The sequence below is a fragment of the Nicotiana tabacum genome, chromosome 7 (assembly GCF_000715075.1).
Source record: "Nicotiana tabacum cultivar K326 chromosome 7, ASM71507v2, whole genome shotgun sequence".
NCBI classification, from domain to species: Eukaryota; Viridiplantae; Streptophyta; class Magnoliopsida; order Solanales; family Solanaceae; genus Nicotiana; species Nicotiana tabacum.
Window position 1 is genome coordinate 25,860,964 of NC_134086.1, and position 72,089 is coordinate 25,933,052.

At 38.7% G+C, this 72,089-nt stretch overlaps 3 protein-coding genes, 2 long non-coding RNA genes and 1 other non-coding gene across 7 annotated transcripts; 4 read left to right on the top strand and 2 right to left on the bottom strand.

Moving 5' to 3' along the window:
• Nucleotides 1–19,969: 19,969 nt before the first annotated feature.
• LOC142162024 (uncharacterized) lies at nucleotides 19,970–20,425 on the bottom strand. The gene has a single exon (XM_075218324.1). The coding sequence runs from the start codon at nucleotides 20,423–20,425 to the stop codon at nucleotides 19,970–19,972; it is 456 nt and encodes a 151-aa protein (XP_075074425.1).
• A 3,523-nt stretch (nucleotides 20,426–23,948) lies between these two features.
• LOC142162480 (small nucleolar RNA R71) lies at nucleotides 23,949–24,055 on the bottom strand. The gene has a single exon (XR_012693743.1). It is a non-coding gene; the product is annotated as a small nucleolar RNA R71 (small nucleolar RNA).
• Nucleotides 24,056–39,643: 15,588 nt separating this feature from the next.
• LOC142182515 (uncharacterized) lies at nucleotides 39,644–41,523 on the top strand. The gene is made up of 3 exons (XR_012711322.1): nucleotides 39,644–39,972; nucleotides 40,329–40,385; nucleotides 41,234–41,523. It is a non-coding gene; the product is annotated as an uncharacterized LOC142182515 (long non-coding RNA).
• Nucleotides 41,524–41,656: 133 nt separating this feature from the next.
• LOC142182658 (uncharacterized) lies at nucleotides 41,657–42,691 on the top strand. Its single transcript, XM_075257014.1, has one exon. It carries the CDS (start codon nucleotides 41,856–41,858, stop codon nucleotides 42,687–42,689), a length of 834 nt encoding a protein of 277 aa, XP_075113115.1. The 5' UTR covers nucleotides 41,657–41,855; the 3' UTR covers nucleotides 42,690–42,691.
• Nucleotides 42,692–47,288: 4,597 nt separating this feature from the next.
• On the top strand, nucleotides 47,289–49,087 carry LOC142182516 (uncharacterized). Its single transcript, XR_012711323.1, has 3 exons — nucleotides 47,289–47,592; nucleotides 47,949–48,005; nucleotides 48,854–49,087. It is a non-coding gene; the product is annotated as an uncharacterized LOC142182516 (long non-coding RNA).
• Nucleotides 49,088–58,392: 9,305 nt separating this feature from the next.
• LOC107821440 (uncharacterized) lies at nucleotides 58,393–60,717 on the top strand. 2 transcript variants are annotated; one of them, XM_075256759.1, is made up of 6 exons: nucleotides 58,393–58,805; nucleotides 59,085–59,226; nucleotides 59,452–59,557; nucleotides 59,670–59,771; nucleotides 59,917–59,976; nucleotides 60,118–60,717. In XM_075256759.1, the coding sequence occupies exons 2-6, from the start codon at nucleotides 59,186–59,188 to the stop codon at nucleotides 60,400–60,402; spliced, it is 594 nt and encodes a 197-aa protein (XP_075112860.1). In that variant the 5' UTR covers nucleotides 58,393–58,805; nucleotides 59,085–59,185; the 3' UTR covers nucleotides 60,403–60,717. The 2 variants fall into 2 exon arrangements, with proteins under 2 accessions (XP_075112860.1, XP_016503360.1); XM_016647874.2 differs by having other exon boundaries at nucleotides 58,396–58,805; nucleotides 59,012–59,226.
• Nucleotides 60,718–72,089: the final 11,372 nt, after the last annotated feature.

The window sequence follows — 72,089 nt, forward strand, 5'->3', positions numbered from 1 at the left end:
TTTCTTAGTGGAAGTCGAGCGGGAAGAGTAATTTGGTGTTGCTCGGTGAACGACATATTGGTTATGTCCTATTGGATGCGCATGGTGTATGTTATTTCTTTCACCGTGGGTGTAATGATTGCTTTGGTTCCAGACATCAAATTATGTGTGGTTGTCGATTTCGAGCATAATGACTTGAGGTGTTTCATGTGGAACAGTGTTGGATAGGATCGCGCATCACAGCGAAGTTATGTGGAGGTATGACCTTGCAGGTTAGATTCGTGTGTTATGTTCCTACAATGCAAGACGAGTTCTCGGCCTTGTGTTGTGGCGGTACTGGTGAGCTTGAGGTACAGCTCTTTCAATTGAGTCATTTTCATGATTTGAGTATGTTCGGACCGTTGCTTATTGGTGTGCGTATTATGCAAGTGGTGTTTTAGGCCTGTACGGATGTGTCATGTCACTAGAGTAGTGTGTTGGATTAGAGGAGATCGTTGGAATCTTTAATGAATACAAACAGATTCGATTTCAGCATGTCGGGAGGATAAATATCGAGGTTCAACTCAGAAATTTTCTATGGTCCTTGCCAAAGGAGAAGTGGCCTTATGAGTGGTTGATTTGAGAAATGGTTATGGTTAATTGCGTGTTTCATTTATCATTGGCAGTATATGGAAGTGTTGGAATGAGACTTTAGTTGATAAGAGGTTTTCTGTCGATATTCAGTTGTTATGTGCAGCTGCTATGAATAGAAGTTATCGCTACCAGTGTTTGAGTTATGTGGTATATCATATAATTGCACTTGAGGTTGCAGGCATGGGCTATTACAGCTGGTTCGGGCCTATTCAGTGTATGAGTGTGAGGTTTTGATCGTATTGATGGTTTCAGAAGTGAAAATGTGGTTCTATGATTCATGGGCTAGATTGGGTTGTGTAATTTCATCTTCTATGTGTTATCACACCTATATGAGATAGTGAGACGTGGGATCACCCCCGGGTTATGCTTGGTAAAGTTATTCAGCTATTGGTTGGCTTTTAGAACAACTCTGAGTACGTTCGAGGACGAACGTGTGTTTAAGTGGGGTAGGATGTAACGACCCGACCGGTCGTTTTGAGCTTTTGTACTTTTATCGCCAGTTCTCGGGCATGACTTGCCCCGTATGATGTATTATGACTGATGTAGATCGATGGTTTTGGTTTTCAGGAAAATCGGAAGGAATTTGAAAAAACAGTCTTAGATGAAAGCTTTGAATTTGAAAGGTTTGACCAAAAGTTGACTTGTTTGTATATGATATCGGATTGGAATTTTTATGATTTGGTTAGCTCCGTTAGGTGATTTATGACTTAGGAGCGCGATCGGAATGCATTTCAGAAGTTCGTAGAAGGATTTGGCTCGAATTGGCAAAGGTAGTATTTTGGCGAATTCCGGTTGATAGGTGAGAATTTGATCCGAGGGTTGGAATGGAATTCCGAGAGTTGCTGTAGCTTCTATATGTCATTTGTGATGTGTGTGCAAAATTTCAGGTTATTCGGATATCATTTGGTCGGGTTTTTGATAGAAAGTGTATTTCGGAAGTTTTTGGAAACTTAGGCTTGAATTCGATGATTTTTGGGTATTATTATGTTGCTTGAGGTGTTTTGATGATTGGAACAGGTTTTAATGATGTTATGAATTATGTTGGCAAGTTTGGTCGGGGTCCCATGAGGCTAGGATAAGTTTTGGAAGAGTTTTTAGAATATTTTTGTCGTTTTGAGCATAAGCATGTAATGATCCAAAGGTCCATTTTTAGTTCTAGAGATCGAAATTTTATTTCAAGACTTCCAAAATTTCAATAATGAATTATAGGAGTGATCTGTAAAGTTTTTCTAATTTCATCAAGTCGCGATTGGGTTTTTGACACGAATCATGAGTTAATTATTTAACGAGCGAAATGGATATCACACTAAGCAAACGAGCTCCGAATTGAGTTTCGATTGAAGGACTATGTTTGTATTATTATTTGTGACTCATAGGAACAAGAATCATCGAATTCCGAGTTCGTATGATGGAGTTAGAGCCTTTCTAGCGAAATTAAGCATTGTTGGTGCAGTAGGATCTGGTGCGCACCTTTAGAGACCAGATTTGTCACTTTTTGCGACGAGAATGGCTCTTTTAGCGACCAGAATAGGTTTATTAAAGTTGTTGCGTTTTACTGCTCATTTTGACCTTTTTTGGTTAAAGAATACGGCTTGGGGTGATTTTTGAGCAAGAAATCATGGGAAATCTTGAGGTAAGTCACTTGTGATCATTTCTACTCCATAATATTGAATTATCATCAAATAATCCGACTAGATTACATGTTTTTGAGGTGTAAATTAGGGATTTGGACCTAGGGATTTGAAAATAAGATTTGAAGATTTGGAGGCTGAATCGTTATCGGAATTTAGTAATTTTTGTATGGTTGGACTCGTGGTTGAATGGGTTGTCGGATTTTGTGAGTTTCGTCGAATTCCGAAGCGTGGGTCCGGGGGCTGGGTTTGAGCAATTTCGGGATTTTGATGTTAAATTGGATATTTTCAAGTGGGCTTCGCTCCCTTAGCATATTTTAATGATTATGACTGATTGTGTCTAGATTTGGAGCATCCTGAGGTCGATTCGTGCGGGCGAGGCATCGCGTGCTAGATTTTGGACCGGATCGAGGTAAGTAATGATTGTAATATTGTTTTGAGGGTTTGAAACCCCGGATTATACGTCGTTGTGTTACTTTGAGTTGACTTGCACGCTGGATGACGAGCGTGGGGTAGAGCACCAATGGGGATTGTGACCTAGTCCATCCCGAGCGAATATTTTAATGCGTATTTGATAGTTAATTGTTTGACATTATTATATTTTTGGGTTGTATGCCATGTTTGGGGCCTTGTGCAAACTTGTTGAGACCCTTAGGGGCATTTTTACTATCTTTCCTCACTCTATTTGTTTGAAAGCATATTCTCAGTCATGTTTTACCTGTTTACTGCTCAAATCCGGCTTTATCACTATATTCTTAACATGTGGAAATTGTTTTGGGCTGAGTTCCCTGTTTTACTGAGATAGACCGAAGGTCTGATTGTGAGATTGATAATTGAGATAGACTGAGAGTCTGATGGTGAGGTTAATGGCCGAGGGCCTAGTTGTGAGGATTATATATCTATGGATCGGGCTACACGCCGCAGCAATGTATATATATAAATGTTATGGATCGGGCTGCACGCCGTAGCAATACTTATATGGATCGGGCTACGCGCCACAGAAATATAGAGCTTGGGCTGTAGGAGCCCCTCCGGAGTCTGCACACCCTCAGTGAGCGCAGTCGACTATTTATATGGATCGGGCTGTGCGCCACAGCGATGCATGGATCAGGCTACACGCAGCAGCAGTTACTTTGATTTTAGTTGTTGTGAGAGATATACGGATCGGGCTGCACGCCGCATCGGTTACTATATGGTACCAATTGAGCGTGAATGCTGAGTGCGAGTACTGATTGGTAAGAGTTGAGTCACAAGTGACAGAGAGGCTATCCCGAGGGGCGAGGGCGATAGATATATACATGCATATGAGTGGTGTTTTGCCTGAGAGGCCTGTTTATGGACTTATTGATTTCACTCCTCTTAAAATGAGTTTCTATCGAATATGTTGATTTATTGACTGTTTTCACTCATCTTTATATTGAGCCTCTGTCGGAAAGTTGCACAAATATTTTAAAACAACTTTTATTTAAATTGGGGTTTATGAGATGTTCAGAAATTAATCACTGATTTGACATTGGTTATTTCCACTGAGATTTTCAAGTTATGAAGTGTTTGTGATTACTGTTTTGCCCGAGGGGCTGTTTTACGAACTATGCTTTGCCCGAGGGGCCGATTATGACTTTAATCTCTATTATTATTTTAAATGGTATTGAACCCCTACTGAAACTGTTGGAAGGTATTTCAAAGATGATTTTTACTAAAAGCTGGATTTTAAAAGGGAAGATTGACTCGTATTATGATTTGAAAGCCTGTTGTGTTTATTGAACCCAGCGTAAATGTGGATTCATTGTTTCCTACTGCTCAGCCTTTATTTACTCTTATTACTTACTGGGTTGGAGTACTCACATTACTCCCTGCACCTCGTGTGCATATTCAGGTATATCGGAACCCGGTAGCGGGTGTTGATAGCTCAGCCGTGGAGTCATCAGAGTTAGCAAGGTGGCTGCATGACGTTCGCAGCACCGCTTCCTTCCCCTCATTGTTGTTACTGTATTTAGTACATTTTTAGACTTTTGTTGTATTCAGACCTTGATAGTTGCTCATGACTAGTGACACCCCGATGTCGGGCTGGTATTTTATTCCGCACTGTTATTCCAGGATTTTATTATGAAATATTGTTTAATTTAAAGACTTAAAAATGACTCTTAATGCTTAAAGGGTTAAGGTGAGTGTTGTGTCGGCTGACCTTGTCTTCACGAGAGGCGTCATCACGACCGGCCGGTTTGGGGTCGTGACAAGCAAGCAATGCACGACATCACCCTTCGTGCTTTAACACTCTTCCTCACCCAAACAACAATCACAATCAAAGGGGCAAGGGAATAAACAAAATAGTAATAGAGATGTCGGCAAGGAACAACAGTTAAACAATTAAATTCCGGCAAGGGAACAACATCAATAATCTCAACATCCTGGCAAGGGAGATAATCAACAAAGTAACAATATCCCGGCAAGGGGACAATTTAATAACTTTTTCTCTTTCTTTCACTTTTATTTCATAACTCACTTTACCACTTGAGATAATGCTATAAAGGGTTCAATCACTCTCATATACTTTCACAATTCATAGTATAACTTGAGCCAATGCTCCAAAGGGTTCAATCATCTCATATACTTTCACAATTCATAATATAACTTGAGCCAATGCTCCAAAGGGTTCAATCATCTCATATACTTTCACAATTCATAACATAACTTGAGTCAATGCTCCTCGATGTTCAAAGGTTACAATTCCTTCCACAAACTTTCCACAACAATTAGAAATCATCCCTAAGGCAAGAAAGATACAACGAAATCAAGATCTTCAAAATTTAAAGACTCACGGTTATGCTAGACACCAATGTATAGATACTCGTCACCATAACTATACGTCGTACTCAACAATTATCACGTAGCAAATAAGACTCAACTCCTAATCCCTAAAAGCTAAGGTTAGACCAAACATTTATCTCGATGCCTCGAACACAACTCAATTTTCAATTATAGCTTTACCCCTCCATTCCACCACCAATTCGCTCGTATCTAGTCACAATTTACTTAATTACATCAATAAACACTAAATGAATCAATTTGAATACATGAAAATAAGTTTTCCAAAGTTTTACCCAAAAAGTCAAAATCGCCCCTGGGCCCACGTGGTCAAAATCTGAGGTTCGAACCAAAACCCGATTACACATTCCCCCACGAGCTCAAATATGTAATTTGTTTTGAAATCGGACTTCAAATCGAGGTCCAAATCCCCAATTTTTGAAAAACTTAGGTTCTACCCAGAACACCCAATTCCCCCATGAAATAACTGATTTGAAGTTGAAATCATGTTAAAAGATGTTAATAATTGAAGAAAACTAGTTAAAAACGACTTACAATTGATTTGGAGAAGAAAGGTTGTTTGAAAAATCGCCTCTTATATTTTTGGGGTTTTTTAAAAATGCAAAATAACTGAAAATTTCGTCTATTTATACCCCTCTCAGACCCCCTGTGCGGACCGCACAAAATGAACTGCGGCCGCACAGGCCTTCCTGAGGTACTGCGGTCTACTCCCATGTGCGGACCGCATGAAATGGACTGCGGCCGCATAGGCCTCCATCGCACACCGCCCGAAACCGACTGCGGACCGCACTGGCCCCTTTCCGCGGTCTCACACATTTTTGTGTGGACCACACTGGCGGGTTCAGAGACCTGCAACTTCTGGTTTTAAGTCTAAAATATCCCAAACCTACCCGAAACTCACCCGAGCCCTCGGAACTCCAAACCAAGTGTGCATACTAACTCGAAAATATCATATGGACCTACTCGTGTAATCAAATCATCAAAATAACATCACGAACATCAAATTAAGTCTCGAGATCAATGAAATTTTCTCAAAACTTCTTTAAACATAAATTTTGCGATTTAAGTCTGAATCACATCACATGACATCAGTTTTTCACCAAATTCCATAGAAATGTCGTAAATCATATATAAGACCTGTACCGGGCGCCGGAACCAAAATACGGGCCCGATACCATCATGTCCTAATCAAATTTCATTTTAAATTTCTTTAAACAATTCCAAAAAATAATTTCCTTTAAAAATTCATTTCTCGGGCTTGGGACCTCGAAATTCGATTCCGGGCATACGCCCAAGTCCCATATTTTCCCACGGACCCTCCGGGACCGTCAAATCACATATCCGGGTCCGTTTACCCAAAATATTGACCGAAGTCAAATTAGCTCATTTTATAATCAAAACTTATCGTTTTTCACAAATTATCATATTTAAGCTTTCCGTCTACACGCCTAGACTGCGCATGCAAATCAAGGTGATTCTAAATGAGGTTTTCAAAGCCTCAGAACACGGAAAATTCGTTTTAAAACAAGTGATGACCTTTTGGGTCGTCACATTCTCCACCTCTAAAACAACTGTTCATCCTCGAACGGACAGAAGAAGGAAGTACCTGAGTCGGGAAAAGATGGGGATAACGGCTCCGCATATCGGACTCAGACTCCCAGGTCGATGCCTCAGGAGGCTGACCTCTCCACTGAACATGAACAGAAGGAAAACTCTTCGACTTCAACTGACGAACCTGCCGGTCTAGAATAGCTACAAGTTCCTTCTCATAAGACAAGTCTTTGTCCAACTGGACAGTGCTGAAATCTAACACGTGGGATGGAACGCCGTGATATTTCCGGAGCATGGACACATGAAATACTAGATGAACGGCTGATAAGTTCGGCAGCAATGCAAGTGTATAAGCCACCTCTCCCACTCGATCAAGAATCTCAAACGAACTGATGAACCTAGGGCTAAGCTTGCCCTTCTTCCCAAATCTCATCACGCCCTTCACAGGCCTTCCTGAGGTACTGCAGTCCAGTCCCCTATGCGGACTGCACGAAATGGACTGCGGCCGCACAGGCCTCCACCGCGCACCGCCCGAAACCGATCGCGGACTGCACTGGCCCTCTTTCACGGTCGCACATTGTGACGACCCGGCCAGTCGTCTCATGATTTACTGCTCTGTTTCCCCTATTTTAGCTTTTTACGCTTCGTTATCCGTATTTTATGTAATCGGGTTGATTAGTTCGAGTTCGGAGAGGATTTGGTAAGAAATGAGACACTTAGTCTCCTTTAAGAAGGCTTAAGTTGGAAAAGTCAACCGGATGTTGACTTATGTGTTAGAAGGCTCGGAAGTGAGTTCTGATAGTTCGGTTAGCTTCGGGAGGTGACTTGTGACTTAGGAGCGCGATCGAAATGGGTTTTGGAGTTGTAGAGAAAATTTAGGCTTGAATTGGCGAAATTGATACTTTGGCAAATTCCGGTTGATAGGCGAGATTTTGATATAGGGGTCGGAATGGAATTTCGAGAGTTGCACTAGCTTCGTTGTGTCATTTGGGATGTGTGTGTAAACTTTCAAGTCATTCGGACGAGATTTGATAGACCTTTTGATCGAAAGCATAATTTAAGAGTTCTTGGAGTTCTTAGGCTTGAATCCTATGTTAAATTGGTGACTTGATGTTGTTGTAAGCATTCCGAAGTGTTGAAAAAGTTTGAACGATGTCATGGGATGTATTGGTACAATTAGTTTGAAGTTTCGGGGGTCCCGAGTAGGTTCCGGGATGTTCTAGGCCGAAAATCATAGCTGTAGCAGGTCTAGGAGGGTTGCAGGCCCAGAAACTCACCCATGCGGTCCGCACAAAAATGAGTGCGCCCATGGTGAGTGTTGTGCGGACCGCACAAAAGCGGGCACAGCCACGGTAGGCATCGCGTGGACCGCACAAAAGTGGGCGCGGCCGCGGTGAAGAACCTTCCCGCCGGTCCAACTTCGGAAGCTCATATCCTTTTATCTACAAGGAATTGTGAGGTGATTCAAAAACAAAAGTTGTAGCCCTTCGTGTCTAGTTTCAATAGAGGTAAAGATATTACAATTTGGACAACTGTAGTAAATGTTATGGCCAAAATACTAGAGCCTGTCACTACAGAGGAAGGCCTGTGCGGCCGCGGTCATTTTTGCGCAGACCGCACTGGCTTGTGCGGACTGCGGTCGATTTGGTACGGCCCGCGGTAGTTGGAATCTGAGTGGTACCTATAAATATGAGGTTTTGGGTTTTATTTAACATTTTGACCTAGAGAGCTCGGATTTTGGATAGATTCGACGCGCGTGAAGGCCCATTCGAGGGGCAAAGGCGTCGCGAGTTAGAGAATTAGCCAGCTCGAGGTGAGTAATGGTTGTAAATGATGTACTGAGAGTTTGAAACCTCAGATTGCACATCGTAGTGCTATATTGAGGCAATATACGCGTTGGATGATGAGCGTGGGATCTTTCACTACTGGGGATTGTGACTTGGTCCATCCCGATTGATGATTTTACCGAATATTTGACTGAAATTCATTTGTTATCATCATGATTTGGGCTGATTGTCATATTTGGGCTTCGTGCCAACTATTTGAACCCTTCGGGGATTTTTATCACTGTTTCCTCACTGCTTGACTTATTATTTGAACTCGGTCCTGTTGATATCTATTGTTTTACAAACTCAACCATTTTTACTCAGATTTGAAACTTATATGATATTTCTACATCATGTTTTGGGCTGAGAACTACTTTTTTACTAATGCCCAAGGGGCTTGTGATGATTTTTGGACCGAGTGAGGTCGAGGGCCATATGTGAGGATATGCTGAGTGATATGAGGCCGAGGGCCTGAGATACTTTATATGCCACGAGGTGGCTTGATATAGCGCTTGGTCCGTAAGGGGCCCCTCCGGAGTCTGCACACCCATAGTGAGCGTGGGTACCCATTGTTCTGAGTGATTGATGCTATGCCCGAGGGGCTGATTTGAGTGATTTTGAGGGAGCCCGAGGGGCTGATACTATTCTGAGAGTGAGCCCAAGGGGCTGATACTGTTCTGAGTGATTGATACTGAGCCCGAGGGGCTGATACTGTACTGATACTGAGCCCGAGGGGCTGATATTATGCTGAGCGATTGATACTGTGCCTGATGGGCGGATTTCTACTTTTTATTTACCTGTTAAATTACTGGTTTTACTTGTTTTAAAAGGAATATCATTTGATTTCTTCACTTATTTACTGCTTTAAGTGATTTTTACTGCTTGATATGGAATTGCTTTGTGCCTTTACGTGTTTTCATACTTTCAGCCATTATTTATAATTATTACTCACTGAGTCGGAGTACTCACATTACTCCCTGCACCGTGTGTGCAGATTCAGGCAGAGTAGAGTCCGCACCTGAGCACTTATTCCGTCCAGGCTAGGCAGTGATTTGGAGTTACGAGGTAGCTGTTGACGTCCGCAACCCCTTGTCTCTCTTATCCTCTATCATTTATGTTTTCTTCAGACTGTTGTATCGGATTCTGTACTTTGTAGACCTATAGCAGATTCTGTAGTAGCTCATGACTTGTGACACCCCGGTTTGGGCTGTGTCGGGATGGTTCTTGCGGTTGTTATCGTTAAATTCCGCAATTTATGAGTATTATATTATATGTTATTACTATTTATGATGATTAACTGTTTAAAAGAGGTGTTCCGTTTTGGTCTGGCTGGCCTTGTCTTCACGAGAGGCGCCATCACGACCGGGTTTGGGGGTTGGGTCGTGACAAGTTGGTATCAGAGCCTAGGTTACATAGGTCTCACGAGTCATGAGCAGGTTTAGTAGAGTCTCGCAGATCGGTACGGAGACGTCTGTATTTATCCTCGAGAGGTTGTAGAACCTTTAGGAAAAACTTCATATTCTTGAAACTCCTATCGTGTGAATTTGTTGATCCGAATGCTAAACTTTTGTTATTCGATTCTCTCAAAGATGGCGAAGACTCGTGCTACCGGACGAAGTGGACAACCACCAGTGCCACCCACTAAGGCCACCAGAGGTCGTGATGTGGTCGTGGACGTGGCAGAGGCAGAGCAGCGAGGGCAGCACCTGTTGATCCACCAACTGCCCCCGGCTACGGATCAGGCTCCAGATATGGATGCTCCAACAGCACCAGTTCAGGCACCAGCTATGCCTATCGTGGTTCCGGGTCTTCAGGAGGCCTTGGCACAGATCTTATCAGTTTGCACTGTCCTGGCTCAGGCAGTTTCAGCCACTACAGTAGCAGCTACTTCACAGGCCGGGGGAGGGAATCAGACCCCCGCTGCTCCCACACCTGAGCAGGTAGTGCAGGGACTACAGACACCGGGGGCACCTCTAGCTCAGCCGGTTGCACCAGCTCAGGAGTTTGTTGTGCCAGTTATGCCGGATGATGAGAAGCGTCGTCTTGAGAGGTTTGGTAGCCTCCAGCCTCCATCATTCAGTGGTGCCGAGGTCGAGGATGCCCAGGGTTTTCTTGATAAGTGTTAGCGGATGCTCTGTACATCAGGGATTCTTGAGACTAGTGGTGTGGTATTTACCACCTTTCAGTTTATTGGGTCTACCTTCACATGGTGGGAGGCGTATAAGAGGCATAGGCCGGTTGGAGCAGCGCCCTTTACTTGGCAGCAGTTCTCCACTCTCTTCTTGGCGAAGTATGTGTTGCAGTCCTGCAGAGAGGAGCTGTGTAGACAGTTTGAGTGGTTGCGACAGGGCGATATGACTGTGTCACAGTATGAGTCAAGGTTTTCTGAGTTGGCTCTTCATGCTATTTGGATGGTTCCGACAGATCGTGAGAGGATCAAGAGATTTGTTGATGGCCTTAACTATCACCTCCGTATTCTTATGACCCGAGTGTCGGTGTTGGGTGCTACGTTCGAGGAGGTGGTCGATATCACTCGCGAGATTAAGATGGTTCGCCATCAGGATCAAGAGGAGAGGGAGGCCAAGAAGCCTCGAAGATCTGGCATTTATAGTGGTGCTTCTTCGAGGGGCCAGTTTCAGCATGGTAGAGGCCGTTCTTTTAGGCCTGCTCAGTCAGCCGCCTAGAGTATCGTGGAGCATCTTTAGGTCATGGTCATCATAGATCTCAGCGGGGCCAGTCATCACTCAGTTCCCTTCCTGCCTAGAGTATATCATGTGCCCCGTTAGCTCAGGGTTCTTCTATGCCGAGTGCATCAGCTAGTCACTCCAGTGCGAGGGGTTCCCTTCAGTCCCCTTCTCCAGCACCTGGGAGTTATTTTGAGTGTGGAGAGTTTGGACATGTGTGGAGGCAGTGTCCTCGTCGTATTGCTAGTTCATCCTAGTAGAGAGGCCAGCCCTCGACTTCTATTCTAGTTACTCCACCACCCGCCCAGCCAGCTAGGGGTGGAGGTCAGGCAGCCAGGGGCTACCCCAGAGGGGGAGGTCGATCAGGGGGCGGTCAGGCCCGTTTCTATGCACTCCCAAGTAGACCCGACGCCTTTTCTTTGGATGCTGTCATTACAGGTATGTTTTCAGTCTGCCACAGAGATGCCTTTGTATTATTTGATCCTGGTTCCACCTTTTCTTATGTGTCATCATACTTTGCTCGTTATTTGGGTACGCCCCGTGAGTTTCTTACTTTACATGTTCATGTATCTACCCCGGTGGGCGATACAATTATTGTGGACCGTGTGTACCAGTCATGTGTGGTGACTATTGGGGGTTTGGAGACCCGAGTAGACCTATTGCTATTGAGCATGGTGGATTTTGATGTCATTTTGGGCATGGATTGGATATCTCCGTGTCATGCTATTCTAGACTGTCATGCTAAGACAGTCACTTTGGCTATGCCGGGTGTACCGCGGATCGAGTGGCATAGTGTGACTGATTATGTTCCTAGTAGATTGATATCTTTCTAGAAGGACCAACATATGGTTGGGAAGGGTTGCCTTTCATATCTAGCATTTGTGAGGCATGTTGGAGTTGAGACTCCTAGTATCGATTCTTTCCCAATTGTGAGGGATTTTCCCGATGTGTTTCCTACAGACCTGTCGGGCATGCCATCGGACAGGGATATTGATTTTGGTATTGACCTGGTGTCGGGCACTCAGCCCATTTCTATTCCGCCATATCGTATGGCACCAACAGAGTTGAAGGAACTGACAGAACAATTTCAGGAACTCCTAGATAAGGGGTTTATTCGGCCTAGTGTGTCCCCTTGGGGTGCACCAGTTTTGTTTGTGAAGAAGAAGGATTGCACGATGAGAATGTACATTGATTATAGATAATTGAATAAGGTACCAATTAAGAACAAGTATCCTTTGCCTCGCATTGATGATTTATTTGATCAGCTTTAGGGAGCGAGAGTGTTCTCCAATATTGATCTCCGTTCGGGCTATCACCAGTTGAAGATCAAGGATTCAGATATTCTTAAGACTTCTTTCAGGACCAGATATGGTCATTATGAGTTCCTTGTTATGTCTTTCGGGCTAACCAATGCCCCAGCAGCATTCATGCATTTGATGAACAGTGTGTTTCGGCCTTATTTTGATTCGTTCATTATAGTATTCATTGATGATATCCTGGTGCACTCGCGTAGTCAGGAGGAGCACGCAGAGCATTTGAGAGTTGTGTTGTAGAGATTGAGGGAGGAGAAGCTTTATGCAAAGTTCTCCAAGTGTGAGTTTGGATCAGTACAGTGGCTTTCTTGGGATACGTGTGTCCAGCGAGGGTATTCAGGTTGACCCAAAGAAGATAGAGGCGGTTCAGAGTTGGCCTAGACCGTTCTCAGCCACAGAGATTCGTAACTTTCTTGGGTTAGCAGGCTATTATCGCCGGTTTGTTCAGGGATTTTCATCCATTTCATCGCTCTTGACCAAGTTGACTCAGAAGGGTGCTCTATTTGTATGGTCGGACGAGTGTGAGGAGAGTTTTCAGAAGCTCAAGACAGCCTTGACCACATATCCAGTGTTGGTGTTGCCATCAGCTTCGGGTTCATATATTGTGTATTGTGATGCTTCGAGAGTTGGGATTGATTGTGTCTTGATACAGGAGGGTAGAGTTATTGCTTATGCTTCTCGTCGGTTGAAGCCCCATGAGAAGAACTACCCCGTTCATGATTTGGAGTTGGCTGCCATAGTTCATGCATTGAAGATTTGGAGGCATTACTTGTATGGCATATCTTGTGAGGTGTTTACTGATCATCGCAGTCTTCAGCATTTGTTCAAGAAAAAGGATCTTAATTTGAGGCAGCGGAGATGGTTGGAGTTGCTTAAGGATTATGATATCACTACATTGTACCACCCGGGAAAGGCCAATGTGGTGGCCGATGTGTTGAGCCGAAAGGCAGTGAGCATGAGGAGTTTGGCATATATTCCAGTTGGGAAGAGACCACTTGCAGTTAATGTTCAGGCCTTGGCCAATCGGTTCGTGAGATTGGATATTTCGGAGCCCAGTCAGGTTGGCATGTATGGTTTCTCGGTCTTCTTTATATGATCGCATCAAAGAGCGCCAGTATGATGATCCGCATTTGCTTATCCTTAAGGACAGAGTTCAACATGGTGATTCCAGAGATGTGACCATCGGTGATGATGGTGTGTTGAGGATGCAGGGCCGAATTTGTGTGCTCAATGTGGATGGGCTTAGAGCGTTGATTCTGGAAGAGGCCCATAGCTCGCGATATTCTATCCATCCGGGTGCCGCGAAGATGTATCAGGATTTGAGGCAGCACTATTGGTGGAGAAGAATGAAGAAATATATCATGGGATTTGTAGCTTGGTGTCTCAATTGTCAGTAGGTGAAATATGAGCATCAGAGACCGGGTGGCTTGCTTCAACAGATGGATATTCCCGAGTGGAAGTGGGAGAGAGTCACCATGGATTTTGTAAGTGGTCTTCCTCGGACTTTGAAGAAGTTCGATGCTATTTGGGTGATTGTGGATCGACTGACCAAGTCCGCGCACTTCATCCCTGGGTGTACTACTTATTCTTCAGAGCGGTTGGCAGGGATTTATATCCGGGACATTGTTTGGTTGCATAGTGTTATGGTCTCCATCATCTCAGATAGAGGTACTCAGTTTACTTCCCAGTTTTGGAAATCTGTTCAGCGAGAGTTGGGTACTCAGGTGGAGTTGAGCACCGTTTTTCATCCTCAGACGGACGGACAATCCGAGCGTACGATTCAGATATTGGAGGACATGTTGAGTGCTTGTGTTATTGACTTTGGAGGTTCATGGGTTGAGTTTCTACCGCTTGTAGAGTTTTCTTACAATAACAGCTACCAATCGAGTATTCAGATGGCTCCGTAAGAGGCTTTGTATGGGAGGCGATAGATCTCCAATTGGTTGGTTCGAGCCTAGCGAGGCTAGACTATTGGGGACAGATTTGGTTCAGGATTCCTTAGAGAAGGTGAAGGTGATTCAGGAGAGGCTTCGTACAGCGCAGTCACGTCAGAAGAGTTATCCGGACCGGAAGGTTCGAGATGTGTCCTATATGGTTGGTGAGAAGGTCTTGCTGAAGGTTTCGCTCATGAAGGGTGTTATGAGATTTGGTAAGAAAGGCAAGTTGAGTCCGCGGTTCATTGGGCCTTTTGAGGTTCTTCGGAGGATTGGGGAGGTGGCTTATGAGCTTGATTTGCCACCCAGCCTGTCGAGTGTGCATCAGGTATTTCATGTTTCTATGCTCCGGAAGTATATTGGGGATCTGTCTCATGTTTTGGACTTCAGCACGGTTCAGTTGGATGATGATTTGACCTTTGATGTGGAGCCAGTAGCTATTTCGGATTGCCAGGTTCGGAAGTTGAGGTCAAAGGATATAACTTCAGTGAAAGTGCAGTGGAGAGGTCGGCCCGTGGAGGAGGCTACCTGGGAGACCGAGCGGGAGATACGGAGCAGATATCCTCATCTGTTTGAGGCTTCAGGTATGTTTCTTGACTCGTTCGAGGATGAACATTTGTTTAAGTTGGGGAGGATGTGACGACCCGGCCAGTCGTCTCATGAGTTACTACTTCGTTTCCCCTATTTCAGCTTCTTTACGCTTCGTTATCCAGGTTTTATGTGATCGGGTTGATTAGTTCGAGTTCGGAGAGGATTTGGTAAGAAATGAGACACTTAGTCTCCTTTAAGAAGGCTTAAGTTGGAAAAGTCAACCGGATGTTGACTTATGTGTTAGAAGGCTCGGAAGTGGAGTTCTGATGGTTCGGTTAGCTTCGGGAGGTGATTTGTGACTTAGGAGCGCGATCGGAATGGGTTTTGGAGTTGTAGAGAAGATTTATGCTTGAATTGGCGAAATTGATATTTTGGCAAATTCCGGTTGATAGGCGAGATTTTGATATAGGGGTCGAAATGGAATTTCGAGAGTTGCAGTAGCTTCGTTGTGTCATTTGGGATGTGTGTGTAAACTTTCAGGTCATTCGGACGAGATTTGATAGATCTTTTGATCGAAAGCATAATTTAAGAGTTCTTGGAGTTCATAGGCTTGAATCCTATGTTAAATTGGTGACTTGATGTTGTTGTAAGCATTCCGAAGTATTGAACAAGTTTGAATGATGTCATGGGATGTGTTGGTACAATTAGTTTGAAGTTTCGGGGGTCCTAGGTAGGTTCCGGGATGTTTTAGGCCGAAAATCATAGCTGTAGCAGGTCCAGGAGGGTTGCAGGCCCCGGAACTCATCCACGCGGTCCGCACAAAAATGAGTGCGCCCGCAGTGAGTGCTGTGCAGACTGCACAAAAGCGGGCGCGGACGCGGTAGGTGTTGCACGGACCGCACAAAAGTGGGCGCGGCTGCGGTGAAGAACCTTCCCGCCGGTCCAAATTCGGAAGTTCATATCTTTTTATCTACAAGGAATTGTGAGGTGATTCCAAAACGAAAGTTGTAGCCCTTCTTGTCTAGTTTCCATAAAGGTAAAAATACTGCAATTTGGACATCTGTAGAAAACGTTATGGCCAAAATACTAAAGCCTGTCACTGCAGAGGAAGGCATGTGCGGCCGCGATCATTTTTGCGCGGACCGCACTGGCTTGTGCTGACCGCGGTCGATTTGGTGCGGCCCGCAGTAGTTGTAATCTGAGGGGTACCTATAAATACAAGGTTTTGTGTTTTATTTAATATTTTTACCTAGAGAGCTCGGATTTTGGATAGATTCGACGCGCGTGGAGGCCAATTCGAGGAGCAAAGACGTCGCGAGCTAAAGAATTAGCCAGCTCGAGGTGAGTAATAGTTGTAAATGATGTCTTGAGGGTTTGAAACCCCGGATTGCACATCGTAGTGCTATATTGAGGCAAGATACGCGCTGGATGATGAGTGTGGGGTCTTTCACTACTGGGGATTGTGACTTGGTCCATCCCGATTGATGATTTTACCGAATATTTGACTGAAATTTATTTGTTATCATCATGATTTGGGCTAATTGTCATATTTGGACTTTGTGCCAACTATTTGAACCCTTCAGGGATTATTATCACTGTTTCCTCACTGCTTGACTTATTATTTGAACTCGGTCCTGTTGATATCTATTGTTTTACAAACTCAACCATTTTTACTCAGATTTGAAACTTATATGATATTTCTACATCATGTTTTGGGCTGAGAACTACTTTTTTACTAATGCCCAAGGGGCTTGTGATGATTTTTGGACCGAGTGAGGTCGAGGGCCATATGTGAGGATATGCTGAGTGATATGAGGCCGAGGGCCTGAGATACTTTATATGCCACGAGGTGTTGAGTGATGTGAGGCCGAGTGCCGAGTGATGTGAGGCCGAGTGCCGAGTGATGATGCCACGAGGTGGCTTGATATAGCGCTTGGGCCGTAAGGGGCCCCTCCGGAGTCTGCACACCCACAGTGAGCGCTGGTACCCATTGTTCTGAGTGATTGATGTTATGCCCGAAGGGCTCATATGAGTGATTGTGAGGTAGCCCGAGGGGCTGATACTATTTTGAGAGTGAGCCCGAGGGGTTGATACTGTTCTGAGTGATTGATACTGAGCCCGAGGGGCTGATACTATACTGAGAGTGAGCCCGAGGGGCTGATACTATGATGAGCGATTGATACTGTGCCCGAGGGGCAGATTTCTACTTTTTATTTACCTGTTAAATTATTGGTTTTACTTGTTTTAAAAGGAATATCATTTGATTTCTTCACTCATTTACTGCTTTAAGTGATTTTTATTGCTTGATATGGAATTGCTTTGTGCCTTTACGTATTTTCATACTTTCAGCCATTATTTATAATTATTACTCACTGAGTCGGAGTACTCGCATTACTCCTTGCACCGTGTGTGCAGATTCAGGCATAGTATAGTCCGCACCTGAACGCTGATTCCATCCAGGCTAGGCAGTGATTTGGAGTTACAAGGTAGCTGTTGACGTCCGCAGCCCTTGTCTCTCTTATCCTCTATCATTTATGTTTTCTTCAGACTGTTGTATTGGATTCTGTACTTTGTAGACCTATAGCAGATTCTGTAGTAGCTCATGACTTGTGACACCCCAGTTTGGGCTATGTCGGGATGGTTCTTGCGGTTGTTATCGTTAAATTCCGTAATTTATGAGTATTATATTATATGTTATTACTGTTTATGATGATTAACTATTTAAAAGAGGTGTTCTGTTTTGCTCTGGCTGGCCTTGTATTTACGAGAGGCGCCATCACGACCGGGTTCGGTGGTTGGGTCGTGACACACACGTTTTTGTGCAGACCGCACTAGCGGGTTCAAAGACCTGCAACTTCTGGTTTTAAGTCTAGAACATCCCGAACCTACACGAAACTCACTTGAGCTCTCGCAACTCCAAATCAAGTGTGCATACTAACTCAAAAACATCATATGGACCTACTCGTGTAATCAAATCATCAAAATAACATCACGAACATCAAATTAAGTCTCGAGATCAATGAAATTTTCTCAAAACTTCTTTAAACATAAATTTTGCGATTTATGTCTGAATCACTTCACCTGACATCCGTTTTTCACCAAATTCCACAGAAATGTCGTAAATCATATATAAGACCTGTACCGGGCGCCGAAACCAAAATACGGGACCGATACCATCATGTTCTAATCAAATTTAATTTTAAATTTCTTTAAACAATTCCAGAAAAAAAATTTCTTTAAAAATTCATTTCTTAGGATTGGGACCTCGGAATTCGATCCGGGCATACGCCCAAGTCCCATATTTTCCCATGGACCCTTCGGGACCGTCAAATCATGGGTCCGGGTCCGTTTACCCAAAACATTGACCGAAGTCAAATTAGCTCATTTTATAATCAAAACTTATCGTATTTCACAGATTATCATATTTAAGTTTTCTGGCTCACGCACGGACTGCACACACAAATCGAGGTGATTCTAAATGAGGTTTTCAAGGCCTTAGAACACGAAAATTTCGTTTTAAAACAAGTGATGACCTTTTGGGTCGTCACAAATCCAGATTTTTTACCTTAAGTTTGACCAATTTATTAATTGAAATAAAGTTGTAAGGATTGAAGATTATAATTTCGATGGTATATTTTTAAGTTTAATATGTTAAATTTAATAATTTTTGCTGATGCAACTCCTGTTGGAGTTCTTATTTTGCTCATTTCCTTAAAATTATGCTAGAAAAACTACTTATTAATCCATATAGGCCAGTATATTATTATGGAGATGTGTAAAACAGTGGAAAATTTTCTCTTGAAATCAAGAAATAACTGAATAATTACTAAACTTTTGTGGTTAGATTTGTGAATATAATCCAGCATAATGGAGAGAAGTGTAAAATAGTGCAAAATTGGTATCTAGAATAAGTTAGTGGAATTAAATAATTTAAAATTTTGTTTCCTGTATATTTTGCTGGATGTATATATTGCGAAACCATAATGTCCCTACAAAAGACGTGCACAATCTAGATTTTTTACCCTAAGTTCGACCAATTTATTAATTGAAATAAAGTTGTAAAGATTGAAGATTATAATTTCAATGGTGTGTTTTTAAGTATAATATGTTACATTTAATAATTTTCGCTGATGTAACTCTTGTTGGAGTTCTTATTTTGCTTATTTCCTGTAAATTATGATGGAAAAACTACTTATTAATCCATAGAGACCAGTATATTATTATGGAGATGTGTAAAACAGTGGAAAATTTCCTCTTGAAATTAAAGAAAAAACCTGAATAATTACTAAACTTTTACGGTTAGATATGTGAACACAATCCAGCATAATGGAGAGAAGTGTAAAATAGTGCAAAATTGGTATCTAGAACAACTTACTGGAATTTAATAATTTAAAACTTTGTTTCCTGTATGTTTTGCTGGAGGTATATATTGCAAAACTATAATTTCCAGAATTTTATACTGGATGTTCAGAATCCAGATTATTAACCTAAGTTTGCTGATACAATTATTGTTGGAGTTCTTATTTTAGTTGCTTTCTGTAAATTATGCTGAAAAATCTAGTTATTAAGCTATAGAGGCCAGTATATTATAATGGAGATGGGTAAGACAATGAAAAATTTGTATATACTATAATTTGCTTGAATTAAATAATTTAAAAGTTTGTTTCTTGCATATTACTCTGGAGGTATATCGCTTGAAAGTATAATCTCTCGTATTTTCTACTGAATGTGCACAATGCAGATTTTTTTTAGCACCAAATCAAGAAACAAAAAAAATAGACTAATAATTTGAAAAACAAGAATACCGAACAAATTATTCGGGATTACAATCAATTTTTCATATGAGCCAATGCAACTTTATTGTATATAATCAATCATTTTTTTCCTGTATTTTCTTGCATAAGGATGAACTACAGCAGAATTTGTGCAATTTGTTCTATTATGCCCATATTTTTTGCAACGACCACATCTTGGTTCCTTCTTGAATTCTGTACCGGAAACATGTCGATTCTTCTGTCTTCTTCCTAGCATTACTTTTGCATCTGGAGGCTTAGTGATTTTTTATTTAACATTGTCTGGTATAACCCATATTGTTGAATCACCTATAGAATTTACTTGTCCTCCATATGTTTTCAACCAAAAGTCCCTTGAATAATAGGTTGAGCAAAAGGCCGATGTCTTTTGATATATACTGCCAATTGCAGCAATTGCATGTTCACAGGGTATCTCATCTAGCTGAAATTTAGAACAATCACATGTTCTTTTGTCTAGATCAACAATAAATTCCATACCCCCTTCTTTTACATTGAATTTGAGTCGATCAATGGGCAATACTCTAAATTTAAAAGTTGGTTTAATTTTTTCTTCCAATGTTGCTTCTGCCCAATTTGATATCTCACGGAATATTCCTTCTGCAGTTATCCTTCTTTCATAGAACCAGCTTTGCAATTTTTCTTGTATGAAATCCATCATTGTTAAAAGTGGCAATTCTCTTGCACGTCTCAAAACATTATTCATTGACTCAACAATATTTGTTTTTAACATATCATATAGTTGTCTTGGATAATGTGAACGAGCTCATCTTCCTGGTGGTTCCTCCATCAAATAATTGAATGTTTTCTTATCAACAGCAGCTATTTGGGACATGAAGTCATCAAATTTTGATTGAAGGTATACTCTTCAGCACTTTGAAAGAGGTTTATTACAGTGTTTCTCACTCTTCTTTGCTTTAGATTCTTTTCTAAATGATATATGCAAATACCATGGTAGCACTCAGGGAAAACTTTTGCAATTCCATTTGTAATGGCCTTGTGTCGATCTGACAAAAACTTTAAATCTTTACGAATCCCAATTGCTTTTCTTAATTCTCTGAAATACCATTCATATGATTCGTTATTCTCTGAATCCGCTACGCCAAATGCTATAGGGAATATCTGGTTATTTGCATCTTTTGTGACAGCCACTAACAGAACACCTCTATATTTATTTTTTAGAAATATTTCATCAATAGCAATAAGTGGTCTACAATACTTCCACCCAGAAATTGACGCCCCATACATAAAAAATATGTAAACAAACCTGTTAGATTGAAAAGTAAATAACATTCAGGTATACCATATGACAAGCTGAATAGTAATAACATAGTGGACAATAACCTTAAAGACAACAGACTTCCATTAAAATATACTGAAATCAAAGAAAACTCAAGTATTATATACTACATTAACGATCATAATAAAAAAAAGAAGACAAATAATCACTCAAAAAAAGTAATGACAAATAAAATAAAGTTCTAGGTTAAACAAAAATCATCAAGTATAATATACTGGAGAGAGAAAGCTGACACACGGCAGACGTCCAGTAAAATATACTGGAATCAAACAAAACTCAACTATGCTATAATATTCATCCAGTATAACATACTGGAGGACCTACATTTACACAAGATTTTAGCATAATATACTGGACAAAATTTATTACTAAATTCAATAAACAAAAAACATTAGCAAAAACCATACTCAAAAGACAGATTTCCCGTAAAAAAATATTGCACCATATTTATATATAAATGAAACAATATTATAATCAAAAATAAGAAATTTACCTGTTTTCTGCATCTCTCTGAATATTAGTATATGATCCTGGATTTTTTTGTTCGATCATATATAAATATGATGGCAGTTGCTCATAATTTTTTCCAGTTGTTCCTCTTAATAAAGATACCCTTTTTGAATAGAATGCCATGCTTTTACATAACCAACATCTTTTCCATGTGCTCTTTTCATTTCTAAAATGACAAACTTAGGCTTTACTTCAGTAGTTATGTCCCTTAATTTGTCAATCATATAATCTCTAATCACATTTGAAGTTGATTGTCTTTGATGTGCCTTTCTAATATCAACCGAGCACTCATGTGTTCCCTGAAATTTAACTATTTTAAAAAGTTTTGATTCCTTAATTCTTGAACCTCGAACAGTCCAACCATACTTTTCATCAGTACATAGCAAAGAGTATCTCGTGTTACTTGACCTCTCAACATAGAACTCAAAGTGCTCCTTTATAACTGTGATAATAGGCTAGATTTATGTAATTTGGCGATTGTTTATGCCCCAGCTTGATTATGTTTCACTGCTAGGATATAGTTAAATGATGTTAAATTGACTGTAAATGTGAATTTCACACGTTGCATGAGTGTGTAGCATGTATGAGGACTTAAGACTATGATTGGAACTAAATTGAAGCAAGAAAAGCCCCTAGGAGCTGAGTACATGGGAAGACGAGAGAAAGAAGTGATGAAATGAAGACCTGGACTAGCGGCCACTAGCGCGATCGCGCTATCCCAGATGGTCGAGGCAGAATGATAGGGCATATGCGCGGTCACTAGCGCATCCATTAGCACGACCGCGCTAGCTAGTTCTGGAAAAGTAAATTTTAGGGGTAAAATTGGAAGTTCGGGGGAAATACACCTAAGCTATAGAAGGTCTAGCTCTTCCAAGGGAGGATTATCAAGGTTTTCATAGCTTAGTTCAAGGCAATGAGAGGCAAGGAGGACAATTCAACATCGAGTTCTTCCTTTCTTCCTTTTGTTTTTACGATTTGTGATGAATTTGAATGTTGTTATGATGAACCCTAGTATGAGTAGCTAAATATTTATTCTAAGGCTTTGATGGAACCTATTGAAGAATGAACTTCTTGTTATGTTAATATAGTTTGCCTAGTTTAATATCTATTTGTTCAACTATATTCTTGTTGTAGCTAATTGATAGGATCCTCAATTATCTGTGCCTATTTAATGTGCATAACTCGGGAGAGAGTGCATATTTAGGTAACTGTTGAACAACATCACTCCCAAAATATATGAGGGATCAATAACTGAGGGTTTAAAGGCGGGATTAGGGATAACGAAGCCTTGGGTGCAGTCTAAAATGAGCTGTAACAAACAAAGACAGCTAGCTCATCTTGGGAGAGTGCGTTTAGTAAATTATTGTGATTACTTGGGAGTGATTTACGGTAATAAGAGTACTCATGATTGATAGAGATAATTAGGTGAATTTATGTGAACCATAACCGAAAGGGATTCCATCAACAGGGAAAATCATAACCTTAGAACCTTCTCTTACTTGTTTACAACTTAATCATAGTTAGTTTTCAGTTGCTTATTTACATTCATTCTTAGTTAGTAGAAACATCTTCAATTGTACTTCAGAACATTTGTGAAGTTGATTTCGTAGAATTTAGTAAGCCTAACGAGAGTAATTGATAGGTTAATTTCTTGTGGGTTCGACTCTGGGCTAAATACTCAGATTATATTTGCAACGTCCGCGTGTCCTTTTTATAAGGCATAGTTGGGCGTGATCAAATTTTGGCGTCGTTGCCGGGGAATTAATGGTGTTATCAATTACAATTGAAAGAAATATAAAAACTCTTAGCGTAGTCAGTCTTCTCTACACCCAATCTATACATTGAAATTTTAACGTTTGTTGACTTGGTTTGTACAGGTGCATGCGTAGAATCGAGAACTGGTGAAGTATTTGAAGCATTATCAGATCCCGAGAGAATTTTCAAGGCCTTGAATCGGGCCAACCGGAAAAACAAACATCAACAAACAACTGAATAATTCGAACCAGACATGGGGGATCACGAAGTAGACCCAGCTATACCAGTAGCACCAGAGGCTGCTCTCTATGACTGGGCACAACCCACAGCTGAAAATCTGGCCACAGCAATTGTAGTCCCACAGATACATGCTAAATTGTTTCAAATCACGAATAACATGCTGCACTTGTTGCAAAACAAGAGACTATTTTTGGGGTCACAAGTCGAAGATCTCCAATAGCACTTGAAGAATTTTCTGTCAATCTGCAAAATCTAAAGGCAGCCCAACATAACTCCGGAAGCAATCAAGCTGTTATTGTTTCCATTCTCAGTGACAGGAGCTGCCCAGACCTGGCTAAACTCACTCCCCATTAATTCCATAACAACTTGGGAGGAGTTAGTCAAGCAATTCCATAACAAGTTCTACCCACCCAACAAGTCTGCTCAACAAATTGATGAAATTTTGAGTTTTAAACAGAGACCAATGGAGACACTGCATGAAACATGGGAACATTTCAAAGGGATGTTGGTTATATGTCTGCATCATGGTATCCCAGATCTGATGTTGGGGCAGCGGTTTTACATGGGATTGTCAGATAGCATGAAGAACATTGTTGATGCTTCAGCTGGTGGAGCATTTTTGAGCAAAACATGGAGAGAAGGCCAGATTCTGCTTGACAAGATGGCACAGAATTCGGGATGGACAACCAGGAATGCACCGATCACTCCAGTGGTTCAATCAGTGCCCTTAGATCCATCCAACTCTATGGCTGAAAATATAGCCACCTTATTGACACAGATGAGTATACTCACCAAAAAGGTGTAAGAGTCAGGGCAGAAGCAGTAGGTACACATCGTAGATACTACCAATGAGGCTTGTTCACATCTTGCATTATTCAGCCAATTGGTAACTAGTGGAATGCAGAACATGATTATCATCACTACCTTGAAGACATGAACTATGTGTCTAATTATGGAGGCCAGATACAGGGTGGTCAGAATTGGGGCCAGCAAAATCAGCCATACAGGCTAGCCCAGCCACAGTTCAATAATGGGAACATGGAAGGTATGAGACCTCCTAACAATATGATGCCTTACCCAAGGCCACAGAGATATAACAATCAGAATCAGTAGTAGGGGTATCACCCTCCTCAGCAGCAGCATAGCGGACGACAGAAAGATGGGTTTGCTAGACTTGAGGCAATGATGCAGTAGGTTATTGGGTCTAATGCAATAATTAGTGAGAGAGTAGATGCACATGATTCAGCTATCAAGAATATTGAAGTGCAAATGGGCCAAATTTCGATGTCTCTGAAAAATCGTCCTCATGGGACATTACCTGTAGACACCCAGATAAATCCAAAAGATCAAGGCCCGAAGCAGCTGATGACAGTGAGTCTACGTAATGGCAGAGATTTGGATGTAGAGCAAGAGAGGGCTCAAGAAACCAGATAGGCTGAGACACTCATACCAGTGCCCATTGAGCTAGATGAGTCAACAAAACTGACAGAAGTGACAGTCCAGCCTGCCCAGGAAGAAAATAACATTCAGATTGAGAATGAGAAAGAAGCTGAGACGACCCAGGAAGCAGTAGTTGAGGTGGCAGCTGATAAAGAGAAATCCAAAATCATTAGGAAGAAGATAACTCCTTCTACATTCCCTCAGAGGCTAGCTAAGTACCAAAAATAGGAGCAATATAAGAAGTTCTTGGAGATGCTGAAACAAATCCAGGTAAATATTCCCTTGATATTATTTGAAAGAGATGCCTGGGTATGCAAAAATGATGAAGGATTTAATGTCCCAAAAATTCAATTTCCAAGACTTGGCCACGGTGACTCTTACTCAGACCTGCAGTGCAGTGGTCACTAGACCAATTGCGGAGAAACTATCTGACCTAGGGAGCTTTACAATTCCCTGCACTATTGGTAATTTTGCTTTCTCTAAGGCACTTTGTGATATAGGGGCCATCATAAATCTTATTCCCTAGCGATTTATAAGAGGCTGAGGATTGGAAGAGCTAGGCCCATATCTATGTTGTTGCAACTAGCTGACAGAACTGTAAAGAGACCCTCTGGTATCTTGGATGACGTGTTGATTCAGGTGGGGAAATTTGTGTTCCCTGCAGATTTTGTGATCTTAGACTGCAAGGCAAATGAAGAAATTCCCATAATTTTGGGAAGGCCGTTCTTGGCCACTGGGAGAGCTCTCATTGATTGTGAGACTGGGGAGCTCAAGATGAGATTGAACGATGAAGAGATAACATTCAATGTGCAGAAATCTATGAGGCGACCCAGTGAATTTGCCAATTGCTCTCTTATTGATGCCATGGATGTAATCATAGAAACTGATGATGAGATGCTGACTATTGAGGATCCTCTTGCTGCATGTTTGATGAATTTAGATGAGGTAAATGGAGAAGAACTGGCAGAATGGGTGTTGGCATTAGAGGGTAGAGGGTTCTGGGATAGAACTCTTGAATTTGAGCACTTGCACTTAGAAAATAGAGAAACTCCTCCAGCCAAGCCATCCATCGAAGAACCACCAAAGATGGAATTAAAGCCACTGCCCGCCCATCTCAGGTATGAGTTCCTTGGACCTGACTCTACATTACCTATTATTATCTCATCTAGTTTGTTAGATGTGCAGGCACAACAACTCTTGTGGTTACTCAAGGAGTGTAAGATTGTCATCGGGTGGACCATGGTAGACATAAAAGGGATCAGCCTCGCCTACTGTATGCATAAACTTCTGCTGGAAGAGGGCCACAAACATTCCAGGGAACATAAAAGAAGGCTAAACCCCAACATGAAGGAAGTGGTAAAGAAAGAAGTGATAAAATGATTAGGTGCGGGAATCATTTTCCCAATCTCTAACAACAGCTGGGTTAGCCCGGTTCAATGTGTGCCTAAAAAGGGTGGCATGACGGTAGTCAAAAATGATAAATTGATCTTTACGAGAACTGTCACGGGCTGGAGAATTTGCATGGATTACAGGAAGTTAAATCTAGCCACCTGGAAAGACCACTTCCCACTTTCCTTCATTGATCAGATGCTGGACAGATTGGCAGGGTGGTCACACTTCTGTTTTCTGGATGGGTACTCAGGGTACAATCAGATCTCCATTGCACTAGAGGATAGAGAGAAGACCTCCTTCACTTGCCCGTATGGCATTTATGCCTTTCGGAGAATGCCCTTTGGCCTATGCAATGCACCCGCCATATTCCAAAGGTGCATGATGGCCATATTCACTGACATGGTGGAGGACATAATGGAGATATTCATAGATGATTTCTCAGTGGTGGGAAATTCATTCGAGGAGTGCCTAATAAATCTAACGTGTGTGCTGAAACGGTGTATTGAGACCAACTTGGTTCTTAATTTGGAGAAGTGTCATTTCATGGTATAATAGGGCATAGTCTTGGGGCACCGGGTGTCAAGCAAAGTAATTGAGGTGGATCGTGATAAAGTGGATATGATAGCAAAGTTTCCCCCTCCAACTTCAGTCAAAGCAATCAGAAGCTTCCTCGGGCATGCTGATTTCTACCGGAGATTCATAAGAGACTTCTCAAAAATTGCTAACCCGCTCTGTAAGTTGTTAGAAAAAGATCACCCCTTCTTGCTTTCTGATGATTGCAGGGTAGCATTCGAGGAGCTGAAAAAGAGGCTAGTCACAACACCCATCATTGTTTCCCCCGACTGGGAGCAACCTTTCAAACTCATGTGTGAAGCTAGTGACTACGTAGTGGGGGTAGTGCTGGGACAACGGCAAGACAAGATAATGCATCCAATCTACTATGCCTTTAGAACGCTGAGTGGAGCCCAGTTGAACTACACTGTAAATAAGAAGGAGATGTTGGCTGTGGTGTTTGCTTTCGACAAATTCAGATCGTACCTGATTGGCTCTAAGGTAATTGTATACACTGATCATGCAGCTCTCACGTACTTGATTGAGAAGAAGGAGTCTAAGTCGCTCCTAATTCGTTGGGTGTTGCTACTGCAAGAATTTGACCTTGAAATTCGTGACCGTAAAGGCACAGAAAACCAAGTCACTGACCATCTATCACGACTTGAGGGAGCTGAAAACTCAGTTGAGGTTGAGGACATTCTGGAAACCTTTCCAGACAAGCAGCTTCTCGCTACTAGTCTTGAGGAAGTGCCATGGTATGTAGACTTTGCAAATTACCTGGCCAGCGGTATAGTTCCCTATGATCTTTCCTCTGTACAAAAGAAAAAGTTTTATTGTGACTGTCGCATGTATTATTAGGATGAACCTTACCTATTTCGAATATGTGTTGACAATATGATCCGGAGGTCTGTCCCTGAGATAGAACAATCTTCTGTTTTGCAGGCATGTCATGCATCAGCGTATGGGGGGCATTTTGGAGGAGTCAGGACAGCTGCGAAAGTGCTAGAGGCCGGTTTATTTTGGCCTACAGTGTTTAAAGATGTGCACCAATGGGTGAGGGGTTACGATGAATGTCAGCGAGGGAACATTTCTCGTCGCCATGAGATGTTCATGAACCCGATTCAAGAGGTAGAAGTGTTTGATGTCTGGGGGATTGACTTCATGGGACCCTTTGTCAGCTCCTTTGGCAATAAGTACATACTTGTTGTTGTGGATTACGTGTCCAAATGGGTAGAAACTGCAGCGTTGCCCACTAATGATGCAAGAGTGGTGGTGGGATTTTTGAAGAACATTTTCACCCGTTTTGGGACACCGAGAGCTTTTATCAGTGACGGAGGCACCCACTTCTGTAATCGAGCCTTTGAGAAGCTGCTGGCGAAGTATGTGTGTGTCATAAGGTGGCAACACCGTATCATCCGCAGACAAGTGGACAGGTGGAAGTGTCTAATAGAGAGATAAAGAGTGTATTGGCCAAGACAGTGAACGCCACAAGAACTGATTGGGCAAAAAAGCTAGATGATGCACTCTGGGCTTATAGAACTACTTTTAAAACACCAATTGGTATGTCACCATATAAGTTGGTGTTCGGGAAGGCCCGCCACTTGCTAGTGGAACTTGAACATAATGCTTGGTGGGCACTGAAACAGCTGAACCTAGACATTGAGGTTGCGGGCACAACTAGAATCACTGAATTGCATGAGCTTGACGAGTTCCGACATCTTGCTTTTGAGAGCACAAGGTTGTACAAGAAAAGAATGAAGAGGTTACACGACCAGAACATTGTTGAGCAACATTTCAAACCCGGGGACATGGTATTGCTCTATAACTCAAGATTACGGCTTTTCCCTGGTAAGCTTAAATCATGATGGTCTGGTCCATTTCGAGTGGTCGAAGTATTGCCTTCAGAGGCTATAGAGATTGCCTCAGAGAAAGACTCTCACACATTTAGAGTCAATGGGCAGAGATTAAAGGTGTACATAGGCATGAAAGTACCAAAGGAAGTGTCAAAAACCCATTTGACGGAACCTCAGAGGTCGAGCGAGCCTTAAATGCGCTTGTTCGCGTCATGCCACGATGTTAAATCAGGCGCTGCATGGGAGGCAACCCATTGAATTGTTGTAATCGTCGTGCCACGACATTAACTAAGGCACTTGTTGGGAGGCAACCCAAGGATACTAGTAGTTGTTAATTGTGAGTTTTTAGGAAGTGCTAACCAATGCAGGTGACAATGGGCGGGTGATTAGGCCATCGGAAGTGGTAAGAACAGGTGGAAAACATGAAAAACACTTTTCCCAGGAGCACGCCCATGCTACAGGTCGCGCTATGGGCCGCGCATATGGGCAAGCATTCTGCCTAGGCTCAAAAATACTAGCGCGCCCGTGCTATTGAACGCGCTACTAGCGTGATTGCGCTAGAGGCCGCGCTAGTGGCCGCGCAAATCGATGAGTGTTCTGCCTGGACTAGCGCGGCCGTGCTACGACCGCGCTAGTCCTACCCACATATATGCATTTTTGTGTTTTTTTTATTTATTTTTTATTCTCATGTTAATTTTTTATGTAGTATAAATTACCCCCCCCCCCCCTTACTTCCAAAACCAACGCCCTAAAAAAACAAAAACCCTCCCCAATCCTTCTTCTTCAACATCCCCCTTCTCCTTCAACTCTCATCTTCTTCAAAATTCCCACCCCTACTTTCCCCAAGTCTCAAGCACACAACCCTCTCATCTTCTTCACTTCTCCTAACAATCTCCCACTACAGGTATACCTTCTAGGTGCCATTTTGTTCTTTTGTTTTTTTTCTTTTTCTCTGATTTTCGTTTTTATTTTTTATTTTATTTTTTTTATTTTATTTTCATTTTTGTTGCTCTTGCCTTTGTTTAGTCAAAATTTGTAGTAGATGTGTAGTAACTGTAGATAGAATGGTTGGTGGAGTTAGAGCGTGAATTAATTGTGCATGTGGGTACATTGTGGTGGTTTTGGGGTGGTCAAATGCTTGGAATGGGTTGTGAGCACCTAATGCCCACAAGATGTTTGTGGAAAGACCTCTGTGAACATAATTATGTAGTTGTGACCACTTATGCGTGTGAAGTCTAAGTAATCGCATTGTGTCACAATTTTGTATTGGGCTGTGCTAATGTGATCCCGTTTTTCAGGTACTATGGCTCCATCTCGGAAACACCGCGCCACAGGTGCCTCTTCTAGCAGCCAAGCTGGCTCGTCCAGGACACGCGGGGCAGCCCCTGCACGCCCATTTGATAGTAACAGATTTGTCTCTACCAAGGCTCAAGACCGCTTTGCGAATAAGGCCTCTAAAAAGCTAATTCGAGAGATGGGAATTGACATAGGATTGGTTCAGCTACACTGCCCTCACATGTACACTGAGCCGGTGAGGCAGGGGTTGCAAACTTTCATTGACGAGACAGGCAAGGGCAATGTAATAGTTCTTAGAGAGTTTTATACCAATGTGAAGGAGCATGACAATGGCGTAGTCACGGTGCGCCGAAAGGCGGCGAATGCCTCTGTTGAGGCTATACGGATGACCTACCAGCTGCCCCCTCCTGTGGACCCTTATGATGACTATTATGAGGGGTATGGTCGAGGACACACATAGTGGGTGAGATTCTTTGAAATGATCTGTTTACCTGGGAAGGAGGTGATCTGGATGAAGTATGGTGAGAAATTTCACTCCTCGGCACTAACCTTTGAAGGGAAGTTTTGGTTGTATATTATCAATAATCATCTGATCCCGTCCCTCAACACTACGGAAGTGAATGGCCCCCGAGCGGCCTTGATTTGGTGCTTCATCAATGGTCACAACTTCGACGTGGCCAAAGTAATTCAGGAGCAGATGTTCATCTGCTGTCCAGTCAAAAGGTATGGATTCTTTTTGTCTTCTTTGGTCACTAACCTTTACAGGCAATCTCGGGTGCCGAAAAATCTGGCGGTGGATGGGCTGGTGCCAAAAGACCGCAAGTTTCGGGCTGACAAGGTAACCACGGGTAAGGAGCCGGCGGCAGTAGGTGGGGAGGATAGTAGTGGCTCTGATGACTAGGAGGACGAGGAGGCTGGGCAGGAGGACGTGGGGACCAAACCACAGGTCCATGAGCAAAGTGCAGCAGCTGCAGTACCATCTGATACTGCAACACCTTCACAGCCAAACCGTAGTACCCGCATGACCGCTTTGGAGCAGGATATGGCTGGGTTGCGTACCTCAGTCACTGATTTGGGTGCCCGCGTTGTCGCAGTGGCTAACCAGCAAGTGAAGTCGGAAAAGAAATTCTTAGGCTGGCTGAGAGCTTTGGGTCATGCTTGCCATGTGAACCCCGACACCGACTCCGATCAGGAGTGATATTTCAGGGAAGTTCCTTTACCTCACTATTCTTTAACTTTTTATGCCATGAGGACATGTCTACATTTTAAGTGTGGGGTGGAGGATACGTCGATGTATATATGTATATGTAGCAAGTTGACTGGTTGATGTTTCTTTGTTTCTCTTTGATTGTTTTTGGTGTTTTCAGTAATAGTTTCATTAGGTAATTTTAAAGTAGGTAAGTGACTTATCCCGACGACAGGTCTCTTTCAGCGGGGTTCTTGAGGGACTAAGTCGATAAAAAAAAGGGAATATGGAGACCTTCCTAACGACGGATCCTTTAGACAATTTTCTTGAGGGAAGTAAGTCTAGAGAAAAGACCAAAAAGATTTTTTTTTTGTTTTAGGTAGTGTAGTAACTCCATCTTGATTTTTCTTTAGGACGCGGTTCTTTTCCAAGGGTTTAGCTTGAACCGGGTATAGGTAGTTTTTGGTTATTTTGTTTTAGTTAGGATTAATGGGCTATGAGCTGAAATCGAAAGAGAAACTCTTAGCGTTGATACACCTGAACACAATAGACACTAGAGTGTAACGCTTAATATCAGTGGTTGACTCTTGCTAAAGTGCCTTAAAAATTATATGTTTGTCACTGACTTGAATACTCAGAAGAGAGTGTCTTGATAAGCCAATCTGAAATGAGTCATATGCCATGTGTGTGTGAGTTTTACCGTGTTCCATGATTCACATTTGATGCCTAGAACTTGCCCTGTGTGTTTGCAAAGCGAAATAGTAGTTTCATTCAGTCTTAGAAGTGATATAGGCATTTCTTCATTAAGCCAGACATATAAAGTAAACCCACTTAACTGTAATACATCTTAATTAACCCCGTTGAGCCTATAAGCCTGTTTTTTTGGCAACCACGTTGCGAACCTTACCCAATTGTTTGGATAGCCTTCTGTTTGAACCTGTTACCTCCCATAAGCACTTGAATGGTATTGACATTATGCAAAAGCAAAAGTGTGGGGTGGTGGTTTGATTTTTGAGTGGAACCGTTGAAATAGAGAAAATGTGCAGTGTTTGGAAAAGTAAAAGAATAAGCACCACGAGAATAAAAAAAGGAGTAAATGTAGTAATCGATAAGTGGTGATTTGTTATAATTGCACCCAATGGATGGAGTTGTTGTAAATTAAAAAGTGGTAGAGTGTTTGGTTGACATAAGTATGGTTTTGAAGGTTAATGTAATTGTATTAAAAGTGCTTAGGGAGGTTAGTCACTATATCCAAATATATCTTACCAGTTCCTTAGCCTACATTACAACCAAGTGAAGTCCTATTGAGTGGGCTCGATTAGTAGAGTAGTACACTACGGGCAAGCCTATGGTGCATCTTTGTGGCATGTGAATGTTCTTTTTGAGAGTGAGTGAATTCTGTCTATCCAAGTTCCGAATTGTTCTAAATATCATTATACGTGGAACTACTCTCTTGTGTGATGTGAGGGCATGTGGTTCATGAAGGAAACGCAAGTCTTGACTTTTGTGTAGAGTAGTTTGAGAAAGTATGAATATTTCACGGCACGTGAGAGTCGATTTTTGGGGTGAAGATTGTTCACTACTAGGCATAATTTATGTGATTTGTTCTTGGTGTGATGCATTAGAGAATAATGCTTAGTGAAGGAACCTCTATAGAGTGTGGTGGATTGCTTGAGGACTAGCAATGATTTAAGTATGGGGTGTTGATAATAGGTTAGATTTATGTAATTTGGCGATTGTTTATGCCCCAGCTTGATTATGTTTCACTGCTAGAATATAGTTAAATGATGTTAAATTGGCTCTAAATGTGAATTTCACACGTTGCAGGAGTGCGTAGCATGTATGAGGACTTAAGACTATGATTGGAACTAAATTGAAGCAAGAAAAGCCCCTAGGAGCTGAGTACGTGGGAAGACGAGAGAAAGAAGTGATGAAATGAAGACCTGGACTAGCACGGCCACTAGCGTGACCGCGCTAGCCCAGATGTCGAGGCAGAATGATAGGTCACTAGCGCGGTCACTAGCGCGACCGCACTAGCCCAATTCCAGACAAGTAAATTTTAGGGGTAAAATTGGAAGTTCGGGGGCAAATCCACCTAACCTATAGAAGGTCTAGCTCACCCAAGGGAGGATTATCAAGGTTTTCATAGCTTAGTTCAAGGCAAGGAGGATAATTCACCATCGAGTTCTTCCTTCTTCCTTTTGTTTTTACGATTTGTGATGAATTTGAATGTTGTTATGATGAACACTAGTATGAGTATCTAAATATTTATTCTAAGGTTTTGATGGAACCTATTGAAGGATGGACTTCTTGTTATGTTAATATAGTTTGCCTGGTTTAATCTCTATTTGTTCAACTACATTCTTGTTGTAGTTAATTGATAGGATCCTCAATTATTTGTGCCTATTTAATGTGCATAACTCAGGAGATAGTGCATATTTAGGTAATTGTTGAACAACATCACTCTCAAAGTATATGAGGGATCAATAACTGAGGGTTTAAAGGCGAGATTAGGGATAACGAAGCCTTGGGTGCAGTCTAAAGTGAGCTGTAACAAACAAAGCCAGCTAGGCATCTCGGGAGAGTGCGTTTAGTAAATTATTGTGATTACTCGGGAGAGATTTACGGTAATAAGAGTGCTCATGATTGATAGAGATAATTAGGCTAATCTATGTAAACCATAACCGAAAGGGATTCCATCAATAGGGGAAATCATAACCTTAGAACCTTCTCTTACTTGTTTACAACTTAATCATAGTTAGTTTTCAGTTACTTATTTACATTCATTCTTAGTTAGTAGAAACATCTTCAATTGTTATTCAGAACATTTGGGAAGTTAATTCCGTAAAATTTAGTAAGTCTAACGAGAGTAATTGATTGGTTAATTCCTTGTGGGTTCGACTCTGCGCTAAATACTCAGATTATATTTGCAACGTCCGTGTGTCCTTTTTATAAGGCATAGTTGGGCGTGATCAAGCTGCTAAGCAAAAACATCTAATCAAAGCATTTTTGTCTTGAAAAACAGATCCGAGTTTTACATCATCCAATGATGCATTTTTCTTTAGTATTATTGATGGGGATTCTTTTGCCTTTCCTTTTGCTTTCCGTTTTCTTCCTCAATAGTGTCTAGTGATTCAATTTTTTGATCTTCCACAGGAATTACAATTTCATTTTCCATTGTAATGTTATAAATTGGCATCTCTTGCTCTTCTGCTATTTGAGATATCAGCATCACTTGTTCTTCCTGAACATATGTAGTTCTGTGCAATAATTGTTGATTGTCAATTTCCATTATTGGATTACCTTCTGGTTGTTCATTTTGTATTTCTGATATCAACAACAAATTTGGAACCTTTATAGTATGGATCGTTTTTTAAAAGCATCATACACAAGGTGAGATCTTCATCTTTTGTCACTTGTATTCCCTTAGCAGTACCTAGGTTGATGTTAAGCCATACTTTTGCTTCAAACTTGTTGTTGTCGAACTCTATAACTTGAAAAGTTTTACTCATGCATTCTTCAAATGAAGTCTTATCATTTATAAGAAGAAGCTTTGTGTTATTATCTAAGTACTTGTAATCTGCTGTCCATTTGCCATCGAATGCGATAAGGAAGAAATTTGTATGCAGCATGTATTTAATGAACCCAAATAATTAGATATTTAGAAGTAATACTGTTAAAAATATAACTCCAGTATAATAAGCTGGAATTATTTGAGATATCCATATTAATAAAGCAAATTCCAGCTTATTATGCTGGGGTTACTGCAGTCACACATACTTCCAGTAGAATATACTGGAAATGTCTAAGTTTTACATATTAAATTAACAAACATCAAGTATTCTATACTGGTGTTTTGTTCTATACCATTTTATTTACAAATATTTATAGTAGTTTGGATGAAAGATACTTCTAGTGTAATACATTGTAGCTTTTTGAGTTTTGCAGATTAATACAAAAAGCTCCGGCGTATTATACTTGGTTTTGTTCATTTTTGGAATCAAGCACTGTAAAACAATTTTATGAGATTTTTCCAGTATAATAAGCTGGAAGTATCTCAGCTTTAGATATTAATTTAGAAAGGTCCAGCAAATTATACTGACATTATGTTTTGCGGGATTTGAACAATGTAGATTTTATTAGTTACGATCTAAATTACAGAAAAGAAGGTATATAATACAAATAAGCACAGATTAACGCATTGAGAAAATTAGACATTAATACAGATTAAAGCATTAAAAACAAACCAGAAAATTCGAAGAATCAAAAATATTTACTGATACTTTGAATTTTCTGGTTTGAATTACAAAGAGAAGAATCATAGATTATCACAAATCAATTTGTGGTTGTAGAAGAAATTCAAACTAGGTAAATTCAAATAATCAGACAAATAATTGAGAGAACTTACTTGGATTTGCAGATTGACACCGCAAGATTGTGCTAAAGAAGAATATGAGGTCAAGTCGCGTAAATTTAAAAAATAGAGTAGGAGTATTTTAGTCAACAAATTGTTACTGTGCTAACTTCGCGGCTAAATATCGTTGACCTTTGATTTTGTGGCTAAATTTGATTGACGAGGCGTAAGACTGGTCATGTATAAATTTTTCGCTTCTATTGCTCCAATTCTAATAAGGTAAGTAACTAAATATTTCTTTCATTAATTAAACTACATAAAGGCTTAAATATGTGACATGACCTTGCATGATTTTAGTTCGTACTTAATGCGTAGTAGTCTTAATCGAAAATCCTTTTCAAGTTAATTAATTAAGTTAAAAAAGTAAAGCATAATAACACAATATCCTATTTTATTGGGTGTGAGAACAAAGTTTCAAATGGAAAATAGAAAGGAAAAAATAAGTTACTTATAAGAAATTGAATACTCTTAATATGTGAGGTCTTTTAAAAAAACCGTGCGGGTTTACTCCAAAGCAATCAATATCACACCATATTAAAAATACTTTTAGGCCGTTTTAGACCAACAACTCATATCAGAGACCATGGTTTGGCGGGATCAGTATGGAGATCTTCGGAGTGATGGCGCAGGACCAGCTTAATGCCTTTGCCCGTCTATAGACTGGTTTACTACTTTTACCTGTAACTTCAAAGACGCATACACGGCCTCTCCGCTAGGCTTCGGTAACCATAAAAACTTGGATCATGTGGGTTGCACATAGTCAATCTCCAAGTTAGCCCATTAATGGTGATGAGTCATGTGAAACTTATTTCAAAGGAGAGATTATTGGGTGTATGTGAACAAAGTCTCACATAGAAAGTAGAAAAGAAAAATAAAATACTTATAATAGGAAAAAATAAAAATAGTCTGATTTACAACTGGTAACTAAAAAATAGCCACAATTTCAAAATCAATTGAAATTTAGCCACTTTTTCATATAAAGATAAAATCTAAACAAAAAGAATCTTAAAAATTAGGAAAAATTCCAGCATAGTCTGCTGGAATATGAATTTTTTATATATGAGATTTCAGCTTAATGTGTTAGAGTTCCAACATAATATGCTGGAAGTTTATATGCAGGAGCTCCATAACCCAGCATATTATGCTGAAACTTTCCATGTTTGAGCTAAAATAGCAGTTATTTTTCAATAACTTTACAAATGCTGGCTATTTTTCGATTACTTGTCCGAAAAGTGGCTAGCCCATGCTATTTTCATCTTATAAGGAATTGAATACTCTTAATGGTGTGGGGCCTTTTGGAAATAACGTACGGTCTTGGTCCAAAACGGACACTCTCACACCATATCTTTGTATCGTTTTAACCCAACATATCCAAACGGAAGTATCTTGTGCAGGTTATAAATAGTGAACTGATTAGGTGATCCTGATATTCCGTTCATCTTCAGAGAGCAAAACGAAGTTCTGGGCAACGCAATGCATTTAGCGCAAAGATATTAAAGGAGTTTCTTCTACTCTTACGGCGTTTTTAGAATGTCCTCAACTCTTAAAACTCACAGCAATATCCTTGAGGTAAGTTTACCACTATTATAACACCTTAAACGCCAACAACTCCATAGCTATGCTCATCTAATTAGTGATATGTAATGTATACATTAAAGATAAAATTTACTCAAAAGGCGGAGCCAAATTTGAAACTTATGGGCTCAGTATTCTAATTCTTTTAAGCTATTGAGTTTTAAATTAATAATTTGTGCATAATTCAATAATTTTTTAAGACAAATATATGATTTGGATAAAAGTTACTGAATTCAGCCGAACCCATATTTGAAGGGTTAGCTCTGCCCCTGAGTTTACTGACTAGTGACTACTAATTACTTCTGTCCTTTTACCTCTTCTAATCTTGATTGTTATTGCATGCAGTTGTAACGTTGAATCCTAAGTTTTAAACATGAAAGTAGCAGTGGTTGGGGCAGGGATAAGTGGACTGGTTTCTGCATATGAATTGACAAAAGCTGGTGTTAAGGTTGTGGTTTATGAAAAGGAGGATTATCCCGGCGGCCACTGTCAACGGCGTTGATCTTGACCATGGTTTTACAGTCTTCAATCGGGTAAGTACTTTTTTAAAACGTTTGACCAAGTAGTTTTTAAATTGATTAGGCAAATGATAGGTTCATACATATTATTATTTATTGTAATTTTTAGTGAATTTATATATATTTATGCTCCACGTCAAATGTTCAACTGAAAGTGGTACCAATATATTGGATCCGCTTCTACTTGCGTAGGTATTAAGAGACTTTAAGGTGACCCAAATATTTAACTAATTTAATTAGCTGTATAATGTTCCAAATAAGTGTCAAGTAAGATAATATCAGGAAAAACTATATTTGTGATACAATAAAATTAAAAAAAACATTGCTAAAGGTAAATGGTTTCAATTACTTTCTCTGTTTCAATTTAGATAACATATTTTTTTTACTCTGTTCTAAAAAGAATGATACATTTTTACAATTGAAAATAATTCAACTTTAAACTCTTTATTTTACTCTTATGAAAAAAATTTATAACCAGACAAATATCATAGTCCCACAAAACTTTTACCCCTTAAACTTTTAAGAAAATATATTTCAATTTTTTTTTTCTTAAACTCCGTATCAAATCAGACTAGCTCATATAAATTAAAACGTAGGAAGTAAACTACAAAATCCCCCTCTTTCACCCTTAAAAATCTTTCCTTTAGTGAACGAAGAGACTCGTGAAATGAGCGAGTCAAATCCAGAATGAGCTCAGTCTACTCACAAATTAAAAAAGGCTAAATATAACCACTTAAATTTAGTATGATCTGTCAGTTTTTCACACAAATTTAACTAGCGGCCATATAAACAACTCATCTCGTGCAAGTGTCTTTTGAGCACATTCCTACGTGGCACACAGCCCGTTGCTTATTACTCCTTTTCTTTCCATAGGAGGTACTTTTTTTTTTGTCTCTTCTAAAATAAATAATATATTTTTATATTTAAAAATAATTTAACTTTAAACTCTTCATTTTATCATTAATGTGAAGTTTTTATAGTCACATAAATGTTATGACCCTCACAAAACCTTTTACTAAAGGTGTCAAATAGGCGTGTTAGGTTGATTTTGGGGGATCAAAATGGGGGAGTCAATAAATGGGCGGGTCATTAGGCTGAGATGGACTGTATCAAGATGAGCTAAAACTGGGTCATAGCCTAACCCGCCCAACTCTTACCAAGTTTTAATTAATGTGTGTTGTTTTCTTATGATTATTTAATTATCAAATAAGACTTTTTTTCTTTTGTTATAGTCATATAGGAGTAACAAATCAAACATTAAAAGAATTATTTTTAAGATATTTTAGCAAAATTACTCATGGATCAATTTGGGCTAAATATTAGCCAACTTTAGATGGGTTAAGATGAACTGGGTCAACATAGACCGAGTTCAACAAATGAGCGGGTTATTAGCGTGAAAATAGCACGGACTAGCCAGTTTTCAGACTGGTAATTGAAAAATAGCCAGCATTTGCAAAGACATTAAAAAATAGCCATTATTTTGCTGCAACACGGAAAGTTCCAGCATAATATACTGATTGATGCAGCTATGTATGAACTTCCAACATATTATACTGAAACTCCAGCACACAGAAAGTTGATTGCATATCTTGTTACACCTTGTGTATTCGGCGTTATCATGCTGTAAATGGGATAATTCGGTAGGAAGATAATTTCTATGAGATATTTAAATGATGCGATAGTTATACGTTAAGATTGGAAGTCATTTGAGTTGTGATTAAAAATTCGACAAAGATCGCGCGCAAGTTACGGGTTTAAATTTTACTGGAATTTGGATAAAATGTTGATGACCTTTTCTCTCAATATACTGGGAGTTATGGTGTGTTCTACCTACCGAATCGAAGGTCTATGAGTCTAGTTTCCAATGCAACAAACCGTTCGTTAATACGACTTCGGAGTAGAGAGATATTAACATTTTCGTACAGGGGTGCACACTGTTACGGGAACAGTGTGCCTAGTCGGGTTTAGTCAAAATTTCTTTATTTAAGTCAATTTTTAAAACAGAACCCCTGCGTTTTATCCTCTCCAAAACAGAACCAAAAACCTAGGGATTTCCTCTCAAACTTCTCCCATCCATCTAGCCAAGCATAACAACAATTTAGTCATCCTCAAGATGGAGAACACCATGGTAGCTTCGGAATCGTGAATTCTTCGGTGTTTCACTTTTCATAGCAAGACTCCGTCTTGTAATTTCGAATTTTGAGTAATTCTGGTCACATAAGGTATGATTTAACTTCCTCTTTGATCTTTGTAAACTTCTACCGTAAGAATTCTTAAGAAATAGTTGAAATCTCTATAGAAATATTCTTGATTTTTTTTAGAAACCTCTCTTGATATGGCTTGATTGTTGGGGCTGTTCTATATGATTTTATTGTGTTGTTTGGATCTGTAAAGACATGGATGAAATTCTGTTGATGAGGAGATGTAGTAAAGTAAAATTTGGTGGTGTGTTGGGGGGAAATTAATCTACAAAAGAGTCTACAAATTCATGGCCACAAGTTGTTCGCGTAAATGTCTAAATGAAGAATTATTTAAGCTATGAGCTTGAATTTGATTTTGAATGGTTTGTATTATGTAGGAAATCATTCCTAAGGCTTTTGAGGTCTTGGAAACAGTATATAACTCCATCGACAAGGTATGTAGGGCTTTCGCTATACTTTTCGGCATGACTAGAATTCGAATAAACGTTTATCGAATTGTCTCGTCGGATTCGAGTTATTTCACCTTCAACTTAAAAAGATGCTTAGACCTAATCTTTTCTCATAGATTGCTTACTCTAGAGGATATCTATGAATTCTCGGATTTCCTTGTTCCTTGCTTAAAAAGAACTAGAGCCTTTTACTCGTTCTCCTTTCGACGTTCATATAAATCATGAATAAGTAACATTTACTTCAAAGGTACTCATAATACACAACTCTCATGTTCTTAGTACTTGTTGGCTCGTAGTTGAAAATTAAATATTTTTAGCCACAACCATGATAGTCGGGGAAGAATGATGATAGGCCACTTCGACTCTTCTTAGAATACGTCTTTTAAGGTTGGTTTCGCATTGCACCTATATAATTTATGATCTAGTATATGTATGTATTTACTTTCATTACCGAGCCGCATTATAGACGGCCGGGTATGACACATATTGTGTAACCACTGATCAGTTGGGATTACCGAGCTTCACGTGGCCGGGTACGATTCTACCGAGCCTTTATTATGGCCGGGTATGTTATGGATATTATAGCCCCACAGAGGGATTTATTATTATATAATGTGATATATTATAAGTAGCGATAGTGAACGACGGTGTCACGAGCATACATTTATATCCATGTTGAATTTTAGTTTCCTACCGAGGCTAGTTTCAGAATTTAAATTATCTCTATGTCTCTTCTCTTGTTAATTACATTTTTCATGTTACACTTGTCGCCCTACATATTCAGTACATATTTCGTACTGACGCATTTTTATGCGCTGTGTTCATGCCCACAGGTTCGAATAGACAGAGTGGTGTGCCTCCTCAGTAGGACCCCCAGGATCAGCGTTGGGTTTCGCAGTCCACTTCTTCGGAGTTGCTGACTTTGAGTCCATAGGTACTATTACAGATGTATATGTGTGGTTTTAGGCATGTCGGGGGCTTTGTCCCGCCTTGTTGAGATTGTCTTACACACTTAGAGGCTTGCAGACTAGCGGTCATTGTATATATATATTTTTCGTATCGCCCTATCGGCCTTCTGGATAGCTGTTATACTGTTGTTACAGCCTTGTTGGCCTAGTTTATATATATATATGTCGTGTTGGGCTCTTCTACCTGCAGGTTATTATATTTCGGATCATATCTCATGGTTGGTTCGCTCGGGCCTTCGGGCATCGGGTGCCAGCCACACCTCACAAGGTTGGGGTGTGACAAACTTGGTATCAGAGCAGGTCAGTCCTAGGGAGTCTACAAGCCGTGTCTAGTAGAGTCTTGTTTATGGTGTGTTGTGCACCACACTTATAAACATGAGGCTATTGGGCATTTAGGATTATTACTTTCTTCTTGATCTAGATCGTGCAATAGAGCCTAATCATAAGTGTTCATTCCTAATTCTCTTTTTTGTTTACCTTCTCAGTGATGCCTAACACTAGGAGACGACAAGTGGCTATGAAATTTATTCAGAGGTTGGACGAGGAGGCGGGAGAGGGCACAAGTCAGGTGCCACCTGCTAATGTAGATCAACATGAGCCACAGAATGAGGCTGATTCTCAGGCTTCCGGGGCAGTACCCCCACCACCCCCGGAAGGGCGTAGAGGAGCTAACATACCTCCAGTCCCTCTCCCAGTTGTTCCTGATCAGGACCTAGACATGCGGAGTGCTGTACAATTGCTGACTCGAATAGTGGCCTCCCAGGCCCAACACCAGACCTTCGGTATTGCTGATAGGTCCGTGAGTGCGAGAGTTCGAGACTTTATCAACTTGGATCCTCCAGTATTTACAGGGGTTGATCCTAATGCTGACCCACAGGATTTTCTGGATCTTATGCAACAGACCTTACAAATTATACATGCCACGGATGTTGAGTCAGTGGAGTTTACTTCTTATAGACTACGTGATGTTGCTGTGACATGGTATGAGACTTGGAAGCAAACTCGGGGGCCTAATGTGCCACCAGTGACATGGAAGGAGTTCTCTGAGGCATTTTTACAGCAATATTTGCCAATCGAGCTTCGAAGAGCCCGACGAGATAGGTTCTTACACTTAGAACAGGGTAATATGAGCGTTCGGGAATATAGCATGCAGTTCAACTCTTTGGCTAGGTATGCTCCTACGATTGTTGCTGATATGAGTGATCGGGTACACCAGTTTGTTAGTGGTTTGGGGGCACACTTGATAAATGAGTGCACTACAGCTTCTCTAAACCAAGGAATGGATATTGCCCGTATTCAAGCATATGCACAGGGTCTATAGGATCGCAAGAGGCAACAACGAGCCAATCGAGAGCATGATAGAGGGCAGCAGAAGAGGGCGCGGTTCGCAGGTAACATAGGGGAGTTTCGAGGTGGATTTAGGCCACAGTTTCCCCGGCGTCAATCTTATCCGGCATCCAGTGCACCGCCACAGTTTCAGGGACAGCGCCAGGATCGGACCACTTATTCTGGTCCAAGTCAGAGTTCACGAACCCCAGGTCCACAGTTTAGAGGCGAGTTCAGTCAGATGAGGCATCAGTTTCCTAGATGTGATCGATGTGGCCGAAATCATTTTGGACCATGTCGCCAGGGTTCTGATGCATGTTATACATGTGGACAGCCAGGTCATATTAGGAGACATTGTCCGATGACAGGTGGAGGGGGTATGGCTCAGCCGACGGCATCTGCAGGGGCTTCTTCTTCTTCGGTACGTCCTCCTAGACAGAGTATGCAGACATCAGCTGGCAGGGGTAGGGGAAGATTTGGAGCTTCTGGTTCAGGAGGTCAGCAAAATCGCATATATGCTTTATCGAGTCGTCAGGATTTAGAGTCATCTCCGGACGTGGTTACAGGTATACTATCCGTCTTTTCTATCGATATGTATGCCTTGATAGATCCTGGTTCTACATTGCCATATATCTCCCCCTTCGTTGCTAGTACATGGGATAGAGAGCCTGAATTGTTGCAACAGTCCTTTGAGGTATCTACACCAATGGGTGATTCTGTTGTAGTTAGACGGGTATATCGAAGTTGTGACGTGAAGATTCGTGACCGCCATACGTTAGCAGATTTGCATGAGCTAGAAATGGTCGATTTTGATATCATTATGGGTATGGATTGGTTGGCTTCTTGTTATGCCAATGTAGATTGCTGGACAAAGATTGTTCGTTTTAATTTTCCAAGTGAGCCTATTATTGAATGGAAAGGTGATGCTGCAGCGCCTAAGGGAAAGTTTATTTCTTACCTTAAAGCTCGAAGGATGATTTTGAAAGGGTACATCTATCATTTGGTACGAGTGCATGATATGGAGGTGAAATCTCCAACCCTTCAATCGGTTCCCGTCGTGAATGAATATCCTGATGTATTTCCTGATGAACTTCCTGGTCTTCCTCCAGAAAGAGAAATCGACTTTGCTATTGATATGCTTCCAGATACTCAACCAATATCTATTCCTCCATACAGAATGGCTCCTGCTGAGTTAAAAGAATTAAAAGCCCAGTTGAAGGATCTTTTGAATAAGGGCTTTATCAGGCCCAGCACATCTCCCTGGGGTGCACCAGTGTTGTTTGTTCGTAAAAAGGATGGTTCGTTAAGAATGTGTATTGACTATCGCCAGCTCAACAAAGTGACTATCAAGAACAAGTACCCTTTACCCAGAATTGATGATTTGTTTGATCAGTTGCAAGGTGCCAAATATTTCTCAAAGATTGACCTTCGATCCGGCTATCACCAATTGCGAGTTAAGGAGAGAGATATTCCGAAAATGGCTTTCCGGACTAGATATGGCCATTATGAATTTCTTGTGATGTCTTTCGGTCTTACTAATGCGCCAGCAGCTTTTATGGATTTAATGAATCGGGTTTTCAAGCCATTTCTAGATATATTTGTAATTGTTTTCATTGATGATATTCTGGTATATTCTCAATCAGAAGCAGAACATGAGGATCATTTGCGTGTGGTGTTGCAGACTTTAAAAATCAGAAATTATATGCTAAATTCTCCAAATATGAATTTTGGTTGAATTCAGTGGCTTTCCTTGGGCATATCGTTTCCGATAAAGGTATTAAGGTAGATGGTCAGAAAATTGAAGCAATACAAAACTGGCCTAGACCTACAACTCCTACGGAAGTTCGTAGTTTCTTGGGCTTAGCTGGTTATTATCGGAGATTTGTTGAGAACTTCTCTTCTATTGCTGCTCCCATGACAAAATTGACACACAAAGCCGTTAAGTTCCAATGGTCTGATGCATGTGAAAGGAGCTTTCATGAGTTGAAGAAACACTTAACATCAGCACCTGTTCTAGCACTTCCGGAAGGATCTGAAGGTTATGTGGTATATTGTGATGCATCCAGGGTTGGATTGGGATGTGTTCTAATGCAGCATGGAAAACTTATTGCATATGCTTCGAGGCAGTTGCGGAAGCACGAATACAATTATCCGACTCACGATATTGAGTTAGCAGCCGTTATATTTGCCTTAAAAATATGGCGTCATTATATTTATGGTGTTCATGTGGATATCTATACAGATCACAAAAGTTTACAATATATATTTAAGCAGAAAGACTTGAACTTGAGACAAAGAAGATGGCTTGAATTGCTAAAGGACTATGATGTGGATATTTTGTACCATCCGGGCAAAGCGAATGTGGTAGCTGATGCATTGAGTCGTAAATCCATGGGCAACTTGAAGCATGTAGAAGCTGGGAAATTAGAAATGACTAAAGAGATATATCAATTGGCTAACCTGAGTGTATGGCTACATGATACAGGTGACCAGGGTGTAGTAGTCCAAAATATGCGGGGTCATCACTGGTAGCTGAGGTAGAAATGCGTCAATTTGAGGATCCGGAGTTAGTCAAAATTAAAGAGAGTATCCCTTTTCAGAAGAAGCAGTTGTTCGAGCAATCTGATGATGGAATTCTAAAATATAAAGGCCGATGGTGTGTACCTAATGTTGGGGAGCTTCGTAAGCAAATTATGACAGAGATGCACCAGTCTCGGTACTCAGTTCATCCTGGTTCAACCAAAATGTATCATGATCTTCGTCAGCTATACTGGTGGAACGGCATGAAGAAAGATATAGCCACATTTGTGGCTCAGTGTCCCAACTGCCAGCAGGTTAAAGCTGAACACCAGAAACCTGGAGGGCTACTTCAAAATATTGAGATTCCAGCTTGGAAATGGGAATCGATTAATATGGATTTCATTACAGGATTGCCCAATTCTCGCCGTAAGTTCAATTCTATTTGGGTCATTGTGGATAGGCTGACGAAATCAGCTCACTTTCTCCCAGTTAGGACCACCTATTCAGCTGAAGACTATGCGAGCCTGTATATCAAGGAAATAGTTCGGCTACATGGAGTTCCGTTTTCTATTATATCTGACAGAGGTGCCCAATTTACAGCTAATTTCTGGAGGTCTTTTCAAGAAGGTTTGGGTACTCTTGTTAACCTTAGTACAGCATTTCATCCGCAGACCGACGGACAAGCCGAACGCACTATTCAGACACTTGAAGATATGTTGCGAGCTTGTGTCTTAGACTTCAAGGGAAGTTGGGAAGATCATTTACCGCTTATTGAGTTTTCCTACAATAACAGTTATCATGCCGGTATTCAGATGGCACCTTATTAGGCACTATATGGGAGGAAATGCAGATCTCATATTGGCTGGTTTGATGTTGGTGATACAAAGTTGCTAGGACCTGAATTGGTACAGCAAGCTGTAGAAAAGGTAAAGTTGATCCAGGAAAGGTTGCGTACAGCTCAAAGTCGACAGAAATCATATTCAGATAACCGACGTCGAGACTTGGAATTTGCTGTGGGAGACTGGGTATTCTTGAAAGTGTCGCCTATGAAGGGTGTAATGAGATTTGGTAAGAAAGGAAAACTCAGCCCTAGATATGTTGGGCCATATCAGATTGTTCAGAGAATTGGGCGAGTAGCCTACAAACTTGACCTGCCACCAGAATTAGAAGCAATCCATCCGGTATTTCACATTTCCATGCTTCGGAAATTCTTAGGTGATCCTTCTTGCATCAGCCCTATCGAGGATATTGAAGTTTCCGAGAACTTGTCATATGAAGAAATACCTATTGTCATTCTTGACCGTCAAATCCGTAAGCTACGGATTAAAGAGGTAGCCTCAGTAAAAGTACTTTGGAGGAGCAATAATGTAGAGGAAATGACATGGGAGGCAGAGGAGGACATGAAGTCCAGATACCCTCATTTATTTGAGTCTTCGGGTGATATTCCTGAGACAAACATGGCAGGTGTTGCACATATATCAACCAGTGACAGTTAAGGTAATTAAGTTATGGCTAACCTTCTTATTATCATTATTGTATAAGTAAATGGTCGGGTGAGGCCAAGTTGATGTTATTATTATGATGTGTAGCCCTGTGTGGCCTTAGATATGTATGTTTGGGCTGATGGCAGGTTTTGGATATTCATATTTATAGGGGAAACTCTGGCGAATTTTTTTTTAAAAAAAAAATTCAGAAGTTAGGTTAACCGTTAACATTCGAGGACGAATGTTCTTAAGGAGGGGAGAATGTTACACCTTGTGTATTCGGCGTTATCATGTTGTAAATGGGATAATTCAGTAGGAAGATAATTTCTATGAGATATTTAAATGATGCGATAGTTATACGTTAAGATTGGAAGTCATTTGAGTTGTGATTAAAAATTCGACAAAGATCGCGCGCAAGTTACGGGTTTAAATTTTACTGGAATTTGGATAAAATGTTGATGACCTTTTCTCTCAATATACTGGGAGTTATGGTGTGTTCTACCTACCTAATCGAATGTCTATGAGTCTAGTTTCCAACGCAACAAACTGTTCATTAATACGACTTTGGAGTAGAGAGATATTAACATTTTCGTACAGGGGTGCACACTGTTACGGGAACAGTGTGCCTAGTCGGGTTTAGTCAAAATTTCTTTATTTAAGTCAATTTTTAAAACAGAACCCCTGCGTTTTATCCTCTCCAAAACAGAACCAAAAACCTAGGGATTTCCTCTCAAACTTCTCCCATCCATCTAGCCAAGCATAACAACAATTTAGTCATCCTCAAGATGGAGAACACCATGGTAGCTTCGGAATCGTGAATTCTTCGGTGTTTCACTTTTCATAGCAAGACTCCGTCTTGTAATTTCGAATTTTGAGTAGTTCTGGTCACATAAGGTATGATTTAACTTCCTCTTTGATCTTTGTAAACTTCTACCGTAAGAATTCTTAAGAAATAGTTGAAACCTCTATAGAAATATTCTTGATTTTTTTTAGAAACCTCTCTTAATATGGCTTGATTGTTGGGGCTGTTCTATATGATTTTATTGTGTTGTTTGGATCTGTAAAGACATGGATGAAATTCTGTTGATGAGGAGATGTAGTAAAGTAAAATTTGGTGGTGTGTTGGGGGGAAATTAATCTACAAAAGAGTCTACAAATTCATGGCCACAAGTTGTTCGCGTAAATGTCTAAATGAAGAATTATTTAAGCTATGAGCTTGAATTTGATTTTGAATGGTTTGTATTATGTAGGAAATCATTCCTAAGGCTTTTGAGGTCTTGGAAACAGTATATAACTCCATCGACAAGGTATGTAGGGCTTTCGCTATACTTTTCGGCATGACTAGAATTCGAATAAACGTTTATCGAATTGTCTCGTCGGATTCGAGTTATTTCACCTTCAACTTATAAAGATGCTTAGACCTGATCTTTTCTCATAGATTTCTTACTCTAGAGGATATCTATAAATTCTCGGATTTCCTTGTTCCTTGCTTAAAAAGAACTAGAGCCTTTTACTCGTTCTCCTTTCGACGTTCATATAAATCATGAATAAGTAACATTTACTTCAAAGGTACTCATAATACACAAATATCATGTTCTTAGTACTTGTTGGCTCGTAGTTGAAAATTAAATATTTTTAGCCACAACCATGATAGTCGGGGAAGAATGATGATAGGCCACTTCGACTCTTCTTAGAATACGTCTTTTAAGGTTGGTTTCGCATTGCACCTATATAATTTATGATCTAGTATATGTATGTATTTACTTTCATTACCGAGCCGCATTATAGACGGCCGGGTATGACACATATTGTGTAACCACTGATCAGTTGGGATTACCGAGCTTCACGTGGCCGGGTACGATTCTACCGAGCCTTTATTATGGCTGGGTATGTTATGGATATTATAGCCCCACAGAGGAATTTATTATTATATAATGTGATATATTATAAGTAGCGATAGTGAACGACGGTGTCACGAGCATACATTTATATCCATGTTGAATTTTAGTTTCCTACCGAGGCTAGTTTCAGAATTTAAATTATCTCTATGTCTCTTCTCTTGTTAATTACATTTTTCATGTTACACTTCTCGCCCTACATATTCAGTACATATTTCGTACTGATGCATTTTTATGCGCTGTGTTCATGCCCACAGGTTCGAATAGACAGAGTGGTGTGCCTCTTCAGTAGGACCCCCAGGATCAGCGTTGGGTTTCGCACTCCACTTCTTCGGAGTTGCTGACTTTGAGTCCATAGGTACTATTACAAATGTATATGTGTGGTTTTGGGCATGTCGGGGGCTTTGTCCCGCCCTGTTGAGATTGTCTTACACTCTTAGAGGCTTGCAGACTAGCGGCTATTGTATATATATATTTTTCGTATCGCCCTATCGGCCTTCAGGATAGCTGTTATACTGTTGTTACAGCCTTGTTGGCCTAGTTTATATATATATATACCTAGTTTATATATATATATATATATGTCGTGTTGGGCTCTTCTACCTGCAGGTTATTATATTTCGGATCATATCTCATGGTTGGTTCGCTCGGGCCTTCGGGCATCGGGTGCCAGCCACACCTCACAAGGTTGGGGTGTGACAAACTTGGTATTTGGAACACCTGTGTATGAACTTCCAGCATATTATACTGGACTAGTATATTATGCTGGAACTTCAATATATTATGTTGAAATATTTTTCGGATTTAGAACAGTGTGTTCTTTCAAATTTATTTTTATATAAAAAATAGTTAAATTTTGATTATTAAAACTGTGACTATTTTTTAATTACCACTTATAAATTTGGCTATTTTTGAATTTCCCCAACCTTGGGCGGGTTATTGAGTTGCACGGGTCAAACGGGTTTTCTTCTTCGCGTCTCTCACACTAGTGCACAAAACAGACACGTCCGCTGCCCAACTTCACCATCAAATTATAACCTTTCAAAAGACATACCTGACGAACTGAAGTGTTTTATATCGTCACTAATTATGTTTGAGTAGCTAACTGACAAATTATGTTAAGTTTAAGGGGTTATCTAGGTATTTAGCCAATGAGAAATTACTAGTGGATTTTAAAAACCGATACATAATTTTATTGTAAGAAACAGGAGGTATAAACATACATTGCAAATGAACTTTTCGGGTGAAACTTGCTTGGGAAAGTTAGGGCACTCAAAGAGAGGCTGAGTCAGGATTTAAACTTTATGAGTTTTATTAACCCATTATGTCTTTAAACTTATGGGTTCAAAATTACCATTTGTTGCTATTTAATAAATTTTTGTACACAAATTTATGTTTTGCGTCGAAAATTATGTTAGGGATATAGTAGATATGCCCTAGATCCAATATCATATTTGATGTTTTGAACATATTTTTATAAAATATATATGGCATTTGATATTCTTTTATCATTGTTATTAATTGCTTGATTAATTTGATAAGGTCCTTGATTAAATTTTGAGACTTGACATTGTGATGGAGATCATGATAATGAGAGTAAAGTTTCTTATAATTTAATCTAAATTTGTTCTTGATCGTAGGATTATTAATTTGGACATTAGTAATCCGTTTAGATCAATATTTATGTGATCGTCTTTATGGGATAATGATTAGTTGATCTCATTAACTAAATTGCATAGATAGATGATGCATCTAAAGATATGATCATTGAATCGACTCATTGGATAATTCCTAACGGTTAGAATTACCATAAACTGTCAATGGGATATTCTCTTGAAGAATGTGATGTAACAGTTTCCTTTGACATGAGATCGTCATAGTAATTGACTAGTTATTTATTGTGCTTTGATACTAGACACCTATGGCCCTAGGGCGATAGTTGAAAGGATATTGGGTATGATTAAATGCTTGTAGAATTAGTAATTGTTCAAGATGGAATCTGTCGACTCTTGGTAATGAGTTTAAGCTTCATGTTGTCATGAATTATAAACGACCAAATTAAGACCTTGGCCAGGGCAATTGAATGAAAGAAGAAATGAGTTTCTTAGGTCATTCAATGGTCAATTATATTTGACATGAGCACATAGTTGGTTGCCTATTAGGATTTGACAGTTGAACCATATCTTAGGGTGATCCAGAGCTATAAGGACAGAAGGAATTACTACATTATTCTTCTACTGGTTCTTGAGAGTAAATTGTATACTTCATGCTATCTGGTCGTTAAGGAGTGTTGCTAGACGCCACCCTTGATTAGTATATTGATGTGATCAATTTACTACCGGTTTAGTATTGAACCTATGGGTCGCACACTAACGAGTGTTCTGATCTTTGCTAAAAGATTAATTAACTTATTATTTGATAATTAAATTAAAGAATTTAATTAGTCAAATAGATTTAGTTATTAGTCCAAATGAAGTATTATTCTATTCTTTACTAGCACAGAGGATATAATTAATATTGTGAACGAATTGAAATTTTCTATTTGGAATAAAAAATTAAATAATATCTCTTGTTTGAAATATATATGTGAAATATATTTAGTACTCATGCTTAATATTTATTTATATATGGGATGTATATAAATATTAATAAAGACTACTTGTTACGTCCAATTGGAATTGGACTAACGAAGAAAGTCCTAAAGGAGATCACCAGTTTCTTACCTATATGGAATGGGATTGAAATTTTCCCATTGAAAATTATGGAAAGAAAAGTCCAATTCCATGGAAGGAGGTCACGTCTTTCTTTTTGCCCATACCAACGCTTCTGACTTTTCCTTATTCTATTGGAAAAGTATTATTTACGTGATATATATATATATGTATATATATAAATCACGGTGAAAAACGAAGGACGGTACAAAAGGGTTTGGCAGAGCTACACAAATAAAGAGAGAGCATACTTTGAGAAGGAAAATTAGTTTCCTTGTACCGTTACGAAAAAGCTGAAATTTCGAGAAAATTCAGTCCGGTGTTTTTATTCAATTTGTTTACGGGTTTCATTAATCAAAGAGGTGATAGCAAGGATCGGTTTCGGTGTGGATACGCATAGAGTGTTCGCACTATCGAAGAATTTGAAACGAGACTTTCTTCACCAGGTACGTCTTAGATCCGATCTTTGACATGTAAATAAATTTTAAACACGAAAGGATCTTCCTAGGATTGTTATTATCTTCCGCTGCGTGTTACGAATACCTATACGCAATCCTTCAGTGGTATCAGAGTCGTGGTTTATTGTGTCTAAAATTTATTTACGAAATATTTTAATATTATATTTGAAGAGTTCAAACCATAATACATGTGTCTTGTGCAATAGTCAAATCGTTTGAATGTTGATATTATTTTATTATGGATAAAATATGTATTCATATAACTATTGAGATAGTTCATAACTTGAATTTGAAATTTTGTATTAGATACGATGGGAATCTATAATAGGTTACATGATTCTATTGTTATTTTTAATTGTTATTAGTTCATGAGATGTTACTTAATAATGATATTCTGGCATGAATCATTTTTTTGTGATATATAGATTAAACATGTTAGAAGAATATTGAATTTTATTTTTATGTCACGTCCTTATTCATTACATAATTTTGAATTATTTATTACATGTGATGCAAATCAATTTAGGACTAAGCATGTAGACAATTTGAACTAAATTCACATGCTATAAAAGATTTGATCTTCATATTATTAAAAATTATTTTAGTAACAATTCCCTCTTACTAAAATTTGAGTTCTTAAATAATAAAATATAAGATATTTTATTATAAGAGCTATCCATCAAGGTAAATAATTTTACTTATTTCTTGTTTATAAGGAGCGGCCTGACTACCAGGAGACTTATAGTTTGAGAAAATGTTAAAATTATTTATTGCATTAGATGTATGGATTGAAAGAATTATTCAATTTTACAGTAAACGCCTGGACCACCTGGGGGAGTATAAAATTTATTAAGTTCTTTGCTATCATGATGGTTGAACTCAACTATACCAATAGGATCGACCTGACTACCAGGGGGCTATTTGACATAGAGCTATTTAAGGAAATTGTATGGGGATACAATTGGTAAGTGTACCTACCTTTAAAATATATGTGAGAAACGACTTGACTTCCAAGGGGCTCATACATATTGTTAAAGGATTCCTTTACTCCACAAACAGAAATAAAGATTTCGTAAACTATAATGAGAGTAAATAGTTTAAAATAATTAGTGAAAATATCATTTAGATAAAAGTCCATATCTTTATGATATATGCAAATATGTTTTTATATCATTGCATTTTCTTTTCTATATTTTAGATTTCTCAATATGTCTGCTATATCATTGCGTGGAATACTTGAGATCAACAAGTTGGTAGGACCAAACTTTGATGATTGGTACAGAAATTTGAGAATTGTTCTCATGCATGAAAAGCTTATTGATGTGATCGATAAGCCTGCCAAGGAAGTCCCAGATGAGGATGATGATGATGCTACCAAGATTTATCAGAAATACTTGGAAGAATGTCTTACTACCAAATGCATCATTCTCGCTTCTATGAATTCTGAACTACAGAGGAAATATCAGGATATGGATCCAACTGCAATCATTGAACATCTTAAGAAGATGTTTGGTACACAAAGCAGGACAACTAGATACCAGTTATCTAAGGCTTTATTTGGATCCAAATTGACTGGAAACTCTCTAGTTGGACCCTATATCAATCATATGATTGATCTTATTGAAGAACTTGAGAAGTTGGGGTGCAAACTGGGTAAAGAGCTTTCTCAAGATTTGATCTTGCAGTCACTATCAGAATCCTTTTCACAATTTGTTATTAATTTCAATATGAATAAAATGGATTTTGATCTTCATGGGATGCTTAACATGCTGATTGATTATGAAAATCAACTTGCATCTGAGAAGAAGAAAGGAACTGTCATGTTGGTTGGAAACTCTTCTAAGAAGAAGGGTAAGGGTAAAAGTAAACCCAAGAAAAAGCCTACTGCGCCCAAAGGTGGTGTGACCAAACCCAAAGGCAAAGAAGGCAAAGCTGACTAATCTGATGTTGTATGTTTCCATTGTAAGAAAATAGGCCATTGGAAGAGAAACTGCTAAGAGTATCTTGCAACTTTAAAGGACAAGAAACAAGGTAAGACTTTAACGAAAAATATTTTCAAGGTTTCTTTAACTACTACTAATTCTTCATTGTGGGTATTAGATACTAACAGTGGTTATAACATCTGTAATATGTTGCAGGGGTTCCAGATAAGTAGAAAGTTGAAGAAAGGAGAAATTAATCTACAAGTTGGAAATGGTGCAAAAGTTGCGGCCGTAGCTGTAGGATCAATTTCTTTAATAATTCCTACGGGCAAAGTACTTATGTTGGATGAGTGTTATTACGTTCCTAAATTTGTTTCGAACATAATTTCAGCTTCTATGTTAGACAAACGTGGTTTTCGCATTAATATAGGCAATGGTATTTGCTCTATTTATTATAGTGATAATTTATATGTGAATGGCTATCTCCAACATGATGTTTATGTCTTACCTAATGTGAATGCTAATTCGATTATGCATGTTTCAAGTCTTAAGAGGAAAAGAGAAGATCAAGTAAATCATGCATACCTTTGGCATTGTAGGCTTGGTCATATTGGAGAGAAAAGAATTAACAAGTTGTACAAGGAAAGGTACCTTGACAAATATGATTTTGAATCATATCCAACTTGTGAATCTTGTCTCAATGGAAAAACGACCAAATTTCCATTTACTGGAAGTAGAGAAAGAGCTTGTGAATTATTGGGATTGATTCATACAGATGTTTGTGGGCCCATGAAAATTCAAGCTAGAGGTGAATATTCTTACTTCATCACCTTCACTGATGATATGTCAAGATATGGATTTGTGTATCTTATGAAACACAAGTCTGAATCTTTTGAAATGTTCAAAAGGTTCCGTAGTGAAGTTGAGAAACAGACTGGTAAAAGTATCAAAGTACTAAGGTCTGATAGAGGTGGAGAATATCTTAGTGAAAATTTTACGAAATATCTCAAAGAGAATAGGATTCTCTCATAGTGGACACCTCCAGGAACACCACAACATAATGGTGTGTCTAAAAGGAGAAATCGAACCTTATTAGATATGGTGAGATCTATGATGGGGTTCACTGATCTTCCAAAAAATTTATGGGGATATGCTTTGGAAGCAGCAACATACTTACTTAATAAAGTTCCCACTAAGTTAGTCTATACAACACCATATGAGATATGGAAAGGATGTAAGCCTAACCTTAAACATATTAAAGTTTGGGGTTGTCCAGCTTATGTTAAGAGACTACAGTCTGATAAACTTGACTCAAGATCTAATAAGTGTAGATTCATTGGGTACCCCAAGGAAATAATGGGATATTATTTCTATCACCCTTCTGACCATAAAGTGTTTGTGGCCAGAGGAGCAACCTTTTTGGAAAGGGAATTTCTTTTAGAAGAAAATTATAATGGAGAAATAGAACTTGATAAAGTTCAAGAAACTAATGAATCAACACAATGTAAAGATCATGAGACCCAAGTTGAAGAACCTTTATTGGATGTTTTGAAGTTGCCAAGGAAGTTGCCATCTTCAATGGTTGAAGTTCAAGAACTAAATGAAGTTCAAGAACAGGTTAATGAACCAGTTCCAAACCAAATTGAACAACAACCAAATCCAGCACAAGGTGAATAGGTTGTACAAGTACCTCTTAGAAGGTCTACACGAGAACGTCATGTACCAACTAGATAAAATTTAATAGTACAAGATGATGTATCAAATGAGGTTGATCATAATGATGATGACCCTAAGACCTATGAAGAGGCTATACAAAGTTCTGATTATGAGAAGTGGCAAAAGGCCATGGAATCCGAAATGGAATCTATGAAGGAAAATAAAGTATGGACTTTAGTTGAACCTTCAAAGGATATAAAACCTATAGGTTGTAAATGGGTTTTTAAGAAAAAAATTGGAGCAGACGGAAAGGTGGAGACCTACAAAGCCCGTCTTGTTGCCAAGGGATATCATCAGAAAGAAGGAGTCGACTATGACGAGACTTTCTCTTCTGTGGCAATGCTCAAATCAATTCGGAATTTTCTTGCTATAGCAACATACTATGATTATGAAATATGACAAATGAATGTGAAAATAGCTTTCCTTAATGGTGAGCTAGAAGAGGATGTGTACATGACATAACTTGAAGGTTTCACATCGTCGTCTGATCATAATAAAATTTGTAAGATACAGAGATCCATTTATGGACTAAAGCAAGCTTCTCGAAGTTGGAATATTCGATTTAACAAGACAATTGAAAAGTTTAATTTTGTTAGATGCGAAGAAGAACCGTGTGTGTACAAAAAGGTTAGTGGGAGCACAATTATATTCTTAGTGTTGTATGTTGATGATATATTGCTCATAGGGAATGACATATTGGCATTGCAAAGTACCAAGATTTGACTATCTGAACAGTTCTCCATGAAAGACTTGGGAGAAGCAGCTTATATATTAGGAATAAAGATCTATAAAGATAGATCTAGGAAGCTGCTTGGACTTTCCCAGTCTTTGTACATTGATACCATCTTAAAGAGGTATAATATGGATAATTCCAAAAGAGGCTATCTACTGATAGGCACTAGAATTACTCTCAGTAGGGAGGATTGTCCTAAAACACCTGAAGAGGGAGAACGCATGAGTAGGATCCCATACGTTAGTGCAGTGGGAGCTATCATGTATACCATGACATGTACACGTCCTGATGTGGCTTATGCACTTGGATGACTAGTCGCTATCAGGCAAATCCTGATGAGGAACATTGGAAGGTGGTGGAGACCATTCTTAAGTACTTAAGAAGGACTAAAGACCAATTCCTCATCTATGGAGATTCTGAGTTGAAACTTGAAGGTTATACTGATGCAAGTTCTCTTCAGATAGAGATGATAGCAAATCTATTTCTGGTTATGTATTCACCTTAAATGGTGGTGCAGTGAGTTTGAAAAGTTCCAAACAAGCTACAGTAGCTGATTCAGTGACTGAAGCAGAATATATAGCAGCTAGTGAAGCTGCTAAGGAAGTTGTATGGATGAAAAAGTTCTTAACTGAACTTGGTGTGGTTCCTTCAATAGAAGGTGCGATTCCACTCTTGTGTGACAATACTGGAGCCATTGCTCAAGCAAAAGAACCAAGATCACACCAAAAATCAAAACAAGTTCTGCGAAGGTATCACTTGATAAGAGAGATCATTGAACGTGGAGACATCGAGATTCAAAAGGTTGATGGAAAGGAAAATGTTGCAGACCCATTCACTAAAGCTCTTGGCGCAAAGGAGTTTGACAAGCACAAGTGGAAATTGGGAATGAAGTACAAGAGCGATTGGCTCTAATGCAAGTGGGAGATTGTTAGGGATATAGTAGATATCCCCTAGATCCAATATCATATTTGATGTTTTGAACATATTTTTATAAAATATATATGGCATTTGATATTCTTTTATCATTGTTATTAATTGCTTGATTAATTTGATAAGGTCCTTGATTAAACTTTGAGACTTGACATTGTGATGGAGATCATGATAATGAGAGTAAAGTTTCTTATAATTTAATCTAAATTTGTTCTTGATCGTAAGATTATTAATTTGGACATTAATAATCCGGTTAGATCAATATTTATGTGATCGTCTTTATGGGATAAAGATTAGTTGATCTCATTAACTAAATTACATAGATAGATGATGCATATAGAGATATGATCATTGAACCGACTCATTGGATAATTCCTAATGGTTAGAATTACCATAAACTATCAATAGGATATTCTCTTGAAGAATGTGATGCAACCGTTTCCTTTGACCTGAGATCGTCATAGTAATTGATAAGTTATTTATTGCTCTTTGATACTAGATACCTATGGCCCTAGGGTGATAGTTGAAAGGATATTGGGTATGATTAAATGCTTGTAGAATTAGTGATTGTTCAAGATGGAATCTGTCAACTCTTGGTAATGAGTTTAAGCTCCATGTTGTCATGAATTATGAACGACCAAATTAAGACCTTGGCCAGGGCAATTGAATGAAAGAAGAAACGAGTTGCTTAGGTCATTCAATGGTCGATTATATTTGATTTGAGCACATAGTTGGTCGCCTATTAGGATTTGACAGTTGAACTATATCCTAGGGTGATCCAGAGCTATAAGGACAGAAGGAATTACTACATTATTCTTCTACTGGTTCTTGAGAGTAAATTGTATACTTCATGCTATCTGGTCGTTAAGGAGTGATGACAGACGCCACCCTTGATTAGTATATTGATGTGATCAATTTACTACCGGTTTAGTATTGAACCTATGGGGTCGCACACTAACGAGTGTTCTGATCTTTGCTAAAAGATTAATTAACTTATTATTTGATAATTAAATTAAGGAATTTAATTAGTCAAATAGATTTAGTTATTAGTCCAAATGAAATATTATTATATTCTTTGCTAGCACAGAGGATATAATTAATATTGTGAACGAATTGAAGTTTTCTATTTGGAATAAAAAATTAAATAATATCTCTTATTTGAAATATATATGTGATACATATTTAGTACTCATACTTAATATTATTTATATATGGGATGTATATAAATATTAATAAAGACTATTTGTTATGTCCAATTGGAATTGGACTAACGAAGAAAGTCCTAAAGGACATCACCAGTTTCTTACCTATATGGAATGGGATTGAAATTTTCCCATTAAAAATTATGGAAAGAAAAGTCCAATTTCATATTTGGTTAAGTCACGTCTTTCTTTTTGCCCATACCAACGCTTCTGACTTTTCCTTATTCTATTGGAAAAGTATTATTTACGTGATACATATATGTATATATTTAAATTACGGTGAAAAACGAAGGACGGTACAAAAGGGTTTGGCAGAGCTACACAAATAAAGAGAGAGCATACTTTGAGAAGGAAAATTAGTTTCCTTGTACCGTTCCGAAAAAGCTGAAATTTTGAGAAAATTCAGTCAGGTGTTTTCATTCAATTTGTTTACGGGTTTCATTAATCAAAGAGTTGATAGCAAGGATCGGTCTCGGTGTGGATACGCATAGAGTCTTCGCACTATCGAAGAATTTGAAACGAGACTTTCTTCACCAGGTACGTCTTAGATCCGATCTTTGACATGTAAATAAATTTTAAACACGAAAGGATCTTCCTAAGATTGTTATTGTCTTCCGCTGCGTGTTACGAACTCCTATACGCAATCCTTCAAATTATTGATTCATATGATCTACATTCGCCCCTGCACTAAAGGGCGGGCTCATGAATTCGACATGTTAATGCTGAAATGGTGTAATTGACAGGTAACTTATCCAAATATGATGGAATTTTTTGAGTTCCTCGGAGTTATGGAGATCTCTAATATGTCATTTTCAGTGAGCTTAGACCAAGGCCGTGGTTGCAAATGGGGTACCCGAAATGGAATCTCTAGTTTGTTTGCACAGAAGAAGAATGTCTTGAATCCATATTTTTGGCAAATGATTAGAGAAATTATCAAGTTCAAGCAGGATGTCATAAGGTACCAATAACTTATTTGTCTTTAAATATGCCTTCTTATTTGAGCAATTTGTTGATTTACTCATCCCATTAGAAATTTAGAGCACAGAGTCTTCTTTGTTCATGCATTTGATTAAAATGGACTAGATCGTTCTGTTTTGTATGCTTTCTTTATATATGTGTCAAGGAAAGAGCTATCTCCAATGAAGTTTATTTCATCACGAATGTGTTTCTGATCACATTGCAGTTACCTTGAAGCACTCGACAACAATCCTGACATTGGTCGCGATGAAACAATAGGGCAATTTATTAAGTCAAATGGCTGTTCGGAGTTATTTCTGAAGGCTTATCTGGTGAGTGGTGACAGTGCGATTGTCGTAGTTATTGATTTGATAGGTGCAATACGCTTTTTGTTCACTCAACAAATTGTCCTTGCTATAAGCAATTTACTCATATGTTTCACAGATTCCAATATGTTCTTCAATCTGGTCCTGTCCCCTAGAAGGAGTAATGGGCTTTTCTGTTTATTACATTCTTTCATTCTTCCGCAACCACCATCTTCTTCAGGTTCTTCCACTCATCAACTGTTCAATTAGCGTACTTTGTGTGTAGATTATACCCAATTGTTAAATGCAAGAGACTGAATTTGAATGCTTACATATATCATTTTATTATACTTGTGCCTAAGGGTGCTTTTGTTCTTTATTTAAAGCTCTTTGGTCTCCCTCAGTTGCTCACTGTAAGATGGGGATCACATACATCTATAAACAAGGTGAATTTTATTCATAGATACCACAAAGTTTTTACTATTTCCCCGAGAAAAATTTCAGGCAATTACCAATTTTCACTTTCTTGCATGATATGTTAAGCATGTGTCATCCTTGAGAGTATTTGATGGGGACATTGAATGTAGGTTAAGGATGAGCTGGAGAAGAGAGGTTGCCAAATAAGAAGTGGTTGTGAATTAAATTCTGTATCGACAGATGAAGAAGGTCTAGTTTGGTTTTATTTTTGGCTTGTTTCAAGAGTTCATCGTGCTGATTATTTTATCATAATAGTAGATGAGCATATATCTGTTGGAAAATGGATAGGTTATTACCTAATGGAAATTTATTTAATGAAAAGACCCTATCACTTTATGTGTTTAAAATGGTCCTTTATAGCGAAACTAGAAATGAGGAAGATAGGTTTTCATTGATATCCATTAGTGTTTTTTTTACAACATTGGTGTTAGCGCCAGTTTATGCACATATCGACTATTCTACAGGGTACTTGCTATCTCCCACCGGTGTAGATAACGAGTAACTCTATTCATTAAGGCTTAGGCAGATGGGAAAAAATCACCTAGTGTTCCCTGGCCTTCAATTTTTGCACTCACCTTATTGATCAGTATGCCATACCCTTGGGTGCATATTTATTAGTGTTTTCGTCTTTACTTTCTTGTTTCTTTTGATAGGATTCCTAATCTGCAATTTCATTTTCCCTCTATTTTACTACCATATCTTCCCTATTTGACCACAAGTATAAAAGTGGGGTTGTTGGCGGGGGGGGGGGGGGGGGAGGAAGGCTAACTAGAGAATAAAAAGACATTAGTGGATGTGACTGATGATAAAAAATCATTATGTTGACTAAGTTATGTTGGCTTCTAGCTTGTTGATTTGTAAAGAACATGTGTTACTTAGTTTATATGCATTTTATGATATTTTTTCAAGAGATAGTGATCTAGATAGAATTAATTTGGTGCTTATCTAGGGAAAAAGCTTCAGTCAGATGTATGTTACCCTCACATAGAGCTACGAACTACTCGTGATTCTAACTGTAAAAGGAAGAACCCTTGCAGGTTGTACCATAGCTTGCAATGATGGTGCCAAAGAAGTATATAATGGATGCATAAATTTAGGGATGGCAATTGGGGCGGGGCAGGGCAGGGTGGGGCAGGGCAACCTTTGACCCACTAAGATTTTGATCCGCCCTGCCCTGCGCTGTTTAGCCTTATTCCAAAATTTTGCCCTGTTAAGCCCTGCCCCGTTTAGATTCATTTTCATTTTTTTTTTCATTTTCCAGTAAATACTTTATCTTACCCGTATATTTATACCAAAGAAAAACAAAGAACATCATCTTTATTTTAAACCATCATCTTCGAAGATTAACGTGTTATTTGGTTTTTAACCATCATCTTCGAAGATTAACTATGAGAAGATACATAATTTTTAACATGTATTGAAATATTGCAATTACATTTCAATATTTGTTGCAATTATATTTGTTTCAATATTTCAATATTTCAATTATATTGCAATTATATTTGTTTCTTAATTGTCAATATTTGTCTTTATAAATATTGACAATTAAGAAGGGACTTCGGCATTCTTTTTAAAATTTTATCACGAATTATAAATTGCGAACAATTAAAGTTGGCATTAGTAAATGTCACGGTTGAAAATCATACAACACATGGCTTCTCTCACTCTCAAGATAACGCATAGTATGTATACTTTAGATTGTCTATTTCTTTAATTGTAGCTTTCATGTTACATTCATTAATACGTAGAAAATTCTACCATCCTTTAAAGGTATTATTCCAAATTTGTGTGTGTGACATCCTCTAACTACTTCAATATCAATTTATGAAAAAGAAGACATGAACAATAAAGTAAGCAAGGGGCTGACCTACAACCTGCCCTGCCCCATTAAAAAATTTTAAAAATATAGTTTTGCCCTGCCCTACCCTGCCCCGCCCCTTCCCATTTACATATTTCCCTGCCCTGCCTCGTTTACTGTTTGCCCTACCCCGCCCCGCCCCGCCCTGCCCTGCCCCAATTGCCATCCCTAGTTGAGAGGGTTCTCAATGCGAAGCTTGCAAATTTAGCAAAATTAAATGTTATACTGTATTTCATATTTATCTTTTTGTTGGCTATATTGTTGCTAGTTTAATAATGTTCATCCTTCTTAATACATGTTAAATAATATTAAATTTTAGAAATAAAAACTTTTAAACAGACAATATTCACAAAAGTTGCATACAAAGTACATATTTTATTCTTCTTCATACGATTAGTTTACTTTATACTTACAGCACCAAAGGACTTCATATTCACTCAATAAATATGAAACAACTTATAATTCATTTTTTTAATGAATTTCGTTATAAAGCAAAATTAAAACTATTACTCCCACGTACAAAGATATTAGATGAGATTTAGGGTGTGTTTGGTATAACGGAAAATATTTTTCGCGGAAAATATTTCCCAAGAAAATATTTTCTTGGAAAACAAGTAGTAATCTTATTCATTTTCCGGTGTTTGGTACACAAATTAAGGAAAATGACTTCTCAAGAGTATTCATAAATAATTTAGATATAATAAACATGAAGCCATAAACTTTCAAACCTACAACTTTCCGCACCCACAAATTTCATAAACTTTCGAAACCGCGGAATTTCGAACCCGTAAACTTTATAATTTCTAAACTCGTAAACTTTCAAACACATAAACTTTCGAACTCATAACGTTGGAACTTGTAAAATTTTGAACCTTTAAACCGAGTACCGATTCGATCCGAGCTCTCTTATTGAGAATGTTCATTCAATGAGCATTCTCAATATTATGCCTTCAAGAGGACTCGAACCTCCATGCTATTTAGCACGAGATTTTGATTCTCGCGTGTCTACCATTTCACCACCAAGGCATCTTGAAAGTGAATCGTATTCCATGAATATGATATATATCTAGTGTGATGTATGGAATATAAGACAAAGATGGATCTATTGATCGGTCATGTCATATAGGCCCGAGCTGGACATCCAATTGCTTCGATTTGAATTATCCGGAGAATGAAATGCCTGATATATATCAAAAAGATGGACAATCAAACCTAATTGTGCGGGGGAGGGGGAGTGGTGCAGAAAAACGAAAAAACAGAAATTTGAAATTACAAAAAAAAAGTAAAAGTTAAAAAAATTGTGCGGGGTGGGGGTGATTGGTGAAGAAAAATGAAAAAACAGAAATTTGAAATTGCAAAAAAAAAAAAAAGGTAAAAGAAATAATTGTTTTTTGCAGGAGGGGGCAGTGGGGGTGGAGGGGTAGTAGAGTGGGTGATAACAGAAAAACTGAAATTTAAAAAAAGGACTTTTTTGAAGAGAGGGGGTGGGATGGATTGGTGAGGGTGGGGAAGGTTGAGAAGAAGTTTTGGAAAATATTTTTCTTTCTCTTGATAAGGAAAACATTTTCCTCCAATTGAAAGAAAATGAATTCATAAGGAAAATATTTTCCAAAATATTTAAACTAACCAAACATGAGAAAATTGAAAAATATTTTTCTTCGTACCAACGCACCCTTAATTATAAGCATTTTCATGTGACGTGCTATATAGATATGAGTTCGTTTAACGTTGTGAACCTAAAACTTTTAATCTAGACCTGAATTTATCTATGTAAAAGATTGAAATTGCTGAAAATATTAAACTATGCCCCCAAAATTAAATAAGGTGATTAGTCTAGTGGTTGGAACCTTTGAACCAACGGAATTAAAATTATGATTCCGCCTATGTAGTTATGCAGTTTACGAAATCACGAGGTAAAAAAATCAACCCCACAAACTGTACTATGATAGTATTGAACTGAAAAGGAATTCCTTTGGTTAATTGTCTTCTCAAATATGAACTGACTTTATCGTACCAATTTTTTTGATAAGTCGTCGAACTCGTGTTTTAGCGATGAACTCGTGTGCATTTAGCTTATTAAAGTTTCTTTGTTTGGAATATTGGAATTTCTTTTCGGAAAATAAATTAATTCATCAACACAAGAATCAAGCCAGATGCATGTCAATGGTGTTCGGCTAGACGGACACAAAGATACTCTTGACATAGTGTACTTCAGCTAACTAATTTTTGGGCATACGTTGCGCATGTGACTCATATCAATAGGTATTAAATTTTGATAGTCACATCTGTATTATTAATAAATGTGTGAAATGTGGACAAAATTAGCCATTTAATTAGAATTGTATGAATGCTTATCTTTATTGTTATATGCATGTATAACAATTTCAAAAGACTTAATATTAAGAGAATGTGAAGAATTTAGATAGGTATTCCATAAAAGAATGTGAAGAATTTAGATAGATATTCCATAGAAATGTTTTGAAAAATCTGAGAATTGGCCATATATTTTGGCAACGTTTTTTCAAATCTTTTTTGAAAACATTGTTTGTTCATAGATTAATAATTTATTTGTGAAAATTTTCTGAAATTATTTTTCAAGTTCCTAAAATCTAGTTCAGGGTAGATTTTGGGTGAAGCTTGTTCTCCCACTCACAAAACTTCAATTTTTTTTCAAATAAAATGCATGTCAAACATAATTTCAACTTCCAAAAATTATTATTCAAAACTACTTCAAAAATTATTTTTTCAAGTTTCAACTAAATCTATGTCCAAACGCTAGCTTAAAATTTCAACACAAAGTTTTTAATTACATATTGTACACAAACATTGAACAAATAGTTTAGCCCCCCTCCCCCCTCTCAAATACAGGTTTGGAAACAAGAAAAATTGTGATGACCCAAAGGGTCATTTTATGTTTTAGAACTCGATTCCATGTTTCCGTCTTAAAAATCTAATTTTATTTCTCCTCGATTTGCGTGCGCAGTCCGGATGCGTTTCCGGAAGGCTTCTATGTGGAAAATTGATGAAATAATAATTTTTTGGCCTAAAAAGTTAATTTTATTTGACTTCGATCAACATTTTGAGAAAACGGATCCGGACCTGTGTTTTAACGGTTCCGGTGGATCCGTAGTAAAATATGGGATCTCGCTGTATGCCCGGAATCGAAATTCTGAGGTCTCAAGCCCGAGAAATAAATTTTTGATGAAAATTGTAAGACTGAAAATCGAATGATTTAAAGAATTTGATTAATGTTTGATCTCGTTGGTATCGGGCCCGTATTTTGGTTCCGGAGGCCGGTACAGGTTTAATTTAACATTTATATCCTCTCTGTGAAATTTGGTGAGAAACGTGACTGATTTGACGTGATTCAGACCTTTGGTTGAGAAAATAGAAGTTTTAAAACTTTCTTGAAAATTTCATGCAATTTGGTGCTAAATTCGTAGTTCTAGGTATTATTTGGCGATTTGATCGCACGAGCACGTTCGTATGATATTTTAAGACTTGTGTGCATGTTTGGTTTGGAGCCCCCAGGGCTCGGGTGAGTTTCGGATAGGCTACAGAATAATTTGGACTTAAGAAAATTTGCTGGTATGCTTCGCGTCTGCAGATCTCGCAAATGCGAGGTCTGGCTCACAAATGCGAGGTCTGACTCACAAATGCGAGCCTCGCATTAGCGAAGAATGTTCGCATTTGCCACCATGGGAGGGGCTCTGGTTAGTTCGCAATTGCAATAAAAAAGTTCGCATTTGCGAAAGTCCAAGTTCGCATTTGCGACTGGAACTTCACATTCGCGATGGCTACAGGAATGTGAGGGAGTTTACATTTGCAATACTTTTCTCGCATTTGCGAGCTTCGCAAATGCGAAGTTCAGGTCGCAAATGCAATATCTGCAGCTGATAAGTCTTGACTTAGACGGGATTTTTCTCATTGTTCAAAACTTCCAAACGCAAGAAACTCTCTAGTCGATTTTTCAAAGATCAATTCTTCCCTAAATCATAGGTAAGTGATTCTTAACTTGTTTCTTTCAATCTTTCACTTCATTTTACAAGAATTCAACCAAAAATTTAGGGATTTCATGGTGAAAACTGGGGGTTTGGGTAGAATTATGGTTTTTTATATAATTGAAATTTAGACCTCGATTTGAGGTCAAATTTCTAAACTAATTACATATTTGGGCTCGGGGGTGAACAGGTTTTGGTCTGTCACGATCCGGATTTCCCACCCTCGGGAGTCGTGATGGCGCCTACTAGTGAAAGCTAGGCAAGCCAACCAATTGAACTATCTACCTTATTTCCATTTTTAATCTGATAACGGTTAAGAGCCAACAATTAGATAACAACAGAATTGAATAAGCGGAAGACTACATTGTAAAGATTTAATAATATTGCTAATACCAATCCATACCAAATCTACCCAAGACTGGTGTCACAACTTCACAAACTGTCTAGGAGTACTACAAATAAAGTTCTGAAAGAAATAAATACAACACTATCTCTGAAAATACATGAAAGAAACATGAATAGTAGATAGAAGGAGACGCCAAGGCCTGCGAACGCCTGCAGGACTACCTCGGATCGCCCGATGAACAAGAAACAACAATCTCACTGCGGTCCGAAGTCTACCGCACTGGGATCTGTACACAAAAATGTACAGAAGTGTAGTATCAGCACAACCGACCCCATGTGATGGTAAGTGCCTAGCCTAACCTCGGCAAAGTAGTGACGAGGCTAGGACCAGACTACCAAATAAACCCGTGCAAGATAGCGTACAAAAATAATAGGAAGCAGATAACAATAATGGCAACAATGATCAACCTGGGATATAAATAGCAGGCGACAAGAGCACCATAAATGTTTCTCAACAAATAATAAATATAAGTGCAATCAATTAATCAAGTCCTTCAAATATAAATCTTTCGCCTATAAATCCTTCAAGTAATAATCTCTAAGATAATATGTTTTTCAATAAATATATTTCGAATATATTTCCTTCAAATAAATATCTTTCAGATAAGCATCTTTCGAATATAATTCTTTCGAGTAAAGGTCACATTGTGACACCTCATTTCATAATCATAAATAATATAGGTCTCAGCCCATTTTCATATTTTCACGGCACCTCGTGCCCATATTTATGTCACAACCGCACGGACAACTCACGTGCCATTAAATAAAACCATAATATTTTCCCCGGCACCTTGTGCCCACATATTTCTGTCTCACATTGCACAACAATATTCTCATGTTACTCAGCTCATAGGTTCCATAACCCAATACAATTAAGAATGTTCAAGGAGCCTCATTCACTTAACATAAAGTAGAGTACAATTTCCAACCCAATTAGGAAATCAACAAGAAAAGATGAAGTTATTTTTAGAAATCATTTGATAAAGAAAATACCATTTTCAATTAAAGTACAATATCGAAGGAATCATTACCTTTAATACGAGAAATTAATAAATCAAAACATAATAGAAATTCCTTTTAAAGTAAAGTACAACCTCAAACGGTTTAAGGAAACTTTAGTTGAGAAATCAATTGAGTTAAAAATGTAACAATTTTTGAAATTTGAAGTATTGGACATATTATAAAAAATAAGGTGAGGTATTGTAAACACTATGGATTCCAACACAAAGGATCACAACAGTAAAGGTATCTAAAAAGTTAATACACTTGAATTGTTAATAACAAGTAAACACAACAAACAGAAAGTGCACGGCATCACCCTTCGTACTTTAACACTCTCTCACCAAAACAATACACGGTATCACCCTTCGTGCTTTAACACTCTCTCACCAAAACAATACATGGCATCACCCTTCGTGCTTTACACTCTTCCTCACCCAAACAACAAACACAAGGCAAATAGGGTAAGAGAATCTATAACATCAAAATAAAATCAAGTAATAACGGAAAATCAGTAAATAAACGTACAGGACAACATAACTCAGTTAGAATCAGGAAAAATCAAGGACAAGTGCACGGCATCACCCTTCGTGCTTTTACTCTCGTCCTCACCATAAGAATCAATATAAACTGCACGGCATCACCCTTCGTGCTTTACACTCTTCCTCGCCATAAAATCAATATAATCGGCACGGAATTGTACATCGTGCGGCACGGCATCAACCTTCGTACTTTACACTCTTCTTCACAAAATCATACACGACATCACCCTTTGTGCTTTAACATTCTTCCTCACCCAAACAACAATCACAAGAAATAAGGACAAGGAAAAATATGAAATCGCTATAAAATCTCGGTAAGGGAACAATAGTACAACAATCAAATCCCCGCAAGGAAAACAACATCAAAACAATAACATCCCGGCAAGGGAAACAACACCAAAACAATAATACTTCCACAAGTCATATTCCTCAATAGAAATTATCATATAGAGCATATACACTACGAAACGGAGTCAGATTAATCAAAGTATAAGACTCACGGGCATGCTTGACACCAACGTATAGATACTCGTCACCATGCCTATACGTCGTACTCAACAAATAACACATAACAGATAGGACACAACTCCTAATCCCTCAAGCTAAGGTTAGACCAAACACTTACCTCGCTTTGCAACCAATTCAAAATTCCAACAAGCTTTTGCCTCGCGAATTCGTGCCCGAAATTCTCAAATCTAGTCATAAACAATTCGATTTAGTCAATAAAAATTATAGGAATTAATTCCATATGAAATTCTACATTTTTCATTAAAAATCCAAAATTGCACTAAAAATTCGCGCGTGGGGCCCACATCTCGGAACTCGACAAAAAATACGGAATATGAAACCTCATCCAACCACGAGTCTAACCATACCAAAATTACTAAATTTCGATAACATTTCGACCCTCAAATCCTCAAATCTATCCGAGAGAGTTTTCAAACTCTTCCAACTAAATTCATAGATTTAATACCAAAACTAGTAATAGATTCGGGTAATCTAACCAAAATTAAGTTAAGAACACTTACCCCGTTGTTTTCTCTGAAAATCTCCCGAAAATCACCTCTTCTCGAGCTCCAATTTGACAAAAATGGAAAATGGGATAGTCCCATTTTCAGAAATAAACATTCTGTCCAGAATTCGGGGGTACTGTTCACGCATGGGTACTGTTCACGGGGTACTGTTCACGGGGGTACTGTACATGATTGTACATGGTACTATTCATGGGGTAATGTACACGGTACTGTTCACATGTTGTAAGAGAAAATTCAGCAGCCTTTTTATATCCGTTAACCTTCCGAAATCCACCCGAGACCCTCGGGACCTTAACAAAATACACCAACAAGTCCTAAAACATAATATAGACTTAGTCGAAATCTCAAATCGCATCAAATAATGCTAAAATCGTGAATCACACCCCCATTCAAGCCTAATGAAACTAAGAACATCCAACTTCTATATTCGATGCAAAAACCTATCAAATCAAGTCTGATTGACTTCAAATTTTGCACACAAGTCATAAATGACATAACAAAGCTAGAAAAATTTTTAGAACTAGATTCCGACCCTGATATCAAAAAGTCAGCTCTCCGGTCAAACCTAGGAAATCTTTAACCTTCGATTTCTAGATTCCGTTAAATGACGATAATTTAATCTAGGGACCTCCAAATTAGATTTTGGGCATATGACCAAGTCCCAAATCACGATACGGAACTACCGAAATGGTCAAAACTTTTATCCGGGTTCGTTTGCTCAAAATATTGACCGAAGTCAACTTAGTTGAGTTTTAAAGCTCTAGTTCACAATTTAATTCATTTTTCACATAAAAACCTTTCGGAAAATTATACGGATTGCGCACGCAAGTCGAGAAATTATTGATACCATTTTTCAAGGTCTTAAAAATACCGAGATAATTATTTAATTTAAAGATGACATTTTGGGTCATCACATTATCCGAACCTCAAGTTTTGACCAAGCGGGCCTGGGGTCGATTTTGACTTTTTGGGAAAAATATTGGAAAACTTATAATTATGTATTGGAATTGATTTCTTTAGCGATAATTGATGTTATTAAGTTAATTATCAATAGATACGAGTGGTTCGGAGGTGGAAACTAAAGGAAAAGCGGCAATTGAACTTTGAGTTGGCCGTTGGATTGAGGTAAGTGTTTGGTCTAACTTTGACCCGAGGGAATAGGGATTCTCGACTTAATTGCTATGTGAAATTTCATGTGTGTGGCGTATAGGTGTGGTGACGAGTACCTATACACTGCCAAATTATTTGTTTAGCCCGTTCCCTTCCCTGTTCCTAATATATTGTCTTCCTGTCTTAACTGCTACATGCTTATTGGTGTTTCCATGTTTAATTGCTTCTTGTTAGATATTGTTTCTTTATTGAAGGTATTAACTATTCCGTAGTTTCATTTTATTATATTATTGGTTTAAGTTGGTTTATCGGTATTTCATGGTGTATTTTGGTTGGTCTCGTTGTGTAGTATTAATTGAGTAAAGTTTCATAATTGTATAGCCTTCTGTTTGCTTTGGTTTGAAGCTTAAATAGCGTGGCGGGTTTTGAGCCGAAATTTTTGTTCTTATTGTGTGATTGGTACTGATATGGTGGGATCGGGTTGCACATCGCAATAGGAGGAATAAGGGTGAAATGTAATTGTCTGGTGGGATCGGGTTGGGCGCCGCAACAGGAGAAATAAGGGTGATATATTGAGGAGTAATAAGGGTGAATTGATATTGTACGGTGGGATCGGGTTGCACACTGCAACAGGAGGAATAAGGGTGGATTGATACGGAGTAATAAGGGTGAATTTTCATATTGTTACGGATTATATGGTGGGATCGGGATACATGCCACATCAGTTTATTGTTATATATCCTTCCTCTGCTATGAATTATTCTGTAATTCTGTATCTCACTTAAGGATTTGTTATAGCTGAGTACTAATAAGATATTTCAACTCCGTATTCATTTTGTTTTCTTCTCGCTTTATTACATACTGTATGCAGGTTATATTGTAATTGCCTTGCCGTAGCCTCGTCACTACCTCGTCGAGGTTAGGCTCGGCACCTACTCGTACATGGGGTCGGTTATACTGATACTACACTCTGCACTTTCTGTGCAGATTTTGGAGCTGGTAGTGGCTGATCGAGAGGTTGGTTGCGGACATTTCATCTAGGAGACCCAAGGTAGTCTTGCTAGCGTCCACAGGCCTTGGCGTCTCCTCCTATGTTTCTACATTCTTGTTTTCTTTTCTTCGAAACAGATGTATTTTCTTTCAGACCAATGTTTGTAGATATTCATAGTAGGTTCCTAGATTGTGACACCAGTTTCCGGGTGGTAACAATTATGGGATTGTCAATAGTATATAGATAACAATTTTACCTTCTGTACCTTGTAATCAAGAATGTAATTAGGAATATGAATCAGATCTTTTCGTAACCAGCAATTAAATAATTAGAATACAAAAATAATAATTTGAGAACAAGCTAATTAATTCGAGGAAGGAACAATATTATATGATTAGAATGATACTAATTAAAAATGATAAGACACAGCGTAACAAGATATTTATCTTAATGCTTGCCAATTGGGTAACAGAAAATTTATTGTGGTTATTTACAACAAAATCCAATCAAGAAATGATAGAAACCTAAAATTCTCTCCCACAGAAAGGTGAACGGTAAAAGTAACTATCATATATATAAATCTCCTAAAAGTCACATGAGAGAAATAAAAAGTTTTACTCGCCATGCATGTATTTTTGATCCCAAGCATATATAGAACTAAACATGCAATTAAATTACCTGTATTCATTTTCTCCATTCGCAAGATCAGAACCAAGGTTGTTTGGTTGTAGCTCCATAAATTATATATAAGTACAAAGCAACTGACATGAATAAAGTATAACAAAAAGAAAAGGAAAAAAACAAAGCTCCAAAAGCTATGCAAAAGGATATTGTATTGGTGGAAAAATAGACTTGACACGTGGATTAATGATAAGCTGGCAGGTGGCATTAGAATTAGAGCAATAAAAAAGAATGATGAGGCGTGAGCAAAATACCTGCAGGATTATTTACAAAGATATTGCATCTAACAACTGGGATAGAAGAGATAGACACGAGATGCATGATTAAAGACTACAAAAGAAGAAGATTCATTAATAGCTACGAATAAGGAAAAGAAATCTGCACAATCCTTGATTATGCGCGATTGGCTATTTTTACTATAATCATTACGAATAACTCAAGTAACGGGCAATTAATATAGT

Bases quoted from the DNA above. Each gene is read 5' to 3' on its own strand.
- LOC142162024 (XM_075218324.1), bottom strand. From the start codon at position 20,425: ATGAATAATGTTTTGAGACGTGCAAGAGAATTGCCACTTTTAACAATG.
- LOC142182658 (XM_075257014.1), top strand. From the start codon at position 41,856: ATGCCTAACACTAGGAGACGACAAGTGGCTATGAAATTTATTCAGAGG.
- LOC107821440 (XM_016647874.2), top strand. From the start codon at position 59,027: ATGATGGAATTTTTTGAGTTCCTCGGAGTTATGGAGATCTCTAATATG. The intron at 59,558-59,669 runs GTGAGTGGTGAC...TATGTTTCACAG, and splicing joins TATTTCTGAAGGCTTATCTG to ATTCCAATATGTTCTTCAAT. The intron at 59,772-59,916 runs GTTCTTCCACTC...CTTTATTTAAAG, and splicing joins GCAACCACCATCTTCTTCAG to CTCTTTGGTCTCCCTCAGTT.